This window comes from Lolium perenne, chromosome 1 (genome assembly GCF_019359855.2).
Source record: "Lolium perenne isolate Kyuss_39 chromosome 1, Kyuss_2.0, whole genome shotgun sequence".
Lineage (NCBI taxonomy): Eukaryota > Viridiplantae > Streptophyta > Magnoliopsida > Poales > Poaceae > Lolium > Lolium perenne.
In genome coordinates, this window is record NC_067244.2 from 81794220 (window position 1) to 81850057 (window position 55838).

Sequence of the window (55838 nt, forward strand, 5' to 3'; positions counted from 1 at the left end):
CCAAAACCACGCACAAAAAGGCAACACTGGAGGCCATGCACTGAACTTTCAGGCGCATCTGAACTTCCCTTACACCTCTGGTACATCAGCTTGCATGCGGGGGCGCAAAGGGAGGAGAACGTGGCGAGTAGCGGGCTCGCCGGCGTGGTGTAGAAGATGGATGTGTTGTGTCCGCCTGAGCCCTCGCGGCTCCCCTGCTCGCAGCCGGCACAGAAGGCGGGAGACGCCGCGCAGCGGAGGCATTCGACCACGATAGCAACATGGGGTCACCGGAGCAGCAGCGTAGAGAGCGGGTGGGGGATTCGTGACGGACTATTCCGCTCTTCCGGGGACGTTCTGATCCACCGGCACACACAAGGAGCAGACCAGAGAACCAATTAATCAACTCTCCCGGAAAAGAATAGTGTCACAAATTCCAATTGATTCCCAATTTCTGTAGCTTGCGAAGGAGAGCAGACCACAGAACCAATCAATCAATTCTCCCGGAAAAAAATAGTTTCGCAAATCCCAATTGATCCCCAAATCCAGTAGCTTGCCAAGGAGAGAAACACTGGCCCCTGCCAAGACCCGCCGGATCCCCACCGAGAACGGCCAAACGGAGCGGCCCTGGAACGTGCACACGGTGCCGGCCGAGCTTGAACGCCTGGATCTTGAAGATGAAGGAAGGAAGAAGTGGAAGGGAGGGATAGATCGATGGGAGTTTAATATTAGTAGAGGATGGGTGGCGTGCGTCAGAGAGGAGGAGTCTGGGCCGGACTGGAGTCCTGGCGGTTGAAAATATAGCCGAACCGGTATGGTGGCATTTACATGTACTAGATTTAAATGTGCGCCTTGGCGCACGACCCCGTAAGGTTTGTGGTAATTTTCATTTTGTAAACATCGATAGAAATTAAGCAATTAATGAAAGTGAATAATTGTACGTTTAATTCTTCTTGATAGAGGGAAAATTTATCAGTAGATGAAGAGAAGCGAAAGAACATAACATATCACGTGGATTAAACACAACGGTAAAGTAGAAAAATGCACTGCATATAAATGTCAAAAGTAGAAAAATATTGTACACAAATATGAAAACATTGTTATGAAATAAAAATAACGATAGTTAAACATAGGGAAACATCAAAGAGTTTGCTTGGCAGCTTGAAAATGAGTGAGAACAGAAACTATGCAAAAAAAAATTTAGCTTGATACGAATAATATAATTTTACTCCCAAATTAATTAGTCTTCTTCAACAAAATGTTACACGTACATAGGGCATGTGTCTTGGTGGAACGATCCCATAAAATTCACACCAATGTGATGCATCTACATGGGCCATGTGTCTTGGGGCACGATCCCGTAAAATTCACACCAATGTAAAGTTTGTATAACGTTTGATAAAAGTTAGGTGATAAGATGATAATACGATTTGTAGATTTTTAAGAACAGAGACAGTAGGAAAAATTAGGATAAAACCCATAAATCATAAATAGAGTAGCACACGCTTATGTACAATCAGGAAAATAGAGAAACATCATTAGGCTCACAGACCCGGTAATCAAACATTAAATAAAAAACTATCTGATGGGTGAAACACTATGTAAATGGTCTAACATGTCTTACTACAGGGTGTTGATTGTATACAATAATCAATAGCCTATACAATGTTTGCTCGATGGATAGCCAGGCTTCTCCAATAAATTGATGTATATGACATACCAATAGAGGAAGGTCGCCGTCACTTCATACTTCGTGGGTATAGTGTTGTACAATGGATCTGGAAGCTGCCATGATCAAGACCCTGGATGGAATCTCAACAACAACCATGTCTTAAACCTGGTAAGAAAGGACGGGGTATCATATTAGCCAAGGCAAATCATTTTTTCGATTGATCCATCAGTCGGTACATATTTTAATTTCCGAAAGAGTCAGGTGGGAAAAGAAAGACTCACAAAGTATATGTAAGGGAACATAATAATATACATGCAAGCCATTGATTATTTTATATTTCTGTCAACCTCTATTTTCTGGAAAATTTCACCCAAATTTTTGAAAGGTATGCAGTTTTCAACCAGTTCATTGGTGTGTGCATTCTTTTGATCTTCTTAGACATGAATTTTCATCATCGAGCAAGTGAAAAAAAAACATAGTTAATCTTTCTCTGGGAAACATTGTCTGATATCTCACATTCAAATTTCCACAAACAATTGTGTCATCTCGGACTGTGAGTAAAAAAATAGTTAGAATGGTTATAGAAACACCATGTGAAAACCATGTCCATGGAGGCATACCTCTTATCCAAACATATATCAAATCACCACTTCATAACATAGACATTCAGAAAATAGCAACGTCCCTACTTCCAAGACTAAGTAACAAGTGTCCATCCAAAGTTGTAAAGAAGTTTACTGTTTATGAAAGAACTATATTTTGTACAGATCAATAAACTGGCCGCTATTTCAATGTGTCCAACCAAATTTCACAAATAAATATTACACGAAAAGCCTGGAACATGGTCTACAATTTTTATTCAGGGTGTGCCTTGACAGCCCAAGGAAAACCTTAATAGAAGATGTTTGAACGTTAACACTGGCTAACACTTCTGAACCTTAACTCTCAATGTTGGCATGCACCCGTACTAATTTTCCAATTTGCTACTGTAAACTGAACAACATGTCTGTCTTTTCATATATAGAAACTACAAAACAAACAACACCTGCAGAATTATTTTAGGGAGTTCCAACTCTGATTTTTCTCTTCATTGGATATAGGGACAGAGAAGAAACAAAACATAGCTTAGCAAACCCAGCTAATTAACCATTTTTATCCCATAGTAAATCCATCTATTGACCATATGCTTTGATTCTACCGAGAACCAGAAACAACAAGGGAATGCTAAGATAACATACCTTATGCCAAGATGGAGGCCGTCAACCTGTACTCCAGCAGCAGCGGTGACCCAACGACAGCGGAAACGTTTCAGCATAAGCAGCGACCCACATGAAATGCTGCTGAAATGAACATGGGTTTGTCTAGCATCATTTAATTTTTACAAGTGAGAGAGCTCTTGATTGTACATGTCCCTACTTCCACATTTCTAGGCAACTGAGGTGCGTCGGGTACTGGAAAAAATCCCACGTGATTAGACCCTTGTTATTCGCACGGACGTTTGCATCAACTAAACAGAGTGGATGAGATTAAATAGCAAGGTTATATAACAACAAAAATAGAGAGAAGTAATCCTTCAACAGCCACAAGTAAAACGATCAGCTGGTCATGGGAGTTACTCAGTGAACATTCCATCAGTGTAATCCACCGAAACAATCAAAGAGAAATGATAAAAAAATAATTGAGATGCTCCAAAACAGACCTCATTTGGCGGCATGGACTACAGAAACAACGGATAATCTGAAACAATGGTTTTCCGTGGCCACCTGCATCCTCGGATGATAGCTCCATGAGCTAGACATTCCACCGATTAGTCACTCGCTCCCAGCAACATATATATTGATATCATTTGTTCCAAGAATTAATCTCTCTAGAGCCATTTTTTTTTTATTCATGAGCAATAATAAAGCACATAATCGACTTCGGTTGTAGACCACAACAAATTCTAGATCACATAGATTTACAACGTGAAAATTATTGTGTATATTTACAATGATCGGGGATTTGTATTATTCTAGATCCCATGACATGATCCATAAATTTATTTAAAGTCATTTTGACATATTAAAGATGATGCCCTCGCATTTGCCGAGGGCCACTAAGCTAGTTTCTCAAAATAACATATGTATTCTATTACAGATGCCCTCATCAAGCTATCGTTAATCTAATTTAGCTAGAATATTTTTATTCAAATTTTTAACCCAAATATGGATATTACTCAGAGAATTAGACAATACACAGTAACTGAGATAATTACACGGCCAGGATCCTATACAGGTCCACAAATCGTACAACACCACACTTAATTCAGTAGGAGTATATAAATTGCTTTGCAGAAACGTTAGGAAATGGATTAGAGAAAATTAAAAACATGAGAAGAATTGGGTGTGATCTTGGGTACTGACCACTCCTCAGCCCCTCCTTGTCGTTCGTTACAGTATGTGATGTCCCTTGGATTATAGCCAGCCACGTAGGCTAAGGGCTCCCTCGACACAGTCGGCGGAATTGGGGTTCTTGTCGGCGTACTCGCCGACCTGGTACAACACACTGACAATCTTTTTTGCTGCCTATAGATGTCTGCAAAACTAAAGACATAAATCATAACAGGGCATCGTTCAGAGCTCCATCTACCAACTGTATTACTTCAGCAAACAAAATTTGTGATGAAATCACGAAAGTCAGACTGGATCCGCCATCATATTTCACAGGAAAATTTTACATTCAAAATACAGGCCATGCATAAACCCTTAGTCTATTAATGATGAGCTCTTGACCAAATTGCCAAAATGATTATTTAATGGAGAACAGAACTCCAAAACAAGAAATAAAATTTAAGAGGGAAAATACAATTACTTTCCACGTTTAATTAGTCGCTTCTATGCTACAATGTTGAGACTTTCCCTCAAGGCATTATTTTCCAAGCCTAGCAACATAGTTTGTTGAGTAAGAACTCCATTTCAGCAGACATTCGTATCACTTCAGACTGCATTATTCAGATATGTATATAATATAACAGAAATCAATAGCCATAATTGCCATGAGAATATGTAAAAGTTCCTTGCAAAAAAGAATCACGTGCTAGTTAGACTTTACTCCACGACTCCTCAATATACTGGCCTTCATGATTATGATTAACAAGGGAAAAAGCTAAATGCCTAATGTCATAATTTGAGAAACACATATTATCAGCTAGTATATTTTCCATAACCGAAATTACTTAGTAAGTAAGTAAACAAGCAAATAATCATAGGACTGCTAGATGTCATAGAAATTTCATAGCACAGAAGCATCATAATTATTCTTAACTTGTTCCACGGGGAGTGGCGATCTGATCTTCAAATTGCACGTTGACATGGACAACCAAACCCAGCAGAACACCATGGCACTTCATGAATTTTAGCCAACCTTAGCTCTTTGCACCCTCAAGAGATAATAATAACACACCGAGATGAATGCCAACTGCTAAGTTGAGGAGAGAGGAAGAGAGATGGAGCGGTCAACTGCTAAAGAAGCCTCTCATCTGGTTTCCTCTCCGTGTTCCTTTGTCCGTACATCAATTGAAGGCAAAGAAAGCCACAAACAGCAGCCAATACTGGCAAACACAAGTGCTCTCGGAATGTAGTGTCTGAACAATAATAGCATGTGCAAATATTTCATAGAGTAGAGGACAGTAAAGGGGCCAGATGTTGGCAACATGCTGTTGTAAGGAGTTGAAAAAAATGGCCAGAAAAATAAAGCAAAAATAACTTGACCAGTGAACAATTGTCAGATAACATAGCAAGGTAAATAGATGCATTAGTATGAATCTGAACTGAAATACATGCTTCAAAACGTAAACTGCAGCCGCATCTTCATGGTTCTTGATCATGTGCCGGACACATTCCATTTTCATCTTAACCAGTGTGACCAAGGTAATATGCTTTCCTGAACCACAACATTCAATTGTCATCTGAACCGGTTGGTAGATCAATATAGCTTCCTGCAAAAAAAAAGGTAGATCAATATAGCCAAGGCAACGGGCAGTAGATGCATGATGATTCGTCAATGTTTCTTGGTGCCCAGTTATTGTTCACGCAGATACATTTTAAAAGTTATTAAGTCACCTTTCGAATCCTCCTCCAAATATATAGAGAGGAACCTCGATCTTTGTTGACGGCGCTCCTCCCGTAGGAGCAGCGGCTGGCACTCGGTGCTCCTCGAGGTGATGGCAACGGCACGCTCCTCCCGATCATCTCCTCCTGACAGAGCAGCGGTTGGCGCTCCTCCCTACCCTCCACTGTCACCAAATTGCACTGGCGTCTTCTTATCTCTGGGCTGTTACATGGCGAGGCACCGACATAAAACCACAACTTGGAGGAGAAGCGCCAGCTACATGTAAAAATATAGTAACCTCAGTTTATGCCTAATCCATACTGATGCATCACAGAAGCAGAACCCATACGGAAAATATAAGTAATGGAGATGCAAAAGATAGGAGAGCTAACTTGTGCGTTACACAGGCATAACCGATATTAATTTCAGAACCTATAAATTGATAAAAGGGAAAATAATTAGTATAAGCGAAAAGTTAACTCTTCAGAAAATCCAAATTCATTCACGCCCCAAACAACTACCTTTATTATCAAAGTTTTTCTGGTCCGGCACCACTAACATGAGAGTAAAAGGGAATCTGTTAGACTTTGCTTTTTTTCCAACCCTTACCTCGCTGAATTTGAATGAGGATTAACATCGATAGGAAAAGTAAGGCACACAAATAATGTAGCTACCTCAGAATGGAGGCCTAGCATAGTTGACCGACCTTTGTTTAGAGATGATCTCCATTATGAGGTCTCGGAAGTCACTCCGCTCGTTCAGCATTTCGGCGCTCGCATAATCCAACACCAAAATTAGTAGTAAGCGGTGTCCAAGCCGAAATTTTAAGACACTCTCCACTGCACCTAGTAGTTTTTAGCCAAAATTCGTAAAATTTGTGAGAAAATGTCGGCACAAATACCTGGATCTTTACTGAACCCAAAAATCTCTTCATCTGTGCTCAATCAAGAGATCAAAACAGGGAAGAATCTGCTTCGTTTTTTTGTCGAACTGATCCAGATTCATTTCTCTCCCTCTGTCATCGATCTGAAAATCAAGCTCTTACTGAAATTCCTAGACCAATTCTAAAATAGGACAGATCAGCAATGGGTAATACTGATATGGTCTACTACTATCAATGGTCTGTACCGCACGCTACTGAATTATGTGGCTCTTTTTGGTGGTAGGCAATCATGAATTTATCTCCTATCTATAGAAGAATTGATCCGTGTGAAGTTGCTAAGGAAAGATCGGCTCAAGGAAGAACTGATCCAGATTCATCTCTCTCTCTGTCATCGATCTGAAAATCAAGCTCTTACTGAAATTCCTAGACCAATTCTAAAATAGGACAGATCAGCAATGGGTAATACTGATATGGTCTACTACTATCAATGGTCTGTACCGCACGCTACTGAATTATGTGGCTCTTTTTGGTGGTAGGCAATCATGAATTTATCTCCTATCTATAGAAGAATTGCGAAGTGTGAAGTTGCTAAGGAAAACACTGTTCTTTTCTGCAAAGATGAATGGAATAGCAACATCAATATGTTGTCCAATGAGCGCAGATTTTCGTTGCAGATTTGAGAGATTCAAATGAGTTGTTTGAAGTTATTCATCTACCATTATCAACAGAGGCTTATCAAGCAAGCCAAATTTGGAGTCATTTTATTATAGATAGTTGTACTGGATATGGCAGTCATTTTTGTTTCATGTGACTTTGGAATCATACAAACTATTTAAAATTGTCTTACCATTAACTTTGAGTGGGCATCCAATGTTTACCCCATAAGTATATTGATATTGGTAACATATATCCTTTTTTCAAACAAACAAAATGTCTAGTGATATCACCCAGAGTATTTAATAGGGCAGCTATGAAATTTTGGCAAGTAATAGCTTCTGAAAAGGAAATACCATGGAATTAAATCTAATAGAGACACTAAACGAAAGTTGAACGCAAAATAAGTAACTGGGATCATGCTTAAGTAGGCTTGGTAATATAATAGAGAACGGAAGTAAATCTAATGGATACATTAAGAGAAAGCTAAATTATGTCAGGTTTACAGTCTTGCATAGCATACATAGCAGTACATGCCAATTGCGTAGAGGGAGAGAGTGAACCAACTAACTAAAAGGAAGAACCATAGATATGGGAAAAGCTAGAACAATGGAAAAGCTAATAACTGCAAAGTTTATATGTCTGATTTCTGAAAACATTACACGCTGATGTGCGCCTATTGTTTGTCAATTAGCTGAGAAGAAAGTTATACTGCAAATAGAACACTTCTTTAGCTAGTTACACACTGCCATTGTGCTGCTCGTAAGTGATACGGCTTCAATATGAGGTTGCAAGTGTACATCTTAAGTAAGCCTGAAGATAGAGATGACTTTTTTACCTCGGGATGGTAGAGAGATGGAGAGATCATCAGTGTTGACACCTTGCCAGGGGTCAAACCAACCATGGTGAATCCCACCACTGCACCTTCGGGCCGTGGCTCAACATTGCAGATGCGATCCCGGAGTAGAGCCCAAGGCGGATATCCTGAACGACAAATCAATGACATGCAGAGGGTACATAAGCTATAATTGAATGGTAGTGAAATAGCATGCCTATTACATGTGTCATTTCACGACAAACAATCGAGATTAATAACAAATAAATGGTAAAGATGAACTGTAGTCACCCATTAGCTGTTTTTTTTTCCAAAATGCAAACTCAAAATTTAATAACAAGAAGTATTAAAGAGCATTTCCAGCCTCTCAAAACAGGGCACTGGAACCAGAGATTTCTGGACACCCTTGAAGCTGCTGGTAAACAAAAGCAACTCCTAAAGGTTATAAAAGTCGATAATAAACAACAAATAAGGTGAAACATGTGAATTTGGACCTAAAATAAACTATGGGAAAATATTTACGGGAATTCATGAAAAGGAAAATATGGAAAATCTTTACCTGAACCCGTCAAATGACTTAATCTGCTATAACTAACAGCCAATTTTTCACCAACTTTTATTATTTTTAGTCAGTGTTCTAGACAAAACCCTAGTAGATGGAATTTGGTGTTGTTATGGAAATATCTAACCCGGCAATCAAACAATATTTTAGAATATTAATTTAGAGAAGTCATTGTAGATTGCACTAAATACAATAAGTGTGTTGTCGCAACAATGCCATGCAGAATAGATCAATGATATGGCGAAAACCTGATTTCTTTCCGCCTCTTACGCTACGACCCACTGCCAGTACTCATGTTTCCTTGGCCAAATTTCTTTCTTGGTCATGTGTTTGCATATAGTTGAGTGTGCATGGAATTAAGCTTGCCAAATCTTCATCCTTGGAGCCCCTTTGGACTGGTCCCTGCATCAGCTAGTCAGGTGAATTGTTGTTTATACTCACTACACCACATCAGACTCATATGGTAGCATTACAAGAAAAAATCACCTTCATCTCGTAAGCCCAAAGAAATGGCTGCTAGAACCCCATCATGTCAACTTTTCTTTAACTCAAGAGACAGTAGTTCATTAACATGAAATGACCTATCAATTGGACAAAATTTAACATCATCCAATAAAAACAGTTAATATTTGTGTCCTAAGACCACACGGTGCAGGCCCTGACTAACCTAATACCATGGAGATTAATGTACAATCACCTGCGATATCTAGTATGTCATTTGGAGAGGCTTCCAGCACATCTTTGATCAGCGTGTGACATTGGTACTGTACTTAGTTTACTCTGGATCAGAACTGAAATTGATCTTTGAAACTAATATGAGCACAGCCAGGGGAGGTACGGGGGACATTACCTGATGTGACCTCTACATCCCAACGCCGGCTGACGCGGCCCTCTTTTTCGTCCATTGCCGTATTCACTGCTACTCCCGCAGTCTGCAAAAAGAGGAGATGAGAAGACGGCGGCCCATTGATCTAGGGTTTGGGAGCTGCAGGGGAGGGACAACTTAGGGAGAAATCACAGAGGGCAGAGGGAGGGAAGAGTGTCAGGAAGGAAGAAGAATGCAGAAGGAGGGGCCTACATGTGCTACTGCCGCCGGGGTGTGCCTCTGGCCGATCCTCTCCCCGCGCTGCTGCTTCTGCTCATGTGGAGCAGCACGAGCCGGAGGTCTGGATCCCAGCCTCCTTTGCTGAGGACGACAGGGAGGGCGGTGGCATAGCATAGGTGGCACAGCGAGGCGGCGGCAGACGGCGGCGCTGCTGCCGCATCCTCGTGCCACGGCAGCGGCGGACAGAGGCGCTGCTCCCGCATGCTCATGCCTTCCTTCTGCTCCCCTTCTCAACGAAACAGAGAGTGTTTGCCATCTCTCTTCCGGTAAAGGGGGGCTCCAGAGAGGGACGTGGGGGAGGAAGAGGGGCTGGCGGCGGGGATGGCGGCGGTGGCCGTCGCACGCGCACGGGAACGGGAGGGGAGGAGACGGCGAGCGCGAGGCGGCGGCGCGGCGCGAGGGGAGAGGAGGGTAACGAGCGACGCGAGAGGCTGGGCCGCGAGGGCTTCACACGACCCGTGGATAAAAAGCGGGTTCGCGCGAGGGCCGCCTCGTCCTGGACTACACCAGTAAAAAAATGGACGGACAAGATTACCAGACATGTAAGATCCAACGGCTCACGAGCTGAAATCGCTGTGAAGCCCCCTATGGGGGGCATCATATACAACTTTAGACTAGATTTTGATGTGCGCCTTGGCGCACGATCCCGTGAAATTCGTATATAGGTGGAAAAGCGATTATACTTTTATTAGGACTTACAAAATGTAGTGAATCAGAGGAAATTGCAAATGCGGGCTATGGGGGGAATACTCAGCATGATTGTTCTCATTTTCAACCCAAGATCATAGATAAGGCACAACCATCTATAACATAGTTTAATTCATCATCGAGCATGCACAACCATTTATAACATATATTAATTCATCATCGAGCACACTTCCCAAATATTTGAGGAATCAGTCACCCTTGCTGAAGCCAGATTCTAAAAAGTAGATTCCTAATGGGTACATTGAACAGAAGAACATGATCGACCCTAACTACTGTGACTTGATAGGGAAGGTGGGCAACATCGGTCCTCAATGTAGTGGAAGTCGCCAATGCAATGATAGTAGATAAATTAGCAGTGGCTTTATCGCTCGGCTGCAGTGCCACCCAACCCAGGTGCTTGTTTGTCCTGAATAGACAACGAAAACATGTATATGATAAATTAGCGTATATCACTAATTGAAGAATAATTAAAATTACAGTTTAGATAGACATCCAAAAGCTAAATTATCATAGCTAAGTTGGAGAATTATAAAATATGGCAGTGTTAACGTATGTAGTCCAATGAATAATTATACTTTACTTCATATAACTACATCTCTGTAGTCCAATGAATAATTATACTGAAATGTTCTGAACATGAGAACCTACTCTTGGGACATGTTGGAAGGCGATCAAACAACATTTATAGTAGAGATACTCAGAAAATTAATGATGAGGAAAATATTCTAATACAGTGATATGCAAAATCTTCAAACCATGTTTATCAACAAAAAATTCTACAAAAAGTGGCAAATGAACTACAACCAAAAAGAAAACATTAAGCACCTTGGGGCACGATCCCGTTGATCTCGTACATCTCCATATTTTGTATTACACCACCAAAAAACATGCGTGAAAACAATAATGGGTTTATGCTTTGTTTGTGGATTTAAATCGCTTAGTATGATAACACTCTAATCACTAATGTGCATTGTCATGAAGTCTATGTTTGTAACTTTGGTATTTTGCCTTGGTTGTCCAGGCCCTGTTTTGATATTTCACTTTCCCCGTAACTGAATATTCTAAAACAACAATATTTCAATGCCAAGACAACAAATACTACAATTACCAAGAAATATAAGACAGCAAGCCTAATAGTTGAAGTTAGAGTAGAGCTAGCGGAGTAGCATACACTTATATACAAGCAACGAAGGACGGAAATGTATAGGATTAAAAGCACTTCCCACTAAGAACCAACCATCTGCAGATATAATGCTATACTAAAACAGCAAACCATGTTTACTCTGGTTGTAATACAATAAGCAGCGACCATCTGCGTAATTAGCATATTTTTGTTCTTATCTAGCAATGCACCACCCGTCACTATACTGACTATCTCTACACAATATATGAATAATTATCTATAGAGCATACCGTGCTATATGCATATCGGTAAGATAGCACATACCAGCATACATATACTACAATGAAGGCCAGCCAACCAAATTTCAGGTACGGTAGGCACGTTGAGATGAACCAGTGCAATCACCTACTGGTACATTTAGTCATCGGATCACTGACCATAATTGTCGAGGTACTCCCGTAGTAACCAGGGAACTGATCACCCTCGCTTGAAACATAGTGTGTCATAAGGATACTTGCCCACTTTGTGTAGAAGGATAGTTGATTCAGATATGAGTTGGTAGTTGTGATGTACGTTTCTAGATATCCAAATGAGTGGACATGTTTTCATTATCTAGCTATAAGAGGATCCAATGGTGTAACCTTCTTCAACTATTTGGTACACGTTGTCATTTGTTGTAGAGACATCTACTACGAAATCATCCCAACTTTAATCTGTGTGTATTTATAACCAATAATAGTCTACTATTCATGTCATTCTCAATCGTTTGCCTGAAATGACAATACAATCAGCGAGGAAATTGTAATTTTAGGACAGATACAAAAATGAGCTCAAAATTGAAGTAGAAAGAATACACCCTTGAACCTTACATGGTGTATTCTACAAAAAAAATATAAAGTATGATGTGTTGCTGAGTCTTTACCTTCCATGGACTGATTGGTTCATAAACCTCTCTAGCAGGCAGGTTGCAAGAGACTCTGATCCCTTTTCCCTGGCAGGCTATCAGTATTTACTTACATCGGCTAGTGGCCACCACATCTTGCAACACAAATTCAGCCATACCCAAATCCAAGCAGCTAGATCTGTAGCTACAAATGACAGAAAACTAATGCATCAGTGTGCAAGGCAGACACCAGTGCTTGCATGTCTTCTTAAGGCTATTGCAGACAACAATTGAAACTTATCTCAACTCATATCCAAAACACTGGGTAGGGAAAGACTAAATAAATAAAATTTGTACTGCGCTACTTTAGAGAAAAAAGACTCCTCTTCAGTTCCTAAAATAATAACCCTAGAGAGAAGCAGTCACATCAACAATATAAACTCTAGGGCAATTGTTAAAACGTGTAGTGCTGGAGCTGCTGTAAAATAACCAAAACATTAGAGGGCAGATAATCATGGCGCCACACATAAGGATACACACCAATAGCATAATCAATGACAACACAAATCATAAAAGCATGTATCTCAGTACGAACCATATCCGGCGTAATAGTTTCATAGTTTCAAAAGATAAATCTAGGTTGTCCCGCAAGAAAGTGTGCAAGCACTGCACAGAAAATTCCACGACTGATACGACTGTTCAGTAGGTTCCCTCATAGGCTACACAAACAGATTTTAAACATAGAACAATGGCGAAGAATAGTTTAAATTTTTTTACATATCTTGTTGTCTCTAATTATTTAAGTCATGGGTTTGGCATATGCCGCTAGAAACAAAAATGTCCTTTGCGGATGACCTACTGAATTGGGATGCACAAGCAACATTGTTGCATAATTAACAACAAAAGAATTAGAAATCTAATCTCAATGAATTGAATGTGACAGTGGAAATAAAATATCAATGCGGAGTTGATGTTTGAGCACCTATATTATCGTTCTCATAGACCAAAAAGTCCACAAATGTCAACTATGATTAGAAAAATACCTGAAGCATCCACTGCAGTAAATCGACAACCGGTCAACGTTATAATACATCTCTGCGTTGTGGTATTACTTTACGGCTGTGTGGGACAATGAGGGATGTGGATGGAGGAGGCTCCGGCTGCCATGCATGTCGAAAATGGCCATACGGAAGATGGAGGATCTCGGACTTGCATCTCTACAGAATATCCGTTGACATCAGCTCACGTGTGTTGTTGCTCCAGCCTGGTACCCACTGAGCCCCAATCGTATCTTCCCAAGATGCTGCAGGAAGAAGGGGACCCGTAAAAACATTGTTTTCTCACCGCAACAATCAATTATACCTATGAAAATATTAAATATCCATTGAGAACGTAAAATAAATAGACGCAATTGAACCTAGGGTTTGGCGGCGTGGGGGGTGGGGGAAGTAGGGGAGGGCGCTCACCTCGGTCATAGGCATCAACCTAGGGTTTGGCGGCAGTGTGGCGTGAACGCCTCCGTCAATGCCATCCTTGGAAGCTGATGCTCATCTGCAGCTTCCCCACATGCTCCTCCATGTCGAGCTCACCGCACATGCTCCTCCATCCATGGCGCCACTTCCGCCCTCCGCCTCACTGCACGACTCGCTCACCGCACTCATTCTTCACCGTCTCCCGTCACAGCGTCGCACCAATGCTTAGCGGTAAGAGGAGTCGAGGGGCGCGCCCAGGCGTATGTTCCCCGGGTTTCGTATCGATAAACATTTTGTAGAAATCCGTAACTAATATATGGTAGTGAGAGGAGTCGAGGGGCGCGCCCAGGCGCATGTTCCCCGGGTTTCGTATCGATAAACATTTTGTAGAAATCCGTAACTAATATATGGTATGCAACAATTAACAAAAAGGCTGAATCAAGAAGGCAATAAACAATAGTACACTCAATGTAGAAGTCCATAGCAATGTACAGATATCTAAGGCGTGAGGGTTTAGAACGAAATTCTCCGGCTGGGGAGCACAAAGGAACTACAACAGAAAAAACACCGGCTACAAAAGGAGAACCATCTTCAAAAGCCACGGTACACTTTCAACATAGAAAAATAGCTCACAAAAAGACGTAGGATGGCAACAATGGAAATACAATTGTATGACACACGGCAACATAAATTATTAGGCAAAATGAAGACTCACTGAGACAAAACGTCTTGAAGTAATTTGCTCTGAATCTCATTCTCTTACAAAATTAGCTCACAGGAAAACAAGACGGCAATACTGGAAATACAATTGTATCTTATAAACAAACACGCTCCAAGGGAAACAAACGTTTCTAAATATGTGACAAGACATTCAACATCTGAACAAACATGTAACGGACAACCTGACCCTCTTGAATAACCTCCAAAGAGCCTTGATCTCCGTCAGGAGCAAGCAACCTTGACTTTTTGTTAATGATTGTCAACCTAAGAAGCACTCAGATACACCACTAATCTCCCTCCTCACTGGTCCTCTGTCCTCATCAGCATGATATATAATTCGGTGGTGTCATGGAGCGAGATCAAAGCGCGTGAAATTTCAGAGAAGCCAATACATGGATTAATTTGGATACCTTTGATGAAGGTAGTGACCTTGTTGGCAGCCATGTCTAACAGCTTCAGCACGATGGTGATCCTAGTCCAAGCATGTAAGTACGCAACAACTCCAAAATTTGATCTGCTATAAAAAGTAAAATCATGTGAGCATGAGGCATAGCCTAAATATCATGTTCAGAAAATGTGAGCATGAGGCATAGCCTAATTATCATGTTCAGATTGGTTATCCTTGTTTTCAAACTGGTTTCTCGCCTAGACTAATGGGCCAAAAACTCCATTGTGAATTTTAGACATTTGCATCGCAAAGGAAGATATTTTTTGTATATAGGAATGGAGTTATTACTCGGTGTACATTAGCTTCAGATTCATCTTAAACAATTGTGAGTGCTTTTCTGGCAGAAGAACAACTATAAGTTTCAACATATTTGTGGTAATTCCAATAGCCTGTACAAAAATAGTAAATACCCATATATTTATAAAATTGGAAATCAGCATCTAAATTGTCCAACAAGTAAGACCCCGATAGTACAAGAAATCTGTGCACGTAAGCATATTTCCTTAAAGTATGCTGTTGGGTAGAGAGATACTCAAAAAGAGCTACCAATATGCATAGTGAGGAAAGTTATGGGCAGGTGAATATTTTCTTGATCTTTTAACCATACCAAATTTCACCATAAATCTTCACACAAGTCCTGAATATCTATTTATTGAGAGAACACATGTATGACAATAAAATAGTTACGAAAGCAATTACGAACCATGGCAGTTGCACATCAGTTATTAGAACCATACCATAACAATAAAGATGCCAGTGTCTTAAGTAGTCCAAAAAAAATAGGAACTAAATTAAAACTCAATTGGGATGATGAATGAATCAAAGACATGATATTCACCTAGAACTTGCGATCTAGCTGTGGCAAGGCCATTTGTCGAGTGAAGCATATTCACGTTCAATGACCAATCTAAGGTCAGCCATGAAGCTGAAGCTGAAGCTGAACCTGTGATATATTGGCAATTTAGCATACCCAAACTAAATTATCTGTTTTGCAAGTATAAGACATTGCACCCGAGCGATAGTACTGCATTACAGCCAGCGAGGTTTAAATCCATCTGTTCACTACGGCTGATAACCCCAACAAAGACCATCTCTTCACAAATTATGTTGTTGCAGAAAGGAAATGGATTAATCAGGCAACCACAAATATGGCATCATCGCTCCGTCAAGTTATGTAGTTCATAGACAAAGAGAGAGAAGAAACTATGCAAAGAAGTAACTAAAGAACAGATACACGAGTCTAAAGTTATTGCAGATTGATTTTGAAACAAAGAAATGTATAAATAAGAAAGATTGAAATAATGATATGCAAGCAGAAGAAGAAAGTGAGATCTAGCCCCTAATGATATAAACCAGCCCCATAAGTCCACCAATTAATCTCACAAAGAAACAATACTTAACCTGATAGTATTAGCATCGCCACGCGTTTTAACTGGTTGCCTTTCACCGGCAATGAAACTCGGTGTAGGAGACGACGCCGCATGAACCTTTGAAGTCATACAGACCTAGCTTTGGATGAAAACGAATCTATTTATCAAACACCAAACCTGCAAAAACCAACAAAGATGCCTTTTCTATCACATGGTGTACAACGCAATAGAGATCACAGAACAATAACTAAACATGACCAATGCACTTTTGCGAGCATTACTGAACTGATTGTGTCATGCCCTCATAACAGAAGTTCAGTAGTATAACTTGTAAATACAGGGTGCAGAAAGGCAATCACCTGACAGAAAAACAAACATAGCGACGCCCTGTGGTACAGACCTGAAACAAACAAAATTATACCTGAGATTGTAAAAAAACAAAGCCAACCTTTTAACCCAAATCAGGATGAGGAATATAGTATCTGAATTCTCAACACAAAGCAATGAATGAATTTGACCGAGTCTAACAGTCAAACAGTATCTAACGTAACAGAAGCAGACACATCATATTTATACCAGACCTAGTAACTAATTATCATCATGAATGGATCTCATAGAGTTTGAAAGCTGCAGCAACATGCATAAATGCAAAATAGTTACATGTCCTAGCTATTATCTATCATCTATTAATGAATGCAAGTGAGTTTGACAGCTGCATACATGAATAAGAAGCATATTATTTTTAAAGGGTAGTCGCTACTATTCATAAGTAAAATGAGTGCCTATCATAAGCAAAGAAAGTACATTATAGCTAGACCTAGGCTAATAAATATAACACAGTTAAGTCGCCGTGTACGACGCTGTTGTTATTAGAGAGCTAATAGCAAGCAGGGAGCAAACTACCAACCAAACGTAAGAGGACAACAAAAAGGGTTACGCTTTTATCTATCTAACAGTGCATCACCTACCACTAAACGCAGGATGCAAAATCTGCTCAGGCCATGGTTAACAAACGGAGTAAAATCCGAAACCCAGATTTTCGGATCTCATTCAAAGGTAAAGCTTACCAGCAACATAGCAGAATCCTAAATCCAGAAGAGAACCAACGGTAGCCGCCGGTCAGCAACCTTGAACAATACGGCGACCTGCAAAAAAGGGTAAAGAACACAACAACCATGTCAGGCTACCTAGTTCATTAGCATTTGAAAGTCAGCTTCCTATGATAGCGCTGACAACCAGTGTACCACTATTGCTGCCTGGAGGAAATTCTTGATATTGTGACAGTGCATCGAAAGTCAGCTTCCTATGAGTGAAATTAGCAGGATTAGCCGTGCGGTAACCAGGACAATCTTTAGAGAGCGCAAAATGATCTATTAAATAGACTGAATAATACCTTCTTTTAAAAAGGATTGAGTGCAGCCAGCAGAGCAACATGTTTTGTAGGCCAGTTCTCGCCAACCTGAGTTCAGAGAGGAAGGAGATGCGGCAACGGGGCATGTGCAATGGGCTGAAAAGTTTTTGACAAATTTAATGTATAGGCAGTGTTACAGACAGTATATATCTGAAGGTAAACTACAAATGGTTTGTTTTTTTCGATAAAGTACAAATGGTTTGTGGAATTTAAAAAGTATGATTATTATACTACCTTGCTTGAAATACATTGATGTCGATGATATCTTCATTAATGTACCATGAATAGGCGACCCACCGGCCAGACCTCTGTTGTTTGGAAATAAGAACATAAAAGCATGATCAGTTGATGAAAAGGAAATAGATGGCATACTGAAAGTAAAAGCAAAGGAGTTCATAAAGAAGGAAGTACCATCATATTCTTGAACGGTGGTGCCAACAAATATAGCAACAGCTGATTCAGTGTTGCAAAGGGTACGGATAGCATATCCGCTGAAACACAGTGCACAGTTAGTAACAACAAAGGAAGGAGGAAGCAAAAGATTTCCTGGACATTTCAAAGATGGGACAAATAAGAAAACAAATGCCCTAGGTAATCGTAATTGTAAAAAAGAGCCAAAAGACGACATCCTATACACGACCGGTCCATGGCATAGGCACAATAATCTAAAAAAATACATGGTATCCAATAAGCATGGCCAACAAATCTCCTTAGAAAACCATCAAAGGGAAGGCAATAGAAGATATGTGTAGACATGATTTTAGGCTAAAAACTCAGTGTTTGCATGGAGCCGAATAATCGGAACAACAGCACATCGTTTCATTGTGAGCAATGCGTAGGGGTAATTTTCCAAACGAACTCAAGTCATTTCAAATACGAAGATAAAATTCCTACTATTTAATGTACACTAAAGGTGACCGATGCAAATGCTTCTAAGATGCCGGAATACAAATAAGAAAGGTAATATTTGTTTAAGCGGTATAGGAAGAAATGGCAAATAATTATGCCATGACAGCGCATTGGTCAAGACAAAATCAGGCAGAGCTCAGTTTCCTCATGAACTGAGCTTATTCGAAATGACAGCACCGCATTCCAGTGTGGGTAACAATCTTCTGTACAAAGGTGAAAAAAACATGAACCCACAAGATAACAACTGGGATGCGCTGTAAGATAATAGGATAAAACAGAACCAAAGAAAGGCATGAAACCCATCAATTCTAATATGATGTTACCAATTTAATTAGAACAAAAGTGATTTTAGCACACAACACAGAAGACTTCTGGAAAAGCAAAGTAGGAACCAGAGCCAGCTATTAAGCTGGGGCTGAAACAGACTTGAAACAGAAGCAAGCTTTACAATAATAAACACAGAAGGTTCCACATGTCAAACAATGCATAACTCATAAAACATTGCACCCTTGTTATACAACCAGTGATTTAAAGTATTAATTTCCAGGATTGCACACTCCATCCATCTAATACATATCCTACAAATATCAAGGAAAACCACAGAAATAAACTTGAGTGCCTCCTCTAATAAAATCATTAGAGGGAGCATTTACCTTTTTTCTTTTGCTGTTCTGCTTCATGTCTTTCCATACCTGAATGTAGCAGCAAGGATTCGCTACACCCTGATAAATAGTTTCATCACTATTAGATGCAAATCCACCTTAGGAATCAAAGATGAGCTTGTTTAATTATTCAAAAGGAGATATAAATGATCAGATCATTAGGTGGAAAATTAAAAATAACCACCTAATTATATGTCCAAAAATGGAAATTAATATCAAGCTCTAAAGTAATAAGGAAATAAGGAGCTAAATTACGTCAAGCTTGACTGATTACAAATGAATAGGAACTTCTATAGCACCAGACCGTGGAGCAATTCTTGACGATTACAAAAATAATGGAAAAAGTACGTTCCCTAATTTCATAACTACTATTTCAATCTAATCTAGTAGACCTAGCTACAAAACCAAAGATTGATATTTCAGCTTCAAGAGAAGATAAAAACTTACATCGTGACACACCATTGCTGGACTATGCCATGTCTGCCTCCTCACCGAACTACCAAAGACCATGGAGCAGCTCGTACCAAATATTTTCTTGTGATATCCAATCTTCCAATCTAAACCAGCAGACAAACACCACACCGGCTGTACACACAAAGGAAAATTAATTTCTGCAAAAAATGGACAACACCTCTCCATTACTGCCACACAAACAAGATCTGCTAGGCTCAAACGGAAACATGTATTGAATAAGGAGATGGAAACACACACACGCACATCACCTACACACACGTACAGGCAATAAAGCAGAGGGACACAAACCTGTAGGTCTATCGCGCCGCCGAGACGATGCGCTCGCCACGGTTTAGCTCCTCCTAGCAGGGGCGACCTCCCCTGCTTTGGTGGCATTGAGGAGCTCTCCTAGCGGCCTCGCACCGGAGAACACGGCGGCGGCGGCAGCCGGCGCGACGGAGGCAAAGGCCTGGGCGTTTCTCGGGCTGGACCGCGCGGGGTGAGCAGGGAGAAGGCACGCGGGAGCGAGCAGTGAGGAGGCGTCGCGGAGCTGGCGTGTGGGCGGCGGCGCGGGGAGGGCATGGAGCTGGCTCGAGCTCGCGTGAGGGTGATTGTTCGATAGAGAGAGAGGAACGTGGGATTGGAGGAGAGAAAGGGCTGTGGCGGCTGGGATTGGGAGAGTGTGGAGAGGCGTCTAGGGTTTCACCATGGGGTGTCTTTTTATATGATGCAGTGAAAAAGATGAACGGATGAGATGCACAGGTGAGAAGATCCGACGACTGAGAGTCGAGGATCGCTGTGAGGCCCCCTATGGGGGGCATCAATTATACCTCTTAATTATGTGGTTTGGTGGGAGGGCAAAACGGTCCAATAAAAAGCGTTGACGAAAATTTTGGCAGAAACCGACGGTCTGGTTACAGCTGCTGGGCATGGACGGCACAGACCAACCTGGCCCGAAAATCCCAGGCTAGGCCGAGCCGGGCTTGCATGTCGGGCCAGGTTCGGGCCTGGTATTGGAGCCCGAACGTTGGGCCATGTCGGGCTTGCAGAAAACAGGATTTAGGTTTAGTTTGGATTGGGTTTGTCGGCTAGGCTTTCTTCCGTTCAAGATGGGTTTGGGCCGGGCCAAGCTCGAGCCTAGGAACTTAGGTTCGGACTTTTTCGGGCTAGGCCCGGCCTGATAAATGCCAAGGTGTAGGCCTGGTAATAGCACAAAGGAGTCTACTCAGCCTATTTCAATTGTCAACCTCATTCATTACTTATTTGACAATATCAATTCGAATATGTATGTTGAAGTGCAAGTTAAATCATCAACAATCTAATATTTAAGTCTCAAAAAAATCTAACATTTACATAGTCATGTTTTATATACAAATTATTCCAAATCCTAAATATGCAGTTAGAGCTCGCGAGGCCACGAGATAGCTACTTCTCATTTTCTTCTCAAAAGAAATATAAGCCTATCCTTGTTCAACTAGCAGCCTAGCGTCCACGAGGAGCTGTTCGTCAGTTTCTTGTTCTACCAACATCCAGCAGTAGTTGTTGTACGCGGGGGCGACGCGCCGACGGAGGATCTGCCACTCCCAAGGTTGCCGTGCGCGGAGGCGGCCCTTTTCCGAAGTCGTTCGCCGCAGGGAGTGCCGTCTCCGGCGAAGGGGTCTGATGCGTGTGGTTGGCACGTCCATTGGGAACCCCAAGAGGAAGGTGTGATGCGCACAGCGGCAAGTTTCCCTCAGTAAGAAACCAAGGTTTAATCGGACCAGTAGGAGTCAAGAAGCACGTTGAAGGTTGATGGCGGCGAGATGTAGTGCGGCGCAACACCAGGGATTCCGGCGCCAACGTGGAACCTGCACAACACAACCAAAGTACTTTGCCCCAACGAAACAGTGAGGTTGTCAATCTCACCGGCTTGCTGTAACAAAGAGTTAACCGTATTGTGTGGAAGATGATTGTTTGCAGAAAACAGTAGAACAAGTATTGCAGTAGATTGTATTTCAGTAAAGAGAATTGGACCGGGGTCCACAGTTCACTAGAGGTGTCTCTCCCATAAGACGAACAGCATGTTGGGTGAACAAATTACAGTTGGGCAATTGACAAATAAAGAGAGCATGACCATGCACATACATATCATGATGAGTATAGTGAGATTTAATTGGGCATTACGACAAAGTACATAGACCGTCATCCAACTGCATCTATGCCTAAAAAGTCCACCTTCAGGTTATCATCCGAACCCCCTCCAGTATTAAGTTGCTAACAACAGACAATTGCATTAAGTATTGCGCGTAATGTAACTAGTGACTACATCCTTGAACATAGCACTAATGTTTTATCCCTAGTGGCAACAGCACATCCGTAATCTTAGTGGTTCTTGTCACTCCTCAGTTCACGGAGACATGAACCCACTATCGAGCATAAATACTCCCTCTTGGAGTTACTAGCATCAACTTGGCCAGAGCATCTACTAATAACAGAGAGCATGCAAGATCATAAACAACACATAGATATAACTTTGATAATCAACATAACAAGTATTCTCTATTCATCGGATCCCAACAAACGCAACATATAGAATTACATATAGATGATCTTGATCATGTTAGGCAGCTCACAAGATCCGACAATGATAGCACAATGGGGAGAAGACAACCATCTAGCTACTGCTATGGACCCATAGTCCAGGGGTAGACTACTCACACATCACACCGGAGGCGACCATGGCGGCGTAGAGTCCTCCGGGAGATGATTCCCCTCTCCGGCAGGGTGCCGGAGGCGATCTCTGGATCCCCGAGATGGGATCGGCGGCGGCGGCGTCTGGGAAGGTTTTCCGTATCGTGGCTCTCGATGCTGGGGGTTTCGTCACGGAGACTTTTTATAGGCGGAAGGGCAGGTCAAGAGGCGGCACGGGGCCCCACACCACAGGGCCGCGCGGCCAAGGGGGGCCGCGCCGCCTAGGGTGTGGCCCCTCCGTGGCCCCTCTTCGTCTCTCCTTCGGACTTCTGGAAGCTTCGTGAGAAAATAGGCCCCTGGGCTTTGATTTCGTCCAATTCCGAGAATATTTCCTTACTAGGATTTCTGAAACCAAAAATAGCAGAAACAAAGAATCGGCACTTCGGCATCTTGTTAATAGGTTAGTTCCAGAAAATGCACGAATATGACATAAAGTGTGCATAAAACATGTAGATAACATCAATAATGTGGCATGGAAATATAAGAAATTATCGATACGTCGGAGACGTATCAGCATCCCCAAGCTTAGTTCTGCTCGTCCCGAGCAGGTAAAACGATAACACAGATAATTTCTGGAGTGACATGCCATCATAATCTTGATCATACTATTTGTAAAGCATATGTAGTGAATGCAGCGATCGAAACAATGTATATGACATGAGTAAACAAGTGAATCATATAGCAAAGACTTTTCATGAATAGCACTTCAAGACAAGCATCAATAAGTCTTGCATAAGAGTTAACTCATAAAGCAATAATTCAAAGTAAAGGCATTGAAGCAACACAAAAGAAGATTAAGTTTCAGCGGTTGCTTTCAACTTGTAACATGTATATCTCATGGATATTGTCAACATAGAGTAATATAATAAGTGCAATAAGCAAATATGTAGGAATCAATGCACAGTTCACACAAGTGTTTGCTTCTTGAGGTGGAGAGAAATAGGTGAACTGACTCAACATTGAAAGTAAAAGAATGGTCCTCCATAGAGGAAAAGCATCGATTGCTATATTTGTGCTAGAGCTTTGATTTTGAAAACATGAAACAATTTTGTCAACGGTAGTAATAAAGCATATGCATCATGTAAATTATATCTTATAAGTTGCAAGCCTCATGCATAGTGTACTAATAGTGCCCGCACCTTGTCCTAATTAGCTTGGACTACCGGATCATCACAATGCATTGTTTTTACCAAGTGTCACAAAGGGGTACCTCTATGCCACTTTGTACAAAGGTCTAAGGAGAAAGCTCGCATTGGATTTCTCGCTATTGATTATTCTTCAACTTAGACATCCATACCGGGACAACATAGACAACAGATAATGGACTCCTCTTTTATGCATAAGCATATACCAACAATTAATAATTTTCTCATTTGAGATTTGAGGATTGTTGTCCAAAACTGAAACTTCCACCATGGGGCATGGCTTTAGTTAGCGGCCCAATGTTCTTCTCTAACATATGCATGCTTAACCATATGGTGGTAGATCTCTCTTACTTCAGACAAGACGGACATGCATAGCAACTCACATGAAATTCAACAATGAATAGTTGATGGCGTCCCCGTGAACATGGTTATCGCACAACAAGCAACTTAATAAGAGATAAAGTGCATAATTACATATTCAATACCACAATAGTTTTTAAGCTATTTGTCCCATGAGCTATATATTGCAAAGGTGAATGATGGAATTTTAAAGGTAGCACTCAAGCAATTTACTTTGGAATGGCGGAAAATACCATGTAGTATAGATAGGTATGGTGGACACAAATGGCATAGTGGTTGGCTCAAGTATTTTGGATGCATGAGAAGTATTCCCTCTCGATACAAGGTTTAGGCTAGCAAGGCTTATTTGAAACAAACACAAGGATGAACCGGTGCAGCAAAACTCACATAAAAGACATATTGAAAACATTATAAGACTCTACACCGTCTTCCTTGTTGTTCAAACTCAATACTAGAAATTATCTAGACCTTAGAGAAACCAAATATGCAAACCAAATTTTAGCATGCTCTATGTATTTCTTCATTAATGGGTGCAAAGCATATGATGCAAGAGCTTAATCATGAGCACAACAATTGCCAAGTATCACATTACCCAAGACATTAATAGCAATTACTACATGTATCATTTTCCAATTCCAACCATATAACAATTTAACGAAGGAGAAACTTCGCCATGAATACTATGAGTAGAAACCAAGGACATACTTGTCCATATGCTACAGCGGAGCGTGTCTCTCTCCCATAAAGTGAATGCTAGGATCCATTTTATTCAAATAAAACAAAAAACAAAAACAAACCGACGCTCCAAGAAAAAGCACATAAGATGTGATGGAATAAAAATATAGTTTCAGGGGAGGAACCTGATAATGTTGTCGATGAAGAAGGGGATGCCTTGGGCATCCCCAAGCTTAGACGCTTGAGTCTTCTTAGAATATGCAGGGGTGAACCACCGGGTGCATCCCCAAGCTTAGAGCTTTCACTCTCCTTGATCATGTTGCATCATACTCCTCTCTTGATCCTTGAAAACTTCCTCCACACCAAACTCGAAACAACTCATTAGAGGGTTAGTGCACAATATAAATTAACATATTCAGAGGTGACACAATCATTCTTAACACTTCTGGACATTGCATAATGCTACTGGACATTAATGGATCAAAGAAATTCATCCAACACAGCGAAAGAGGCAATGCGAAATAAAAGGCAGAATCTGTCAAAACAGAACAGTTCGTATTGACGAATTTTAAAATGGCACCAGACTTGCTCAAATGAAAATGCTCAAATTGAATGAAAGTTGCGTACATATCTGAGGATCATGCACGTAAATTGGCTTAATTTTCTGAGCTACCTATAGGGAGGTGGACTCAGATTCGTGACAGCAAAGAAATCTGGAACTGTGCAGTAATCCAAATCTAGTACTTACTTTTCTATCAACGGCTTAACTTGGCACAACAAAACACAAAACTAAGATAAGGAGAGGTTGCTACAGTAGTAAACAACTTCCAAGACACAAAATAAAAACAAAGTACTGTAGCAAAATAATACATGGGTTATCTCCCAAGAAGTTCTTTTCTTTATAGCCATTAAGATGGGCTCAGCAGTTTTAATGATGCACTCGCAAGAAATAGTATTTGAAGCAAAAGAGAGCATCAAGAGGCAAATACAAAACACATTTAAGTCTAACATGCTTCCTATGCATAGGAATCTTGTAAATAAACAAGTTCATGAAGAGCAAAGTAACAAGCATAGGAAGATAAAACAAGTATAGCTTCAAAAATTTCAGCACATAGAGAGGTGTTTTAGTAACATGAAAATTTCTACAACCATATTTTCCTCTCTCATAATAACTTTCAGTAGTGTCATGAGCAAACTCAACAATATAACTATCACATAAAGCATTCTTATCATGAGTCTCATGCATACAATTATTACTCTCCACATAAGCATAATCAATTTTATTAGTTGTAGTGGATGCAAATTCAACAAAGTAGCTATCATTATTATTCTCATCATCAAATATAGGAGGCATATTGTATTCATAATCAAATTCATCCTCCATAACAGGTGGCAACAAAAGACTACTATCATTATAATCATCATAAATAGGAGGTAAAGAATCATCAAAGAAAATTTTCTCCTCAATGCTTGGTGGACTAAAAAGATCATGCTCATCAAAACCAGCTTCCCCAAGCTTAGAATTTTCCATATCATTAGCAACAATGGTGTTCAAAGTATTCATGCTAACATGTTCCATGGGTTTTTTAATTTTCGCATTAAACCATTCATGTCTTGACTCAGGAAATAGTACAAAGAGCTCACAGATGTTTTCCATTATGCCTAACTAGTGTAAACAAGAAACAAAAAGTTGCAATTGCAGGATCTAAAGGAAATAGCTTCGAGCACAAACACAATGGCGCCAGAAAAGTACTTTACCTGGAACCGAAGTATGAGTGCCTTTTACCTTTCCTCCCCGGCAACGGCGCCAGAAATTTGCTTGATGCGTGTGGTTGGCACGTCCGTTGGGAACCCCAAGAGGAAGGTGTGATGCGCACAGCGGCAAGTTTCCCTCAGTAAGAAACCAAGGTTTAATCGGACCAGTAGGAGTCAAGAAGCACGTTGAAGGTTGATGGCGGCGAGATGTAGTGCGGCGCAACACCAGGGATTCCGGCGCCAACGTGGAACCTGCACAACACAACCAAAGTACTTTGCCCCAACGAAACAGTGAGGTTGTCAATCTCACCGGCTTGCTGTAACAAAGAGTTAACCGTATTGTGTGGAAGATGATTGTTTGCAGAAAACAGTAGAACAAGTATTGCAGTAGATTGTATTTCAGTAAAGAGAATTGGACCGGGGTCCACAGTTCACTAGAGGTGTCTCTCCCATAAGACGAACAGCATGTTGGGTGAACAAATTACAGTTGGGCAATTGACAAATAAAGAGAGCATGACCATGCACATACATATCATGATGAGTATAGTGAGATTTAATTGGGCATTACGACAAAGTACATAGGCCGTCATCCAACTGCATCTATGCCTAAAAAGTTCACCTTCAGGTTATCATCCGAACCCCCTCCAGTATTAAGTTGCTAACAACAGACAATTGCATTAAGTATTGCGCGTAATGTAACTAGTGACTACATCCTTGAACATAGCACTAATGTTTTATCCCTAGTGGCAACAGCACATCCGTAATCTTAGTGGTTCTTGTCACTCCTCCAGATTCACGGAGACATGAACCCACTATCGAGCATAAATACTCCCTCTTGGAGTTACTAGCATCAACTTGGCCAGAGCATCTACTAATAACGGAGAGCATGCAAGATCATAAACAACACATAGATATAACTTTGATAATCAACATAACAAGTATTCTCTATTCATCGGATCCCAACAAACGCAACATATAGAATTACAGATAGATGATCTTGATCATGTTAGGCAGCTCACAAGATCCGACAATGATAGCACAATGGGGAGAAGACAACCATCTAGCTACTGCTATGGACCCATAGTCCAGGGGTAGACTACTCACACATCACACCGGAGGCGACCATGGCGGCGTAGAGTCCTCCGGGAGATGATTCCCCTCTCCGGCAGGGTGCCGGAGGCGATCTCCTGGATCCCCCGAGATGGGATCGGCGGCGGCGGCGTCTCTGGAAGGTTTTCCGTATCGTGGCTCTCGGTACTGGGGGTTTCGTCACGGAGAATTTTTATAGGCGGAAGGGCAGGTCAAGAGGCGGCACGGGGGCCCCACACCACAGGGCCGCGCGGCCAAGGGGGGGCCGCGCCGCCCTAGGGTGTGGCCCCTCCGTGGCCCCTCTTCGTCTCTCCTTCGGACTTCTGGAAGCTTCGTGAGAAAATAGGCCCCTGGGCTTTGATTTCGTCCAATTCCGAGAATATTTCCTTACTAGGATTTATGAAACCAAAAACAGCAGAAAACAGCAACTGGCACTTCGGCATCTTGTTAATAGGTTAGTTCCAGAAAATGCACGAATATGACATAAAGTGTGCATAAAACATGTAGATAACATCAATAATGTGGCATGGAACATAAGAAATTATCGATACGTCGGAGACGTATCAGGGTGGCAGACCACTGGGCAGGGCGAATGATGGGGGCGAAGGGAGGGGCGCTTCACCTCGGATTTTACTAAATCAGCCGCTGTGCACTTTGATGTTCTTCCCGCAAAAAACAAAGGGAGGATGGGAACAGGTAAAGCTCCAGCCACAGTTATCACGCTGCGTCGCAGCAAATCTGCACGGTAAAAAATCCAGCTCGGCAGCCAAAACCTTGTACGCGCAGATGCATCTGGCATAGAAATCCCGGCCAGATACTGCTTTCTCCCTCTGCGTCCACATCCACATAGTTGTCCTTCTTGTAGCCGGTGCCGTCTCGTCGCCATTGGCATACTCGTTGGGTCATGTCGCTTGCCGTAGAGCAAATCAGCTTGCCGTAGAACAGATCAGCAACGATTAGCGTGTAATAAAGCAGTGGTACCACTCTCCAGATATGCATGTTCCCCCAATTCTCCTCTCTCCCCAAGATCAACAACAGTGCACCAAGCCATCTTCCCCAGATCTGTTCTCTCTACACCGAATTCCCACCCAAACAGCTTTGCTCTGCCTGTAATCCTCAACCGAGTCAATCTTCCCTTGTCTAAAAAAACTCAGTTCCCATAGGCAAACGACCGTCAAAACGGCGGATCAGATAGTCGGACGTCAAGCGGCCGTGTCGCCCGTATGTATGATGCCAGGATCCAGCGCCATCACGATCAGGAGAAGCACCATCAGCGACAGCCAAGACGACATCATGGCGGTTAGCTGCGAGAAGCACCGGCCACCCCCGACGAAACCTCCACCGACACGCAAAACAATGGCGACGCTACGTCTCTGCCTGGTCTCGTTAGTTCTTTTACTCCCCGTCCCGGATCGGATCGAATCAGTAGAATTCCACGATCGTCCGCCTTCGTCGGCGGGGCGCCGCCCAGCTCGCGGGCTCTGTTCCCGCTTTGAAGCCTGCGTCGGAGATCTGGGTCCTCCCCTCCATCTGGTTGGCCTTGCCCACCCTGCTCAAATCGAGGATCTTCGGTGGGAATCGAGGTGTGGGACGGATTGGATCTGATTTCTTGGTGCGGCGCCGTCCCTTTTTGTATATAAAGGCGGGGCGGAGGCGAGCCCTAGCGTTCGCATCTGACCTGGGCCAACCAGAGGCACGCGCGACGAAAAATAAGCGAACCGGTAAGTGGCATCTTTGCGTATTATGCGATTTGGTGGGAGGGCAAAACGGTCCCAAAAAAAGCGTTGACGAAACTTTTTGGCAGAAACCTTAGCTCCTTTATTATTAGGTATAGATTAAACACTACCAGCAAGACCCGCACGTTGCTAAGGAAAAAACAAATAATGTACTTCCATTAAAATATCAATCTATTTTACAAGATGTATATGTCTAGATATAATATCCATATGTTGTGAAAAATAGCAACATCTATCAAGCAATCATAATTTTGCACTCCCACTATTATCTTCATGTGATGCGTCTCTTTGAGAATGGTCTGCCATCTCTCTTATCTCCACTCTCTTTGTCTATGTTTCCCCCTTTCACTCTATCCCTCCTTCCCTCTCTCTCTCTCTTACCGACTCAACTTAAAATCTAAGGTTTTCATTAATAGAAATGTGGACGGATATTCTTTTTAATTGCATTATCTTACGTCCTGATGTACCGCAACCTAGCAGTTGTGTTTGACATGGTTTACACCATCGCTTCAAAAGACGTAGTGAAAAAAATGCCATTAGTATCTTGATCTAGTATATGCCATTACTTCACAAGTCCACATGTACAGAACGCCCACAAACAGGTCCGAAAGCTGTCCAGAGGCTTTCATCTATCAGAATATAAGATCCACAAAAGTGATTTCAGTTGGAGCCTACCAAAAAAAGAGAGCATAAAACTAAACGATGTAGAAAAAAACTTGTAATTCAGAAGCAAAACTGTTGAATGGCCAAGAAAGAGAAGCATCTTATGAAGTAAGGATGACCTATGCCACTACCTTGTTCATGGGTAGGGAAAACTTTGACAGTTAGCAGAAGTTATATGTAGACTACATGACTAGAGCTGACTTAATTAAGGAAAATGCTTATGTTCGGCCGACCGAACAGAGGAAAAAGATCGGTTGTTGCGTGCTCTGCCGACGCGTCACTGTTTCCGGTGGGCCCACACACCACGTGCCCTCTCTCTCAACCTTATCTTCTCTTCTGATGAGTTTATCCATTCTTTTCCTATCCACACAAGGCCCTGCCTCTTCTCTACGGGAGAGCAGGAGATACAGCGAGGCCAACCATGGTCCTCCGTTGGCGAGGTCGCCTGCTTCTCCCCCAGCGAGGACGCCCCTCCTGCCATGTCTTGAAGCTGCAAGGGGCTCCGCGCCTGCACATCGATGGCGTGAGGTGAGGGGATTCCGGACGCGGCCATTGCTGCAAGCCGGCGCCGCCACAGTAGCGTGTCGCGCTGCCTCCCACAGTCCCACTGATCCCCATCGCCACGAGCTACCTCCCACCGCCACTTGGAAGACCGCCTGCCTCCCGTCGCAACCGCACCAACTACAAGCCAGCGAAGCCTGTTGCAAGCTGGGCAGCAAGGAGCCACGACCACTCACCAGGTGTAAGTTTGCAAAGGGATTTCATCCCGGGGAGATTCTAGTGTTGAATTTGCTAAAATAAGTTGTTGGATTCGTTTGAGATTATTGTAGAAAATATCTCCGTAATTTGTTGTACAATGATTCCACCGTGGGAAATTCCTAATGTTTACATATTTAAATTGTTTTGTTGTTTTCCTTGATAATTATTGCGGAAAATCTCTCTGTAATTTGCTGTAAACCGATTCCCACCGTGGAAATTCCTAATGTTTACATATTTAAAGTATTTTGTTGTTTTCCTTGATAATTATTGTAGAAAATGTCTCTGTGATTTGTTGTAAAGTGATTTCCACGGTGGGAAATTCCTAATGTTTACATATTTAAATTATTTTGTTGTTTTCCTTTATAATTATTGTAAAAGATGTCTCTGTAATTTGTTGTAAGGTGATTTCTCACGGGGGATATCTGATGTGAAAATTGTTGATTTTTTTTGTTGGATTCATTCTTGATTATTGTTGTAAACTCCTTTTGTAAATTGTTGTAAAGTGGTTTCCACGGGAGAAATTATAATGTTGGTTTGTTAGTTTTTTTTTTGGGAATTAGTGGCTTGTGCTTTTTTGGCAATTCTATAAAAAAAATCAACTGATCGTACTATTATATGTGTTGTGAGAGCAAAACAAGGCGAACAAACCGTCCACCTAGGTCCACCTTTTCATATGAAAGCGACGTCTCAGGGAAAGTGACGTCTCAGGGAGGAAGGATCCAACGTACTTGATTGTCTGATCCAAAGGCGGATGGGACGATTGATTTTTCTCCCGGATCCGTCGCCCGACGCCTAGCATGGCCCCTTAATTAAACACTTAAGTATGTGAATATCTTCCGCATTCCTAGTACAAATCAGGCATCTTAAGCCCCACATGGCACACATAAGGCCTTTTGCGTGTGTGCGACACACATGGGCGGGCGCAGCGCCCCTATTCCCCCGTGCTCGCCCGGGCTTCCGCCGACAGGAAATGAGTACTTTATACAGTACATATTTGACGCATATTTGATACTGTTTGACATGGTTTGTCCGGGCTTTCAAATATTTTTGGGTCCGCTTCTGGCGACAGAACAACGCTGGCGCACAATAATTTAAACACGTAGTATGTTATATTGTGATCCAAATTCATATACTAAAGGAAGGCTAATTTCTGACGACGCCTATGTAAACACTCCCCGATATAGTGAAGTTTTGCTGATGACGCCCGTGGTTTTTCCCCTTTCTGTGTTGGAAGGGGTTTTCCATGTTAAATCTCGTGTCTCCGCTGCCGTTTTATTTTATCGTTCTTCTGTAGGGATTCGTTGCATAGAAAACAAAAAATTTCCTACCGCAAACACACAATCCAAGCCAAGATGCAATCTAGAAGACGGTAGCAACGAGGGGATTATCGAGTCTCACCCTTAAAGAGATTCCAAAGCCTACAAGATGAGGCTCTTGTTGCTGCGTTAGACGTTCACTTGCCGCTTGCAAAAGCGCGTAGAAGATCTTGATCACGGCGCCACGAACGGGCAGCACCTCCGTACTCGGTCACACGTTCGGTTGTTCATGAAGACGACGTCCACTTCCCCGTTCCAGCGGGCAGCGGAAGTAGTAGCTCCTCTTGAATCCGGCAGCACGACGACGTGGTGTCGGTGGTGGTGGAGAAACCCGGCGGAGCTTCGCTAAGCGTGCGGGAAGTGGAGGAGTGGGGCGGCTAGGGTTTGGGGAGAGGGGGGCGCCGGCCACTTGAGGTGGTGCGGCCACCTTGTGCTTGTTGGGGTGGCCGGCCCCCTCCCCTTGGCCCTCATTATATAGGTGGAAGCCCCAAGTGTTGGACTACAAGTCTCCGAATAAGACCCGAACCCAAAACCTTCCATGTGATAGGGAAACCTACCCAAGGTGGGAATCCCACTTGGGGTGGGATTCCCCCCTTCCATGTGGGGGGGGGGTGGCCGGCCCCCTTAGGGGAGTCCACTTGGGACTCCTCCCCCCTTAGGGTTGGCCGGCCATGGAGGTGGAGTCCCTTTGGGACTCCGCCTTCCAAAGTGGTTTCTTCTGGACTTTTCTAGAACCTTCCAGATCATTTTAAATCTTATAAAATGACTTCCTATATATGAATCTTATTCTCCGGACCATTCCGGAACTCCTCGTGATGTCCGGGATCTCATCCGGGACTCCGAACAAATATTCGAACTCCATTCCATATTCAAGTTCTACCATTTCAACATCCAACTTTAAGTGTGCCACCCTACGGTTCGCGAACTATGCGGACATGGTTGAGTACTCACTCCGACCAATAACCAATAGCGGGATCTGGAGATCCATAATGGCTCCCACATATTCAACGATGACTTTAGTGATCAAATGAACCATTCACATACGATACCAATTCCCTTTGTCACGCGATATTTTACTTGTCCGAGGTTTGATCATCGGTATCACTCTATACCTTGTTCAACCTCGTCTCCTGACAAGTACTCTTTACTCGTACCGTGGTATGTGGTCTCTTATGAACTCATTCATATGCTTGCAAGACATTAGACGACATTCCACCGAGAGGGCCCAGAGTATATCTATCCGTCATCGGGATGGACAAATCCCACTGTTGATCCATATGCCTCAACTCATACTTTCCGGATACTTAATCCCACCTTTATAACCACCCATTTACGCAGTGGCGTTTGATGTAATCAAAGTACCTTTCCGGTATAAGTGATTTACATGATCTCATGGTCATAAGGACTAGGTAACTATGTATCGAAAGCTTATAGCAAATAACTTAATGACGTGATCTTATGCTACGCTTAATTGGGTGTGTCCATTACATCATTTATACAATGATATAACCTTGTTATTAATAACATCCAATGTTCATGATTATGAAACTAATCATCCATTAATCAACAAGCTAGTTAAGAGGCATACTAGGGACTCTTTGTTGTTTACATATCACACATGTATCAATGTTTCGGTTAATACAATTATAGCATGGTATATAAACATTTATCATAAACATAAAGATATATAATAACCACTTTATTATTGCCTCTAGGGCATATCTCCTTCAGTCTCCCACTTGCACTAGAGTCAATAATCTAGATTACATTGTAAGGTACCTAACACCCATGGCATTCTGGTGTTGGTCATGTTTTGCCCTAGGGAGAGCTTTAGTCAACGGATCTGCTACATTCAGATCAGTGTGTACTTTGCAAATCTTTACTTCTCCATCTTCGATGTACTCGCGAATCGAGTGGTAATGCAGCTTGATATGCTTCAGCCTCTTGTGTGACCTTGGTTCTTGTGCATTGGCGATGGCACCCATGTTGTCACAGTATATGACTAGTGGGTCCAATGCACTAGGAACCACACCGAGCTCTACAATGAACCTCTTCATCCATACCGCTTCAGATGAAGCCTACGAAGCCGCTATGTACTCGATTCTATTGAAGACTTCGCCACCGTGCCTTTGCTTCGAGCTTGCCCACCATCGCGGCACCATTCAATATAAACACGTACCTGCACCGTGACTTAGAGTCATCAGGATCAGTGTTCCAACTTGCATCGGTGTAACCGTTTACAACGAGCTCTTGGTCACCTCCATAACAAAGAAACATATCCTTAGTTCTTTTCAAGTACTTCAGGATATTCTTGACCGCTGTCCAGTGTTCCATTCCTGGATCACTTTGATATCTGCTAGTCAAACTAACAGCATGTGCTATATCCGGTCTAGTACATAGCATGGCATACATGATAGATCCTACTGCCGAGGCATAGGGGATATTACTCATCCTTTCTCTTTCTTCTGCCGTAGCCGGTCCTTGAGTCTTACTCAAGACCTTGCCTGGTAACATAGGTAAGAAACCTTTCTTACTTTCGTCCATTCTAAACTTCTTTAGAATCTTGTCCAGGTATGTACTCTGTGATAGCCCTATTAGGCGTCTTGATCTATCTATATAAATCTTGATGCCTAATATATACGATGCTTCACCAAGGTCTTTCATTGAAAAACTATTATTCAAATAACCTTTTACACTGCTTAATAGTTCTATATCATTCCCAATCAATAATATGTCATCTACATATAATATCAGGAATGCTACAGAGCTCCCACTCACTTTCTTGTAAATACAAGCCTCTCCATGACACTGTATAAACCCGAAGTCTTTGATCACCTTATCAAAGCGTCGGTTCCAACTTCTTGATGCTTGCTTCAGTCCATAGATTGAACGCTGAAGTTTGCATACTTTGTCAGCATTTTTAGGATCGACAAAACCTTTGGGTTGTACCATATACAACTCTTCCTCAATGTCTCCATTAAGGAACGTCGTTTTGACATCCATCTGCCAAATCTCATAATCGAAAAATGCAGCTATTGCTAACAAAATCCTTACAGATTTTAGCTTCGCTACAGGTGAGAAAGTCTCATCGTAGTCAACTCCTTGAATTTGTCGGAAATCCTTTGCGACAAGTCGAGCTTTATAGACAGTAATATTACCATCAGCATCTGTTTTTCTTTTGAAGATCCATTTATTCTCGACAGCCTTGCGGCTATCAGGTAAGTCTACCAAAGTCCACACTTTGTTATCATACATGGATCCCATTTCGGATTTCATGGCTTCTTGCCATTTGTTGGAATCTGGGCTCATCATCGCTTCTTCATACGTCGCAGGGTCCTCATCATTGTTATCCACAATCATGACATTTAAACAAGGATCATACCAATCAGGAGTGGTACGTTCCCTTGTTGATCTGCGAGGTTCAGTAGTTTCCTCGTTCGAAGTTTCATGATCATTATCATTAGCTTCCTCTGTTGCCGGTGTAGGCGGTACAGGTACAACTTCCGATCGCGCTACTCGATCAACGAGTATAGATTCATCAATCTCATCGAGTTCTACTTTTCTTCCAGTCACTTCTTTAGTGAGAAATTCTTTCTCAAGAAAGGTTCCGTTCTTAGCAACAAAGATTTTGCCTTCGGATCTGTGATAGAAAGTGTACCCTATAGTTTCCTTAGGGTATCCTATGAAGACGCATTTCTCCGCTTTGGGTTCTAGCTTGTCCGGTTGTAACTTCTTTACATAGGCTTCGCAACCCCAAACTTTAAGGAACGACAACTTATGTTTCTTATTAAACCATAATTCATACGGTGTCATTTCTACGGATTTTGATGGTGCTCTATTTAAAGTGAATGCGGCTGTCTCTAATGCATAACTCCAAAATGATAACGGCAAATCAGTAAGAGACATCATAGAACGAACCATATCTAAGAGAGTTCGATTACGACGTTCGGACACACCGTTTCGTTGTGGTGTTCCCGGCGGTGTCAATTGTGAAAGTATTCCGCATTTCTTTAAATGCATGCCAAACTCATAACTCAGATATTCACCTCCGCGATCAGATCGTAGAAATTTAATCTTCTTGTTACGTTGATTTTCTACTTCACTTTGGAATTCCTTAAACTTCTCGAAAGTTTCGGATTTATGTTTCATGAAATAGATATACCCATATCTACTCAGATCATCTGTGAAGGTTAGAACATAACGATAACCACCCCGCGATGCTACACTCATTGGTCCGCACACATCGGTATGTATAATTTCCAATAAGTCAGTAGCTCGCTCCATCATACCAGAAAATGGAGTCTTAGTCATTTTTCCCATTAGACATGCTTCACATCTATCAAGTGACTCAAAGTCAAGCGATTCAAGTAATCCATCGGTATGGAGTTTCTTCATGCGTTTCACTCCAATATGACCAAGACGACAGTGCCACATATAAGTAGAATTATCATTCAATTTAATTCGCTTAGCATCAATGTTATGTATATGCGTATCACTACTATCGAGATCTAACAGAAATAAGCCATTCTTTTCAGGTGCTCGACCATAAAAGATATTATTCATAAAAATAGAACAACCATTATTCTCAGACTTGAATGAATAACCGTCTTGCATTAAACAAGATCCAGATATAATGTTCATGCTCAACGTGGGTACAAAATAACAATTATTTAGGCTTAAAACTAATCCCGAAGGTAGATGTATAGGAAGTGTGCCGACAACGATCACATCGACTTTGGATCCGTTTCCAACGCGCATCGTCACTTCATCTTTCAGTAGTCTTCGTTTATTCTTTAGTTCCTGTTTCGAGTTACAAATATGAGCAACCGAACCAGTATCAAATACCCAGGTACTAGAACGAGAACCAGTGAGATAAACATCTATAACATGTATATCAGATATACCTTCTTTCTTCTTCTTGACAAGGCCGCTCTTCAGATCAGCCAGATACTTGGAGCAATTACGCTTCCAGTGTCCCTTCTCCTTGCAGTAATAGCACTCAGCATCAGGCTTAGGGCCGTTCTTAGGTTTTTCAGGAGGCGTGACAGCTTTCTTGCCACCCTTCTTGAATTTTCCCTTAGACTTGCCCTGTTTCTTGAAACTGGTGGTCTTGTTGACCATCAACACTTGGTGCTCTTTCTTGATCTCAATCTCAGCAGCTTTTAGCATGCCAAAGAGTTCAGGTAACTCCTTGTTCATGTTCTGCATATTGTAGTTCATCACAAAGTCTTTGTGGCTTGGTGGCAGTGTGATGAGGATCTAAGATCCCGGGAGTGGCCCGATCTCGCGGTTTGACCCCGAAAACCAAGGGAAGAGGTGGGAGAACGCGAGGAACACGAAGAACACGAAGAACACCGAGACTCACGCACGCACACCAACCCGATACACCCGATGCTTACCTCCGTGGCTCGATGGACCACGCCAATAGAATCTCCGAGGAAGAGGCACGCGGCAGAATTCCCGGAGAGAGATTGGGGTTGGAGAAGAAGAGCTTGATGAGGGAGAGAGAGAGTAACTTGTACTAGAATCTCACTCAACAAGATCCAAGTCAACAACCAAGGTGCCTTGATTACAGAGGGATGATAACCCTAGGGAGACTAAGCTCAAAGGTAGGTTTGAGTTCAAAACAAGTCTAAGGGGTAAAGGAGGGGTCCAGGCTACTTATATAGGCACACAGGGCCAGCAAGGGCGAACAGGTACGCGAATGGATAACTTAAGGCAGTTTGGTGGGTCATTCCCGTCAGACCCGGTTTGGATCCGGTCTGACCGGGCCTATGACTGGGTGGTCCGGTCCTGGGTCCGGTCGACCGGGCGCCAACCGGGATTCTGCGAGGTTTCCGGTCTTCGTCCGGTACGAGGGAGCTGCGCCCGGTTGGGCACCCGGTTGACCGGGCCTGGGACAGGGGCATCCGGTTGTGGGGCCGGTCTGACCAGGTCCTGGACCGGCCAGCCTTCTTCTCCTCTTTCCTTCTTCTTCTTCTTCTTCTCTTCTTCTTCTCTCTTCCTTGCACCGTGGGATTTCCTTCTCTCTTGGTCCCCGTCGATGTCGGCACCTATGGACATCATGATGATAGGCATGAGGTAGCATACCATTCAAGTTGGTGTTGAGGTCAACCATAGAGAGGAAAGAGTTTACCTTGACATATATGGCGGGGGTTTGTGTTGTTGGTCCATGATGGCGTGTAACTCACACGTTCGTTGGGAACCCCAAGAGGAAGGTATGATGCGCACAGCAGCAAGTTTTCCCTCAGAAAGAAACTAAGGTTTATCGAACCAGGAGGAGCCAAGAAGCACGTTGAAGGTTGATGGTGGCGGGATGTAGTGCGGCGCAACACCAGGGATTCCGGCGCCAACGTGGAACCTGCACAACACAACCAAAGTACTTTGCCCCAACGAAACAGTGAGGTTGTCAATCTCACCGGCTTGCTGTAACAAAGGATTAACCGTATTGTGTGGAAGATGATTGTTTGCAGAAAACAGTAGAACAAGTATTGCAGTAGATTGTATTTCAGTAAAGAGAATTGGACCGGGGTCCACAGTTCACTAGAGGTGTCTCTCCCATAAGACAAACAGCATGTTGGGTGAACAAATTACAGTTGGGCAATTGACAAATAAAGAGGGCATGACCATGCACATACATATCATGATGAGTATAGTGAGATTTAATTGGGCATTACGACAAAGTACATAGACCGCCATCCAACTGCATCTATGCCTAAAAAGTCCACCTTCAGGTTATCATCCGAACCCCCTCCAGTATTAAGTTGCAAAGCAACAGACAATTGCATTAAGTATGGTGCGTAATGTAATCAACAACTACATCCTTAGACATAGCATCAATGTTTTATCCCTAGTGGCAACAGCACAACACAACCTTAGAACTTTCTGTCACATGTCCTGTGTCAATGCGAGGCATGAACCCACTATCGAGCATAAGTACTCCCTCTTGGAGTTACAAGCATCTACTTGGCCAGAGCATCTACTAGTAACGGAAAGCATGCAAGATCATAAACAACACGTAGATATAACTTTGATAATCAACATAACAAGTATTCTCTATTCATCAGATCCCAACAAACGCAACATATAGAATTACAGATAGATGATCTTGATCATGTTAGGCAGCTCACAAGATCCGACAATGATAGCACAATGGGGAGAAGACAACCATCTAGCTACTGCTATGGACCCATAGTCCAGGGGTAGACTACTCACACATCACACCGGAGGCGACCATGGCGGCGTAGAGTCCTCCGGGAGATGATTCCCCTCTCCGGCAGGGTGCGGAGGCGATCTCTGGATCCCCCGAGATGGGATCGGCGTTGGCGGCGTCTCTGGAAGGTTTTCCGTATCGTGGCTCTCGGTGCGGGGGTTTCGTCACGGAGGCTTTAAGTAGGCGGAAGGGCAAGTCGGGAGGGGGCACAGGGGGCCCCAGGATGACGGGCGGCGCGGCCAAGGGGGGGCCGCGCCGCCCTAGGGTTTGGGCTCCCTGTGGCCCCACTTCGTTTCGTCTTCGGACTTCGGAAGCTTCGTGGAAAAATAGGCCCCCGGGCGTTGATTTCGTCCAATTCCGAGAATATTTCCTTACTAGGATTTCTGAAACCAAAAACAGCAGAAACGACAAGCGGCACTTCGGCATCTTGTTAATAGGTTAGTTCCGAGAAAATGCACGAATATGACATAAAGTGTGCATAAAACATGTAGATAACATCAATAATGTGGCATGGAACATAAGAAATTATCGATACGTCGGAGACGTATCAGCATCCCCAAGCTTAGTTCTGCTCGTCCCGAGCGGGTAAAACGATAACACGAGATAATTTACGGAGTGACATGCCATCATAATCTTGATCATACTATTTGTAAAGCATATGTAGTGAATGCAGCGATGAAAACAATGTATATGACATGAGTAAACAAGTGAATCATAAAGCAAAGACTTTTCATGAATAGCACTTCAAGACAAGCATCAATAAGTCTTGCATAAGAGTTAACTCATAAAGCAATAATTCAAAGTAAAAGCATTGAAGCAACACAAAAGAAGATTAAGTTTCAGCGGTTGCTTTCAACTTGTAACATGTATATCTCATGGATATTGTCAACATAGAGTAATATAATAAGTGCAATAAGCAAGTATGTAGGAATCAATGCACAGTTCACACAAGTGTTTGCTTCTTGAGATGGAGAGAAATAGGTGAACTGACTCAACATTGAAAGTAAAAGAATGGTCCTCCATAGAGGAAAAGCATCGATTGCTATATTTGTGCTAGAGCTTTGATTTGAAAACATGAAACAATTTTGTCAACGGTAGTAATAAAGCATATGCATCATGTAAATTATATCTTATAAGTTGCAAGCCTCATGCATAGTGTACTAATAGTGCCCGCACCTTGTCCTAATTAGCTTGGACTACCGGATCATCACAATGCACTGTTTTAACCAAGTGTCACAAAGGGGTACCTCTATGCTTTGTACAAAGGTCTAAGGAGAAAGCTCGCATTGGATTTCTCGCTATTGATTATTCTTCAACTTAGACATCCATACCGGGACAACATAGACAACAGATAATGGACTCCTCTTTTATGCATAAGCATGTAACAACAATTAATAATTTTCTCATTTGAGATTTGAGGATATATGTCCAAAACTGAAACTTCCACCATGGATCATGGCTTTAGTTAGCGGCCCAATGTTCTTCTCTAACAATATGCATGCTTAACCATAAGGTGGTAGATCTCTCTTACTTCAGACAAGACGGACATGCATAGCAACTCACATGAAATTCAACAATGAATAGTTGATGGCGTCCCCAGTAAACATGGTTATCGCACAACAAGCAACTTAATAAGAGATAAAGTGCATAATTACATATTCAATACCACAATAGTTTTTAAGCTATTTGTCCCATGAGCTATATATTGCAAAGGTGAATGATGGAATTTTAAAGGTAGCACTCAAGCAATTTACTTTGGAATGGCGGAAAATACCATGTAGTAGGTAGGTATGGTGGACACAAATGGCATAGTGGTTGGCTCAAGTATTTTGGATGCATGAGAAGTATTCCCTCTCGATACAAGGTTTAGGCTAGCAAGGTTTATTTGAAACAAACACAAGGATGAACCGGTGCAGCAAAACTCACATAAAAGACATATTGAAAACATTATAAGACTCTACACCGTCTTCCTTGTTGTTCAAACTCAATACTAGAAATTATCTAGACCTTAGAGAAACCAAATATGCAAACCAAATTTAAGCATGCTCTATGTATTTCTTCATTAATGGGTGCAAAGCATATGATGCAAGAGCTTAATCATGAGCACAACAATTGCCAAGTATCACATTACCCAAGACATTTATAGCAATTACTACATGTATCATTTTCCAATTCCAACCATATAACAATTTAACGAAGGAGAAACTTCGCCATGAATACTATGAGTAGAAACCAAGGACATACTTGTCCATATGCTACAGCGGAGCGTGTCTCTCTCCCATAAAGTGAATGCTAGGATCCATTTTATTCAAACAAAACAAAAAACAAAAACAAACCGACGCTCCAAGCAAAGCACATAAGATGTGATGGAATAAAAATATAGTTTCGGGGAGGAACCTGATAATGTTGTCGATGAAGAAGGGGATGCCTTGGGCATCCCCAAGCTTAGACGCTTGAGTCTTCTTGATATATGCAGGGGTGAACCACCGGGGCATCCCCAAGCTTAGAGCTTTCACTCTCCTTGATCATGTTGCATCATACTCCTCTCTTGATCCTTGAAAACTTCCTCCACACCAAACTCGAAACAACTCATTAGAGGGTTAGTGCACAATATAAATTGACATATTCAGAGGTGACACAATCATTCTTAACACTTGTGGACATTGCATAATGCTACTGGACATTAGTGGATCAAAGAAATTCATCCAACATAGCAAAAGAGGCAATGCGAAATAAAAGGCAGAATCTGTCAAAACAGAACAGTTCGTATTGACGAATTTTAAAATGGCACCAGACTTGCTCAAATGAAAATGCTCAAATTGAATGAAAGTTGCGTACATATCTGAGGATCATGTACGTAAATTGGCTTAATTTTCTGAGCTACCTACAGGGAGGTGGACCCAGATTCGTGACAGCAAAGAAATCTGGAACTGCGCAGTAATCCAAATCTAGTACTTACTTTTCTATCAACGGCTTAACTTGGCACAACAAAACACAAAACTAAGATAAGGAGAGGTTGCTACAGTAGTAAACAACTTCCAAGACACAAAATAAAAACAAAGTACTGTAGGTAAAAACATGGGTTGTCTCCCATAAGCGCTTTTCTTTAACGCCTTTCAGCTAGGCGCAGAAAGTGTGTATCAAGTATTATCAAGAGACGAAGTGTCAACATCATAATTTGTTCTCATAATAGAATCAAAAGGTAACTTCATTCTCTTTATAGGGAAGTGTTCCATACCTTTCTTGAGAGGAAATTGATATTTTATATTACCTTCCTTCATATCAATAATAGCACCAACAGTTCGAAGAAAAGGTCTTCCCAATATAATGGGACAAGATGCATTGCATTCAATATCCAAGACAACAAAATCAACGGGGACAAGGTTATTGTTAACGGTAATACGAATATTATCAACTTTACCCAAAGGTTTCTTTGTAGAATGATCAGCAAGATTAACATCCAAATAACAATTTTTCAGCGGTGGCAAGTCAAGCATATTATAAATTTTCTTAGGCATAACAGAAATACTTGCACCAAGATCACATAAAGAATTACAATCAAAATCTTTAACCTTCATCTTAATGATGGGCTCCCAACCATCCTCTAGCTTTTTAGGAATAGAGGCTTCACGCTCTAGTTTCTCTTCTCTAGCTTTTATGAGAGCATTTGTAATATGATGCGTGAAAGCCAAATTTATAGCACTAGCATTAGGGCTTTTAGCAAGTTTTTGCAAGAACTTTATAACTTCAGAGATGTGGCAATCATCAAAATTCAAACCATTATAATCTAAAGCAATGGGATCATCATCCCCAATGTTGGAAAAAATTTCAGCAGCTTTATCACAGGTAGTTTCAGCAGTTTTAGCAGTTTCAGGCAGTTTCTCGCGCTTTGCATTAGAAGTGGAAACATTGCTAACACCAATTCTTTTATTAGTATTAGTAGGAGGTGCAGCAACATGTGTAGCATTAGCATTACTAGTGGTGGTAATAGTCCAAACTTTAGCTATATTCTTCTCTTTAGCTAGTTTTTCATTTTCTTCTCTATCCCACCTAGCACGCAGTTCAGCCATTAATCTTATATTCTCATTAATTCTAACTTGAATGGCATTTGCTGTAGTAGCAATCTTATTATGATGATTCTCATTAGGCAAAACTTTCGATTTCAAAAGATCAACATCAGCAGCAAGACTATCAACTTTAGAAGCAAGTATATCAATTTTCCCAAGCTTTTCTTCAACAGATTTGTTAAAAGCAGTTTGTGTACTAATAAATTCTTTAAGCATGGCTTCAAGTCCAGGGGGTGTGTTACTATTATTATTGTAAGAATTCCCATAAGAATTACCATAGCCGTTGCCATTATTATAAGGATATGGCCTATAGTTGTTACTAGAATTGTTCCGGTAAGCATTGTTGTTGAAATTATTATTTTTAATGAAGTTCACATCAACATGTTCTTCTTGTGCAACCAATGAAGCTAATGGAACATTATTAGGATCAATATTAGTCCTATCATTCACAAGCATAGACATAATAGCATCAATCTTATCACTCAAGGAAGAGGTTTCTTCGACAGAATTTACCTTCTTACCTTGTGGAGCTCTTTCCGTGTGCCATTCAGAGTAGTTGATCATCATATTATCAAGAAGCTTTGTTGCTTAACCAAGAGTGATGGACATAAAGGTACCTCCAGCAGCTGAATCCAATAAATTCCGTGAAGAAAAATTTAGTCCTGCATAGAAGGTTTGGATGATCATCCAAGTAGTCAGTCCATGGGTTGGGCAATTTTTAACCAGAGATTTCATTCTTTCCCAAGCTTGAGCAACATGTTCAGTATCTAATTGTTTAAAATTCATTATGCTACTCCTCAAAGATATAATTTTAGCAGGGGGATAATATCTACCAATAAAAGCATCCTTGCATTTAGTCCATGAATCAATACTATTCTTAGGCGAGAGATAGCAACCAATCTTTAGCTCTTCCTCTTAATGAGAAAGGGAACAATTTTAGTTTAATAATATCACCATCTACATCTTTATATTTTTGCATTTCACATAGTTCAACAAAATTATTAAGATGGGCAGCAGCATCATCAGAACTAACACCAGAAAATTGCTCTCGCATAACAAGATTCAGTAAAGCAGGTTTAATTTCAAAGAATTCTGCTGTAGTAGCAGGTGGAGCAATAGGTGTGCATAAGAAATCATTATTATTTGTGGTTGTGAAGTCACACAACTTAGTATTTTCAGCGTTGGCCATTTTAGCAACAGTAAATAAAGCAAACTAGATAAAGTAAATGCAAGTAAACTAATTTTTTTGTGTTTTTGATATAGCAAACAAGATAGCAAACAAAGTAAAACTAGCAACTAATTTTTTTGTATTTTGATTTAGTGCAGCAAACAAAATAGTAAATAAAACTAAGCAAGACAAAAACAAAGTAAAGAGATTGAGAAGTGGAGACTCCCCTTGCAGCGTGTCTTGATCTCCCCGGCAACGGCGCCAGAAAATATGCTTGATGGCGTGTAACTCACACGTTCGTTGGGAACCCCAAGAGGAAGGTATGATGCGCACAGCAGCAAGTTTTCCCTCAGAAAGAAACCAAGGTTTATCGAACCAGGAGGAGCCAAGAAGCACGTTGAAGGTTGATGGCGGCGGGATGTAGTGCGGCGCAACACCAGGGATTCCGGCGCCAACGTGGAACCTGCACAACACAACCAAAGTACTTTGCCCCAACGAAACAGTGAGGTTGTCAATCTCACCGGCTTGCTGTAACAAAGGATTAACCGTATTGTGTGGAAGATGATTGTTTGCAGAAAACAGTAGAACAAGTATTGCAGTAGATTGTATTTCAGTAAAGAGAATTGGACCGGGGTCCACAGTTCACTAGAGGTGTCTCTCCCATAAGACAAACAGCATGTTGGGTGAACAAATTACAGTTGGGCAATTGACAAATAAAGAGGGCATGACCATGCACATACATATCATGATGAGTATAGTGAGATTTAATTGGGCATTACGACAAAGTACATAGACCGCCATCCAACTGCATCTATGCCTAAAAAGTCCACCTTCAGGTTATCATCCGAACCCCCTCCAGTACTAAGTTGCAAAGCAATAGACAATTGCATTAAGTATGGTGCGTAATGTAATCAACAACTACATCCTTAGACATAGCATCAATGTTTTATCCCTAGTGGCAACAACACAACACAACCTTAGAACTTTACATCCTTTGTCCCAGGTGTCAATGCAGGCATGAACCCACTATCGAGCATAAGTACTCCCTCTTGGAGTTACAAGCATCTACTTGGCCAGAGCATCTACTAGTAACGGAAAGCATGCAAGATCATAAACAACACGTAGATATAACTTTGATAATCAACATAACAAGTATTCTCTATTCATCGGATCCCAACAAACGCAACATATAGAATTACAGATAGATGATCTTGATCATGTTAGGCAGCTCACAAGATCCGACAATGATAGCACAATGGGGAGAAGACAACCATCTAGCTACTGCTATGGACCCATAGTCCAGGGGTAGACTACTCACACATCACACCGGAGGCGACCATGGCGGCGTAGAGTCCTCCGGGAGATGATTCCCCTCTCCGGCAGGGTGCCGGAGGCGATCTCCTGGATCCCCCGAGATGGGATCGGCGTTGGCGGCGTCTCTGGAAGGTTTTCCGTATCGTGGCTCTCGGTACTGGGGGTTTCGTCACGGAGGCTTTAAGTAGGCGGAAGGGCAAGTCAGGAGGGGGCACAGGGGCCCCAGATGACAGGACGGCGCGGCCAAGGGGGGGGGGGGCGCGCCGCCCTAGGGTTTGGGCTCCCTGTGGCCCCACTTCGTTTCGTCTTCGGACTTCTAGAAGCTTCGTGGAAAAATAGGCCCCTGGGCGTTGATTTCGTCCAATTCCGAGAATATTTCCTTACTAGGATTTCTGGAACCAAAAACAGCAGAAACAAAGAATCGGCACTTCGGCATCTTGTTAATAGGTTAGTTCCAGAAAATGCACGAATATGACATAAAGTGTGCATAAAACATGTAGATAACATCAATAATGTGGCATGGAACATAAGAAATTATCGATACGTCGGAGACGTATCAGTCCACTTGGGGGACTCCTTGGCCATGGTGTAGCGTCGACGATAGGCGGGGCTGCACTTGACGGTCTTGAGGTGGAGGTGTTCGAAAGCCACCCCACATCATCTCCCCCCCCTTGGGGAAGAGTCGCCCTCGACTCTTGTTCCTCCTCACCGACAGTGTAGTCCATGATGGTTGTCCCAAGTTGTGGTAGAGGGATAAAGTCGCGGTCGAAGAAGAGCTTGGGGAAAAACAACTTGCAAATGGAAAGCTTGTGGATGCCAATTTTGTGATTGGCGAACAAGAGGCTCTCAATCAAATACGAAGCATCAAGTCGTTTCTCCAAGAGGCATTTGGCAAAAATGGGAACCAAAAGAGTGTCGATGTATCCAAAATTTGGTAGGGCAAAACTTTGTGCATGTAAATGTTTCCTTTGTAAAGTGTCAAAAATGTGATGTGTAGCATTGTCCCACACAAATGGAACAATCAAAAGGCAAGTATCGGCGGCAAAATTTTGGGCAAAATTGTTATGTGCAATGGCAAAGAGATGGAAACTTCTAGCTTGGGAAAGTATGGTTGGCGTGAGCCAAGTATGGATATCCTCAAGTGTCAAAGAATCCATTTCAATTGCCAAAGATGAAATGAGAAATCCAAAGAAAAGCAACTTTATGAGTGACATGTGGCACATGATGCGTAAGGTGTCTCTCACATGTATGACATGGTCCTTGAGATTCTCGGAGTGTATGATGATAACATCAAGACATACAACAACCATTGTGCCAATAAGACGTGTCAAGATATGTTGCATAAGAAGCAAAAGAGGTGACGAGGCATTGGTCCAAACCGGAAGCTCGACAAGACAAGCCGGAAACACACGAGGGCGAAGGCGTTTGGGAACATACCCTTTGGCGTGAATCCCATGGGTTGGATCATGTATTTCGTCCGTGTTTGGGTAGCTCTCAATTGCGCGTTTCGTGAGCTCATGCTCCGTAGCGGTGGAAGTTGTCATTCGGGTACCTATACACACAAAAGAGAAAACAAAAAGCGTGTGTGCATGGTAGAGGAACACATTATCCATCATGATGTTCCATGTCTTGTGCACATCACCATTAGTGTCAATCAAGTTAGTATGAAATGCATGGCGATGGTGCATATGGCAAGAAGGTGCATTCATGGCACGTGGTAACTCATGATCATCAAAAATAGAGAAGGCTATGGGGGCCATCTCATGGACAATGAAATAAGCATTTTTGCATACCAAGCATAAGAAAGAGCAATTGTTCACAATCTTGGATGCAAGGATCATGGAATGGTATAAACATTTGGGGCAAAGCATGCGGAACATGTTATCATTGTTGTCGACAACCCTATGTAAAGAGCAAGTGTTCATCAAGGGTGGCACAACACAAGTATTATCATAATTATTATCATTGCTAGCAAGCGGGGGAAAAGTGAAACTCTCATAGCATGGCATGGTCATGGTATCACACGCAATCAATTCCACATGATCAACCATGTTATCAAGCAAAGCATCGCATGGGAATATGAAAGTAGCATGTGACGTGGCAAATGTATCATCAAGATCATGCATGCACTCATAAGTCATCATGTCCACTAGTGGGATCATGGCATCATCAACACCTATGTTGTTACCTTTGTAGGCCGACTCATTTGAAGTAGGTGTTGTGGAAGTAGGAGGATCCATGTGGTCGACATGTCCATCTTGGAGCAAGCATGGTGAGATATCATCATCTTCATGCACCATGTACATTGTCTCCATGAGCGGGAACTCATCCTCCGTGGAACCTAGTGCAACATAAGAAGACATAAACGAGGGAAAGGTTAATGTGTTAGCAAATGCGATGTCCTCCATGGACCTATCATCTACCTCTCTCAACTCACTTTGTGTATCACTCATGTCCTCCAAACGGAAGCACTCAAACTCACATATGGGGTGGGAGTCACTCATCTCACTATCACTCTCACTCAAGTGGGCTAAGTGGCTCTCATGCTCACATGGGATTGGTACCAACTCATCGATCAAGCATGTAGGAGTAGGCTCGACTTTCTCATCTCCATGCGCCTCCTTGGTTGAAGGGAAATTCCCATGCTCAACCATCTCAACTCCATCGCCTCCCAAGTCGTCCTCCATCGGTGGCGCCGTAGTGACGTGGAGAGCTAGGCTCGGATCCACATCATCCTTGCGATGGCCTTGGAGTTCTTCATCTTGAAGTGTGGGCGCCGTAGGCTTCTTGGTGGCTTGGGCTTGTAGCTCGTCGAAGTAGAGCGTCTTGGCGCTTGGCTTTGTGCATTGCCATGCCTCGTGACCCTTGGCCTTGCATACCTCACATAGGAGATTGGGACATTCCCGTGGGCGGTGGCCTTGTTGCTTGCACTTGTAGCATCGGAGTCCATAGGCATGTGACGAGGTAGGGGCCATTGTGGTGGTGGCACAAGAGGGAGAAGTCGCCATATGAGGAAGGTATGCGCGATGTGCACTTGCCAACCTTGGAGTGGTGATCACCGAAAGATGGTGTTTGTCATCTTCTTGTCGAGGCTCTCGTAGTCGTGCTTCATCACCATGTCTTGATGAGTGTCGTTGAAGATCCTTGGGGGATGTTGGTTGATGGCGATCATGAAGTGGCTTGTGGCGGTGAAGCTCATGTGGTGACGTATGTCGATGTAGACCATGAGGTGGTAGTGGTCGACGACTATCATGAGATGGTGTGAGTCGATGACGGTCCTTGCCATGCCTAGATGATGGGTCATGCGACTTGGCATATTGCTTGGAGCGCCTTGTGGAGCTTGTAGAAGAGTGTCGATGACGATCATGTTGGGGACGCCCTTGAAGCTCCATATGATATCCTTGATGTCGATGATCTTGTGCATAAGCACTCTTATGGTGGCGCCTTGTGGAGCTCAGAGAAGTATGTCGATGGCGATCATGTTGGGGACGCTCTTGATGCTCCATATGATGGTGCCATCTTGGAGGTCCTCTATCTTCATATGTAGGTCCATTGGCGACGTAGGTGTACTTGGGAGCATCGTCTTTGCTCATCGTGGAGCGTAGGTGAGGCTCCGCCATGGTGTCGATGTCGTACTCGTAGCGTTGCTCCACCATGTCGTCCATGAGTGGTGAGCCATTGTTGATGTAGAGCTCGTCGATGTCGTCCTCAAGGTGGTGCTCCACCATGTCGTCCATGCTTGAGGAGCTATTGTCGATGTAGAGCTCCTCGATGTCGGTCATGTCGGTGATGCTCACGGAGCCATAGTCGGTTTCGAGCTCCACATGTTCCTCCACATCCGCGGTGCTTGAAGAGGAATCCTCCTCAAAGTGCTCCGTGTACTCCTCCGTATCTTCTTCGTCGCTATACATGTTAGCATGACAAGATCTATATGGTGTATGTTAGTGGAAGGAGACTACCCCGCACTCTTACCAAGGTAAGATAGTATTGAGGCAATCAACCAAGCCAAAAGCAAGATCAAGTGTATCGGGGACACACGCAAAACCACACGCAAAAGCTAGCAAATATGGTGTTAGGCGAGTGTTGTGGAAAGCCAAAAGACAAATCCAAGATCAAGTATGTTGTTAAAAGTGGGTAAGGTCCAAAAATCCAAATGTCAATGTGAAGATCACTATAAACACGAAAAAGTTGTGGAACACACACACGAGATAAGCGGGGTTAGTGCAACCAAAAGTGAGCGGAAAAGTGTATGTATAAGTGCTCGGTGTCACACTAACACAAGGAGAGCCAAAGCTTCGGTTGCAAAGGAAGAGACAACAAGATTCACACGCGGCCTCTCTTCTCTTATCTCTCTTTGCTTAAAAGCTTGTACTCTTTTGTATATGGTGGCACTTGCACTCGTTTGTATTTATGGGTATATGGATGTATGGATTTATGGATGTATGGTGCTACTCGCACTCTTTGTGTGTTTTTGGGGCTTTTTTCACGCACTATGTTAGCGTTAGCCTCGCTTTTGCTATCTTGCCACACGAGTGTTTGCTTGGATGCTTTACTCAACACGACACACACACCTCACAATGCGGGGCCACGTGCAATGTCTCGAAACACTAAACAAGCAATGCTCGATGGGATAGATCGCAAAAGGAAGAGGGGTTACAAGGGAAACTGCAAGTTATACCTGCGATGATGGTGGTGGTGGTGGTGGTGATCGCCGGAAATCGAGCTCGAAGGAGGGCGCGGAGCTGCGCCCGGTCTAGGGCCGGTTGGACCGGACCGAGGACCGGCGGATCCGGTTGCCGCCCGGTCGACCGGGTTCTGGGCCGGCTCGTCCGGTCTGTGGTCCGGTTGACCGGATTCTCAACCGGGTTTCGCGATTTCTCTCTCCTGTTCTTCCCCAAACCAAATCCAAAGAGCAAATCGACGGGAAAACGATGGAATCGGAGGCTCAAAGTTGGGGAAATAGTAGATCAAGCACAACAACACCAGATCCACGGACCAAAACCACTCAAAACGCAACCAAATCACAGATCGGTCAAGAGGCAATTTGGGGCTATTTTAAGGGATTTTTTTGGAAAATTTTCTAGGAACGAAATCGGGTGGGTGGAGGGTCAAATCCGCGGTAACCAAGAGCTGCTGATACCATATGATGAGGATCTAAGATCCCGGGAGTGGCCCGATCTCGCGGTTTGACCCCGAAAACCAAGGGAAGAGGTGGGAGAACGCGAGGAACATGAAGAACACGAAGAACACCGAGACTCACGCACGCACACCAACCCGATACACCTGATGCTTACCTCCGTGGCTCGATGGACCACGCCAATAGAATCTCCGAGGAAGAGGCACGCGGCAGAATTCCTGGAGAGAGATTGGGGTTGGAGAAGAAGAGCTTGATGAGGGAGAGAGAGTAACTTGTACTAGAATCTCACTCAACAAGATCCAAGTCAACAACCAAGGTGCCTTGATTACAGAGGGATGATAACCCTAGGGAGACTAAGCTCAAAGGTAGGTTTGAGTTCAAAACAAGTCTAAGGGGTAAAGGAGGGGTCCATGCTACTTATATAGGCACACAGGGCCAGCAAGGGCGAACAGGTACGCGAATGGATAACTTAAGGCAGTTTGGTGGGTCATTCCCGTCAGACCCGGTTTGGATCCGGTCTGACCGGGCCTATGACCGGGTGGTCCGGTCCTGGGTCCGGTCGACCGGGCGCCAACCGGGATTCTGCGAGGTTTCCGGTCTTCGTCCGGTACGAGGGAGTTGCGCCCGGTTGACCGGGCCTGGGACCGGGGCGTCCGGTTGTGGGGCCGGTCTGACCGGGTCCTGGACCGGCCAGCCTTCTTCTCCTCTTTCCTTCTTCTTCTTCTTCTTCTTCTTCTTCTTCTTCTTCTTCTTCTTCTTCTTCTTCTTCTTCTTCTTCTTCTTCTTCTTCTTCTTCTTCTTCTCTTCTTCTTCTCTCTTCCTTGCACCGTGGGATTTCCTTCTCTCTTGGTCCTTGTCGATGTCGGCACCTATGGACATCATGATGATAGGCATGAGGTAGCATACCATTCAAGTTGGTGTTGAGGTCAACCATAGAGAGGAAAGAGTTCACCTTGACATATATGGCGGGGGTTTGTGTTGTTGGTCCACTTGGGGGACTCCTTGGCCATGGTGTAGCGTCGACGATAGGCGGGGCTGCACTTGACGGTCTTGAGGTGGAGGTGTCCGAAAGCCACCCCACATCACAGTGATTGAAGGACACGATTAATCCCCAGTCTATTAGGAATCACTATTCCCAAGTCACTGAGTTTCTTCGCATGCCCGGTCATGGCGAGCATGTGCTCACTAACGGAGCTGCCTTCTTCCATCATACAGCTGAAGAAATGTTTCGATGCTTCATAGCATTCCACGGCCGCATGAGTCTCAAATATAGCTTTCAGCTCATTCATCAACTCATGAGGATCGTGGTGCTCAAAACGTTTTTGAAGATCGGATTCCAGACTGCACAGGATGGCACACTGAACTTGAGAGTACCGAGTTTTCCGAGTTGCGTAAACAGCTTTTACTTCATCGGTTTCAGTTTCTGCAGGAGGGTCATCTAGCGGTGCATCAAGCACAAATTGCAAATTTCCGCCAGAGAGGAAGATCCTCACATGACGGAACCAGTCGGTGAAGTTGCTACCGTTGCTCTTAAGTTTTTCTTTCTCTAGGAACTGGTTAAAATTGATTGGGGACGCCATCTCTACAACATATATTTGCAAAAGTTTAGACTAAGTTTATGACAAATTGAGTTCAAATTTTAATTCAACATAATTAAAAATCTAGGTGAACTCCCACTCAAAACAATATCCCTCGCATTGTCTTAGTGATCACACGAACCAAATCCACCACACCTAAGTCCGATCATCACGAGACAAGGTGTGATTTCAATGGCGAACACTCAAAGTGTTCATCATATCAACCATATGATTCATGCTCTACCTTTCGGTATCACGTGTTCCGAGACCATGTCTGTACATGCTAGGCTCGTCAAGGCCACCTTAGTATCCGCATGTGCAAAACTGTCTTGCACCCGTTGTATGCACTTGTTGATTCTATCACACCCGATCATCACGAGATGCTTCGAAACGACAAGTCTTGGCAACGGTGCTACTAAGGATGAACACTTTATTATCTTGAGATTTTAGTGAGGGATCATCTTATAATGCTACCGTCGCGATCTAAGCAAAATAAGATGCATAAAAGGATTAACATCACATGTAGTTCATATGTGATATGATATGGCCCTTTTGTCTTTGCGCCTTTGATCTTCATCTCCAAAGCACGGACATGATCTCCATCATCTTCGGGCATGATCTCCATCATCGTCGGCGTAGCGTCAAGGTCAATGGCGACGTCTTCATGATTGTCCTCCATGTAGCAACTATTACAACTACTTTGAAATACTACTCAACATGAAATTTAAAGACAACCATAAGGCTCCTGCCGGTTGCCACAATACAATAATGATCATCTCATACATATTCATCATCACATTATGGCCATATCACATCACCAAACCCTGCAAAAACAAGTTAGACGTCTCTAATTTGGTTTGCATATTTTACGTGGTTTAGGGTTTTCGAGAGAGATCTAATCTACCTACGAACATGAACCACAACGTTGATACTAATGTTGTCAATAGAAGAGTAAATTGAATCTTCACTATAGTAGGAGAGACAGACACCCGCAAAGCTTCTTATGCAATACAAGTTGCATGTCGAACGAGGAACAAGTCTCATGAACGCGGTCATGTAAAGTTAGTCCGAGCCGCTTCATCCCACTATGCCACAAAGATGCAAAGTACTCAAACTAAAGATAACAAGAGCATCAACGCCCACAAAACCATTGTGTTCTACTCGTGCAACCATCTATGCATAGACACGGCTCTGATACCACTGTAGGGATTCGTTGCATAGAAAACAAAAATTTTCCTACCGCAAACACACAATCCAAGCCAAGATGCAATCTAGAAGACGGTAGCAACGAGGGGATTATCGAGTCTCACCCTTGAAGAGATTCCAAAGCCTACAAGATGAGGCTCTTGTTGCTGCAGTAGACGTTCACTTTCCGCTTGCAAAAGCGCGTAGAAGATCTTGATCACGACGCCACGAACGGGCAGCACCTCCGTACTCGGTCACACGTTCGGTTGTTGATGAAGACGACGTCCACCTCCCCGTTCCAGCGGGCAGCGGAAGTAGTAGCTCCTCTTGAATCCGGCAGCACGACGGCGTGGTGTCGGTGGTGGTGGAGAAACCCGGCGGAGCTTCGCTAAGCGTGCGGGAAGTGGAGGAGTGGGGCGGCTAGGGTTTGGGGAGAGGGGGGCGCCGGCCACTTGAGGTGGTGCGGCCACCTTGTGCTTGTTGGGGTGGCCGGCCCCCTCCCCTTGGCCCTCATTATATAGGTGGAAGCCCCAAGTGTTGGACTACAAGTCTCCGAATAAGACCCGAACCCAAAACCTTTCATGTGATAGGGAAACCTACCCAAGGTGGGAATCCCACTTGGGGTGGGATTCCCCCTTCCATGTGGGGGGGTGGCCGGCCCCCTTAGGGGAGTCCACTTGGGACTCCTCCCCCCTTAGGGTTGGCCGGCCATGGAGGTGGAGTCCCTTTGGGACTCCGCCTTCCAAAGTGGTTTCTTCCGGACTTTTCTAGAACATTCTAGAACCTTCCATAGAACCTTCCGGATCATTTTAAATCTTATAAAATGACTTCCTATATATGAATCTTATTCTCCGGACCATTCCGGAACTCCTCGTGATGTCCGGGATCTCATCCGGGACTCCGAACAAATATTCGAACTCCATTCCATATTCAAGTTCTACCATTTCAACATCCAACTTTAAGTGTGTCACCCTACGGTTCGCGAACTATGCGGACATGGTTGAGTACTCACTCCGACCAATAACCAATAGCGGGATCTGGAGATCCATAATGGCTCCCACATATTCAACGATGACTTTAGTGATCGAATGAACCATTCACATACGATACCAATTCCCTTTGTCACGCGATATTTTACTTGTCCGAGGTTTGATCATCGGTATCACTCTATACCTTGTTCAACCTCGTCTCCTGACAAGTACTCTTTACTCGTACCGTGGTATGTGGTCTCTTATGAACTCATTCATATGCTTGCAAGACATTAGACGACATTCCACCGAGAGGGCCCAGAGTATATCTATCCGTCATCGGGATGGACAAATCCCACTGTTGATCCATATGCCTCAACTCATACTTTCCGGATACTTAATCCCACCTTTATAACCACCCATTGACGCAGTGGCGTTTGATGTAATCAAAGTACCTTTCCGGTATAAGTGATTTACATGATCTCATGGTCATAAGGACTAGGTAACTATGTATCGAAAGCTTATAGCAAATAACTTAATGACGTGATCTTATGCTACGCTTAATTGGGTGTGTCCATTACATCATTTATACAATGATATAACCTTGTTATTAATAACATCCAATGTTCATGATTATGAAACTAATCATCCATTAATCAACAAGCTAGTTAAGAGGCATACTAGGGACTCTTTGTTGTTTACATATCACACATGTATCAATGTTTCGGTTAATACAATTATAGCATGGTATATAAACATTTATCATAAACATAAAGATATATAATAACCACTTTATTATTGCCTCTAGGGCATATCTCCTTCATCTTCGTTATTTGCTTGTCGCGTTTATAACAACGTAAGCCATTCCGCTCAAGAACGACCACACGGTGATCCCAAAGTCCAAGCACATATATCTACATCCTACAAGATGATGACACATTATCGGGGGGGGGGGGGGGGGGATGATGTATCTTGACCTACGGTCTTCATCATATCATGTGCGTAGACAATAACACACACGCCCAAGGAAGATATCATCGGAG

At 42.9% G+C, this 55838-nt stretch overlaps 2 protein-coding genes across 24 annotated transcripts; both read right to left on the reverse strand.

Moving 5' to 3' along the window:
• Positions 1–1444: 1444 nt before the first annotated feature.
• Positions 1445–10210, reverse strand: LOC127303341 (uncharacterized). Of its 16 annotated transcripts, XM_071828412.1 has the most exons (15): positions 9753–10195; positions 9525–9606; positions 9372–9438; positions 9161–9255; positions 8923–9076; positions 8116–8261; positions 6447–6766; positions 6262–6353; positions 6133–6172; positions 5752–6016; positions 4955–5627; positions 4054–4233; positions 3351–3442; positions 2890–3102; positions 1445–1816 (listed from the first exon to the last, which is right to left on the reverse strand). In XM_071828412.1, the coding sequence occupies exons 7-11, from the start codon at positions 6503–6505 to the stop codon at positions 5202–5204; spliced, it is 882 nt and encodes a 293-aa protein (XP_071684513.1). In that variant the 5' UTR covers positions 6506–6766; positions 8116–8261; positions 8923–9076; positions 9161–9255; positions 9372–9438; positions 9525–9606; positions 9753–10195; the 3' UTR covers positions 1445–1816; positions 2890–3102; positions 3351–3442; positions 4054–4233; positions 4955–5201. The 16 variants fall into 16 exon arrangements, 12 of the variants coding, with proteins under 12 accessions (XP_071684513.1, XP_071684514.1, XP_071684515.1 ...); XM_071828413.1 differs by lacking the exon at positions 3351–3442 and having other exon boundaries at positions 2890–2988; XM_071828414.1 differs by lacking the exon at positions 3351–3442 and having other exon boundaries at positions 2890–2991.
• A 4470-nt stretch (positions 10211–14680) lies between these two features.
• LOC127303377 (uncharacterized) lies at positions 14681–20755 on the reverse strand. 8 transcript variants are annotated; one of them, XM_071828415.1, is made up of 12 exons: positions 20248–20742; positions 19933–20070; positions 19477–19545; positions 18326–18405; positions 18149–18222; positions 17897–18010; positions 17740–17806; positions 17571–17648; positions 16863–16903; positions 16535–16680; positions 15972–16076; positions 14681–15202 (listed from the first exon to the last, which is right to left on the reverse strand). In XM_071828415.1, the coding sequence occupies exons 3-8, from the start codon at positions 19511–19513 to the stop codon at positions 17589–17591; spliced, it is 432 nt and encodes a 143-aa protein (XP_071684516.1). In that variant the 5' UTR covers positions 19514–19545; positions 19933–20070; positions 20248–20742; the 3' UTR covers positions 14681–15202; positions 15972–16076; positions 16535–16680; positions 16863–16903; positions 17571–17588. The 8 variants fall into 8 exon arrangements, 4 of the variants coding, with proteins under 4 accessions (XP_071684516.1, XP_071684522.1, XP_051190080.1 ...); XM_071828421.1 differs by having other exon boundaries at positions 17748–17806; positions 20248–20741; XR_007853313.2 differs by having other exon boundaries at positions 14681–14996; positions 15096–15199; positions 17571–17806; positions 18326–19545; positions 20248–20754.
• Between the last annotated feature and the right edge of the window lie 35083 nt (positions 20756–55838).

Excerpts from the sequence above, each read along its gene's own strand:
- LOC127303341 (XM_071828405.1), bottom strand. The coding sequence starts at position 6,505 with ATGCTGAACGAGCGGAGTGACTTCCGAGACCTCATAATGGAGATCATC. Across the intron at positions 6,017-6,132 it reads TATGCCTGTGTAACGCACAA|CTGGCGCTTCTCCTCCAAGT; the intron begins GTTAGCTCTCCT and ends TTTTACATGTAG. Across the intron at positions 5,628-5,751 it reads TTTGGAGGAGGATTCGAAAG|GAAGCTATATTGATCTACCA; the intron begins GTGACTTAATAA and ends TTTTTTTTGCAG.
- LOC127303377 (XM_051334120.2), bottom strand. The coding sequence starts at position 19,513 with ATGGAAAGACATGAAGCAGAACAGCAAAAGAAAAAAG. Across the intron at positions 18,011-18,148 it reads ATCAATGTATTTCAAGCAAG|CCCATTGCACATGCCCCGTT; the intron begins GTAGTATAATAA and ends AAAACTTTTCAG. Across the intron at positions 16,681-16,862 it reads TATGTTTGTTTTTCTGTCAG|GTTTGGTGTTTGATAAATAG; the intron begins GTGATTGCCTTT and ends TGGTTTTTGCAG.